The sequence below is a fragment of the Micromys minutus genome, assembly GCF_963924665.1.
Source record: "Micromys minutus genome assembly, chromosome: 11".
NCBI classification, from domain to species: domain Eukaryota; kingdom Metazoa; phylum Chordata; class Mammalia; order Rodentia; family Muridae; genus Micromys; species Micromys minutus.
In genome coordinates, this window is record NC_137980.1 from 26,494,704 (window position 1) to 26,566,792 (window position 72,089).

Sequence of the window (72,089 nt, forward strand, 5' to 3'; positions counted from 1 at the left end):
CCTAGAGACTATTTTGTGCTATTTTGGTGAAGAGTGTGGCTACTTTTTGTCCTTGTCTAAAATGTCTATCTGAGGCTAAGGTGAAGAGACTCAGATTAATTGAATTGACAAAGGAAGTCTCAGAGATGTTCATCATAGACTTTGTTCTCTGGTTAAGTCTTATGAAGAGCATTTTAAACAAGCATAGCAAGCTGAGAGAGGAAAAATAAAAATCTATGGTTTAAGTATTAAAGGGGCACCAGGAAGTGAAATGGAGCTGAATCCTGTGTTCAAGGATATTAAATTGAATTAAGGGAGTAGTGACCTTGGGGCAAGATCCCACCCAGCTAAGTTTAGGTCCAGTCATAGTAGCATAAACTGTTAACCCCAGGAGGCAAAGGCAAAGTAGATCTTTGAGTTTAAGGCCAGCCTAGGACAAAGAAAGTTCAAGATGAAGAAAAGCTTAAATCCAGGTATGGTGGTAGGTACCTTTAATCCCAGCATTACAGGAGACAGAGCCATATAGATCTCTGAGGTCAAAGTCAATCTACAGAGCAAGTTCCAGGAAAGCCAAGCTTAGTCAGAGAGGGAGTCAGAAAATAGAAAGCCAGTAATAGAATAAGGGGAGCCATGTTTCAGCTCCAGAAAACAGGAGAACATGGCAGCTTCAGCCATGTGGCTCTGGCTTGAGAGTGAAAAATACAAGGAATTACTGGGACAATTGCTGCTGGTTAGCTAGAGCTAAGAAATTGATGGTGTTGAAGAAGAGACCAGCACCACTAAGGTGAAATCTTCTGGAAAGTGTTTTCTGAGAGCACAAAGAATCCCCAAAATAATGCTTCAGCTGTACTTGGTTATGTGTAAGAGCTCCTACGTGGCATTGGATTTGAAGGCATGAAAGCACCATGAAAAGCAGCTGAGGCTTTGCACTGTGAGAGGCCATGGAAGGCCATTGGTGAAAAGTACAGCCTCAATTGCAATTGATGGCTCAGGAGTGAAGGGGTCATGCAAAAGAGTTAAGGCGTGGCACCATGAAGAGAGCCTATGAGAGGCTATTGGTGAATCCTAGTTGTAGTAGAAGACCCCAGCATATTGAAGATGTCAGTACCATGGTATGTCCACCAAGAACAGCAGCAGCAGTGGAGTGGATCAACCTGAGCTTAGAGTGTTACAGAGAAGTGTTGCCAGTCCTTTGGAAGAACCCAGAAGATCATGTGTAGATCCCAGACATGAAACAAGATGCTGTCACACTGAAGTTTCCTTGGAGACCCTAAGATGTTCAAAATTCCAGAGCCATGTGCTATTTGCTGAGGAAAGCTGCTAACAGGGAATGAAACAAGTCCAAGAAAAGAAGTTTGTTGCAGTCAACAAAGATGACAAAGGAGCTGAAGATCTGAAAACTGCTTTGACATCAGACAAGGAGACGCAGAGTTTGGAGTTTTCCTAGCTGGTTTCCTGTCTTGCTTTGGGGATTACAGTTAAGTGACTAGATGAATCTTGAACTTTGGACTTTTAACATTGTTGAGACTGCTATAGACTATGGAAACTTTGGAAGTTGGGCTAAATGTACTTTTTATTATGCTATGGCTAGATATGGACCCCATAGACTCATGTCTTTGAAAAGCCTATGAGGGCCAGGGAATGAAATGTGATGGTTTGTATATGCTTGTCCCAGGGAGTAGTACAATTAGGAGGTGTGGCCTTGTTGGAGTAGGTGTGTTACTGTGGGCATGGGCTTAAGACCCTAGCTGCCTGGAAGTGAGCCTCCAGATGAAGATATAGAACTCACAGCTCTTCCTGCACAATGCCTGCCTGGATGCTGCCGTATTCCTGCTGTGATAATACTGGATTGAACCTCTGAACCTGTAAGCAAACCCTAATTAAATATTGTCCTTATAAGACTTACCATGTTTGTGGTGTCTGTTCACAGCTGTTAAACTCTAAGACATATGCCCAGAAGCTTGTTTCCATGGCGATTCTAGATCCATCAAGTTAACAAACCAAGTAGCCATCACAGGTATGAAGTCTTGAATGTTAACTAAAAAGCTCTCTCTGGCCATCCTTACTGTCAGCAATCTCTGTGTGCCTTAGAGACTATCCAGCTGTTGTCCACAGAACTGTGCTTCCTCCCCGTGTTTCCTCTCGTATTTTATTATCGTCTCAGTTAGCTCGTTTTCACAAGTACTTTACCTCTGTTTTAAGGGTTCCTACTCAGGTATTAAATTCTTAAACAATTTAGCTCTAAATCCTCTACCATGTTTAAGCACATGGTATATGTTATTGATTGCAATTGCAGTATTTCTAGCACAGCAGGGAAATCTATAGATAGGCTGGATTTCAGTTGCCACTGGTTTTCTTATGGCTGTTTTAAGTGATTTTATAACAATGAGTATCCTTCATAAAAATGCAGTCTGTCTTCTTTCTTTGGGGGTTCTGTATTAGATTTCTGAGAGTAGCAGTCTAGAGACAGTATTAACTGGGCATATTGGCTCACCCTTGGGATCCCAGGACTTGGAAAGCTAATGAAAGAGTTTTGGCATTAGTTTGAAGCCAACTCAGAGTGCTCAGAGTGAGACTATTTTGTTTTTAAGTTGAATTGTCGTTGACCATTTTTGTACATAGGTTTGGGATACCACTTCCTGAATTATGGGGACAGAAGTAAAGGGAGCTTGTTTTTCTAACAGTCTCACTCTAAGTGGCCCTCTGGAAAACACTGTGTTTATATGGTTTTGAGTTCGCATATTTTAAGTTACTCCTTGGGAAGAAGTCCATATTACTAAAATGAAAACAAACTCATCTAAAATAACGGTTGGCCATAATTTATGCAAAGTCACATAAACATTTTCCCCTCTTGCAGGTTATTTTATGCTATTCTTTTTGCTATACATGCCTTGAAAACAATTTAATAAGAGGAGCCGGATGAATATTTTAATAATAACTCTAAAGTCAGCTCTGAAACAGAGACTATGTCATACAAGGTAAACTCATGGTCAGCCTCAGCCACACACCCCACAGAAAACTACACCAGTACATACACAGTCAAGAAGATATACAGAAATATGGTTATTTAATAAAATAAAGAAGTAAAGGTATAGAACATATTTGGTTCTCAGTGAATAAAGACAAGAGTTTTTATTTTCTCAGCTGCATATCATATGACTTTGTAAAACCTTTTATTTATGTGCACAGAGAATTGGGTAACAATTCAGGTGCTTTATTTGGCAAAATAAGGTGCTTCCTCTGTTTTAGAGGCGAAGGTTTTGAAACACAGAGTCCTGCTCTACCTACCAAGAAATCTTAAGCCCATGAAAACAATGACATGTGGCTTACTTTTATGAATTGAAGGATGGAGACTGAAGACCAGAAGCAAGATAGAATTATTTATGACATAAAAGAAACACTGGGAACAGAGTTCAGCTTAGATTTACTGACTGGGAACATCATAGGAGGTATTGTACTTCATGCATTGGTTGGCATTTGAAGATAATGAAGAAGAAATTGGAATTTGAAGATAACAAAGATGGTCTTGGCAACTCCCACCTAAGTTTCCAGTGTGTTGGAACAGGTAGTGCACGTGAGCAAGAGATTAAGGAAAGGGAGGACGTATTACCTGGATTATCTATTATTGGTATCACGTTAGGGATATTTGAAGAATTTTTTTTTTTTTTACAGATTACCCTGTTCATTTTCCATGGTGTGTAAACCTTCACTCCCCAAAGGGTTATTTAAGTCTTTAAAAAAAAAAGATGCTCTTTTATTACCCACATGGTCCTCTAAGGACACTGCATCAATTCTGAACTGTGAGTCACATTCAGCAAGTGTGAGGAGTCTCATGGTACTTCCCAGCTCAGGGATAAAAAGAATTTTCAAGATGGGTCAGAAGAAGCACGAGTTATCCAGAGGAGACAGAAAAGCTTAAAAGTGAAGCCAGTCTAGAGGTTTGGGAGGGTGGGTGCCCAGAAACGGAAGCCGAGGGCAGAAAGAGGGTGAGGTTACAGCTCTTACAACTCAACCTGCAGCTGGCCGATGTTGCTCGCCATCAGTCTTACGTCTTCTCTGCTTATCCTGCTCACGTCTCAGACCTGGTGCCTGTGTTTGATCGCAGACAAAGGGCAAAAAAATGATGGGTACAGCTATTCTCACAAGTTCCCCCAACGCGTACCTCGCAAGCTCTGCTAAGTAGAGCATATTGACCACTAAGAAGAAAAAAAAAATACTACTTAAATGCAAAAGGCACAAATACAGATTACATAAGTAACTATTGCATCCAGAGAAGTTACATTCCAAAACTGACTTAGAAAAAGAAAGGCAGAAGTCGAATGAAGGCTGAGAAACACTATCGTGGTAGATACGTGTCAGGATACGCATCTTAAATACGTGAGTGAGGGAGCAGCCAGCCTTCGACTGGCCCAAACCGAGATCTACCCCACAGGCAAGAACCAATCCCTGATGCTGTTAATGATTTCCTGTAACGCTTATAGAGCCTGCCATAAGTGTCCTCTGAGAGGTCTCACCCAGCAGCCAATGGAAAGAGATGCGGACACCCATAGCCAATTATTAGATAGAGCTTGGGAAGTCTCACGGAAGAGTTAACAAAATGGCTGAGGGACCTGAAGAAGACAGGGACTCCAAAGGAAGACCAAGAAAGTCAATTAACGTGGACCCCTGGGAGCTCCCGACCAAAGGGCAAGTATGGCCTGGACCTAGCCTCCCCCCATATATATGTGCAGCTTCATCTTCATGCGGGTCGCCCAACAACTGGAGCAGGGACTGTCCCAGACCCTGTCACCCACCTGTGAATCTTGTTCCCCTAACTGGGCCACTTTTCTAAACTCAGTGAGAGAAAATGCTCTTAGTCCTGCAGTGACTTGATGTGTCCTGTGTGTGTGCATGTATGTAGGGGTGATATCCGGAGGGGTCTTCTCCTCCGAGGAGAATGGGAGGGGAAAATGGTGTGAGGATCTACGAATGGCAGTACTGGGAGGAGAGCGGGGCTGATATTAGGGTATATATATATATATATATATATATATATATATATATATATATATATATATATATATAATTTAAAAAGAGAACAAATGTTTCATTTTAGTTACTAAGGGAAGTGTTGTCAACCATAAATACACACCTTCCATAATCTGTTTTCTAAGTTAAAGACTAGGAACTTAGCTAAATGTTTTAAATGGCATGAGGGCCCTTACATTTCCCTACGTGACCTCTGGGTGTTAGTGAGTGAGTAGGGGGTTACAGGCAGAAAAAGACATGAAATAGTCATCTAGGGCAGGCAGGCACTTCCCAGAGGTAGTTTGGAAATACTCCAGTTAAAAATAAATAATGCTTTCTGTAAATTTCTTTCACAACCCTGCTGTAAGTTATCCAATGTGATCCTGTGTCAGCAACTTCTATTTTCAGCATGACTGGAAAACCTTTCACCTCAGCCTCACTTCGGGGGGAGGGGGAAACCTTAGTTCTACTGTCAGACTTCTTCCTGTCTGAGTTTGTCTCCTTTTTATAAGAATTTTGGTAGAAATCCCAGCTCATTTCTCTAAGTGCCTATACGTCAGGGTCATTACAAATCTCCACTGGATTAGATCTCCATGTTCTAACCAAGGTCGAGATGGTATCAGTACAGCAGGAGACTTTTATGGACATTAAAGACAAACTGTTCTTGTAAATGGTTTCATGACACCTTGCTTTTCTCTGACTTCTAAGTGTTTGATATCAGTTACACCAAAGCTGCCTTTACTTTGGGAACTCTCAAGAATGTCATACAATCTTTTCAGAAAGCATGACCTAAGAAATTATTGATGTGGTAATGGATTAGGAACAGGGTAAGGTCACTGCAATACTCTGGGCACAGGCAAGAGGCAGATTTGATCAGCATTACAAAGACTGAACTGTAGCAGGGAGGGGGGAGGATGAAAAAGCACCCAGATTAAAACTTAAAACAGAAACCTACATTGCTTCTGAAAAAAAAGAGGCATTTGCACAGTTCTTCCACATTTCCCCCTTTGATCATTTTGATGCATAGTTAAGTTCTACTGGACCAAGGAGTTCGGTTCCTAGTGCTCATGTAGCAACATATAAATGAGTGAAGTAATTTCCAGCCAGGGAGAGTGAACATATTTTGAAGTTGTTTCTGGGAATTTGAATAACTCTGTCAGAGCAAGTGTGCACTTTAAATCACCACATAGTGCCCCAGCAGCCCATGCTAAGAATATGAATTAACCACAGGTTGTCTAATAACCGATGTTTTTTGTGAGCATCTGAATAAGATGTGGCAGCCACAGGAAGCAAAGGAAATGAGGTGAGGCAGAGAGGTAGGAGTTGGTACGGTTTTACCCACTGTTTCTGGGAAGGTTTGTATACTGTGGACTTTACAGTGTTTGCTGAAACCCACCCACAGAAGAAATACTCTGTTCTGTTTGAATTTGAGGGGGAACAGGTTGACATTTCCGGGACTTCCTGGTCTGCTTCTCTAGCCCGGAAGAGGCTCTATCCCTCCTCTGAGTCTTGCTTTGCCTCTGACCAACTGTGGACATGCCACTTTGCAAGCCCGAAAAGGCGATTCTTCTCAATATTTTCTTATCCTTTTGTAAAAACAAAACAAATAATAGAAAAGTATGTTTCTATTGCAAGGCTGGTCCTGTGCGCGCTTGTGAGCTGTTCAGGTTGGCTTCTGAAGCCTAAGGGCTCAAAACAGAGCCACCCGGGTTTATAGTTGTGAGTTGAAGTGTTTTAATGTAGAAAGAAATTGAAATACATACATTTATATGGCATAAGCTTTATGCTTGTGAAATATATATATTCCACATATATATTTATGTGAAATTTATGTATTCCACATATATATGGAGAGAGAGCATATATTAAAACTAATGGTTTTATTAATGTTAGCAAAAGTGCTCTTCCAGTGAACTATACACCAACACATCAACTTGAAGTTTTTTTTTTTTTTACAGATTTTAAGCATTTATGCATAAAAGTATGTGAATACATTTTGTCAGTACTTGATTTTTTTAAAGGTTTCATAGTGTACATTAAAATCTTACTAGTTACAATGAGCATAAAGTACATGTAAAACAAGATGTAACCTGGAAATAGTCAAAGTTTTCTTGGTGAGTAAAGATTACGCATAATGGTTTTTCATTTTCTTTCTTTCTTTCTTTCTTTTGTTTTTTTCTTGAACTTCATGTAGTCTGTGAGTTGTTTCTGGGGTGTTGAGAGCTTTCTGAGGTTAGTATCCAATTATCAGTGACTGCATATTATGTCTGTTCTTTTGTGACTGGGTTACTTCACTCAGGATGATATTCTCTAGATGCATCCATTTTCTTACAAATTTCATCATTGTTTCTAAAAGCTGAGTAGTACTCCATTGTGTAAATATACCACAATTTTTGTATCCATTCTTCTACTGAAGGACATCTGGGTTCTTTCCAGCTTCTGGCTATTATAAATAGGGCTGCTATGAACATTGTGGTACATGTGTCTTTGTTGTATTTTGAAGCTTCTTTGGGGTATATGCCCAGAAGTGGAATAACTGGGTCCTCAGGTAGTACTATGTCCAATTTTCTGAGGAATTGCCAGACTGATTTCTAGAGTAATTGTACCAGTTTACAACCCCGCCAACAGTAGAGAAATGTTCCTCTTTCTCTGCATCCTCGCCAGAATCTGCTGTCATCTGAGTTTTTGATCTTAGCCATTCTGACTGGTGTGAGGTAGACTCTCAGGGTTGTATTGATTTGCATTTCCCTGATGGCTAAGGATGTCGAGCACCTCCTTAGATGCTTCTCAGTCATTTGATATTCCTCAATTGAGAACTTTTTTTTAATTTGTCAAGCTGTGACTGTTTATTAACTGACCAGATCATAAAAATCCATGGGCAACACCTTAGTTCATACGTCTGATAAGCCTGTTTATCTGGTCTTCCCTGTTGCCAGCATCTCCACCTTCTACAAAGTGAGTTGTCTTTTTCTTCATTCCACCTTGTGGGGAGGATAATTTGAAGGGCCACAGGAAGTTATTTGCTTCCTAGAAGTGTTTCCCAACTGTATAGATCTCATGAATTAGATCCTCCATGCAGATGATGCCAAATTTACCAAGAGATCGTGCAATCAAGAAATTATCTGTCAAGACAATCCGCTTTTTATTGATTTTGCCATAGCCTCGCTTGTAGATGAGCTCATTTACTGACTTCAGGTTGGGATAGCCCCACGCAATGTATGGTTCCACAATCCTCAGCATGTTAACTGAGGCCTTGTTGAGCTTAACAAAGGTGCCGTTGAAGATCTGTTGAAGATGAAAAGGCTGCAACACCTTGCGCACCTTTGGGCTCACTCCGTTGATACCCCGGATTCTGATAACAAACGCCAATTTTGGTTCTGCAGGAACATAGAAGTTTCCAGCCTTCCTTGCCATTCTAGCCATCCGAATCTCAGTGCGGTACAACTGCCTGTACTCCTTGATAGTGCTTTGCCTTCTCATAGATGAGCTTCCTCCTTGCCTTCCGCAGTGTCTTCAGGACAAACTTCTTCCTCAGGCTCTTCACCTTCAACTCTGCGAAATTCCTTCGCTTTTTCTTAAGGGTTTCTGTCACAGCCAGAACCTTTTCTTGAGGGTTTTTGGCACAGAAGTACCCCTTTTCTTAAGGGTTTCTGGCACAACAGCAACCGTCTTTTTCTTCTCTGGAACAGCCTCCATGGTTGCAGCCGGAAAAGGAGAGGTGAGAACTTCTTGTTCTGTACCCCATTTTCTAATAGGGTTGTTAGATTCTCTGGTGTCTAGCTTCTTGAGTTCTTTGTATACCTTGGATATTAGGCCTCTATCAGATGTGGGATTGGTAAAAATCTTTTCCCAATCTGTTGGCTGCTGTTTTGTTTTCTTGACAGTGTCCTTAGCCTTACAGAAACTTTGCAATCTCATTAAGTTCCATTTGTTGATATTTGACCCTAGAGCACGAGCCATTGGTGTTCTGTTCAGGAAATTTTCTCCCGTACTTATGTGTTCTAAGATTTTCTCTTTCTTTCTTATAAGAGATCTTTGATCCACTTGCACTTAAGCTTTGTACAAGGAGATAACAAAGGGTCTATTTTCATTCTTCTGCATGCTGAGTACCAGTTGGATCAACACCATTTGTTGAAGAGTCTGTCCTTTTTCCACTGAATGTTTAAAGCTCCTTTGTCAAAAATCAAGTGACCATATATATGAGGGCTCATTTCTGGATCTTCTATTCTATTCCATTGATCCACGTGCCTATCTCTGTACCAGTACAATGCAGCTTTTAGCACAATTCGCCTTGTAATATAGCTTGAGGTCAGGGATGATGATTCCCACAGATGTTTTCTTGTTGTTCAGGATGGATTTCACTATTCTAGCTCTTTTGTTATTCAAGATGAAATTGCACATTGCTCTTTCCAACTCTATGAAGAATTGAGTTGGAATTTTGATGGGGATTGCATTGAATCTGTAGATTGCTTTTGGTAAGATGGCCATTTTTACAATGTTGATCCTTCCAATCCAAGAGCCAACTTGAAGTTCTTAATAGTTATTTTGAGCTGTTGATCTGCATAGAGCCATGATGGCTACCCTGGACCACATGATCCTGTAGGTGAACTCTGAAGAGCATGGGATGGAGTGGAAGATATATAGAGCTTGCCCCAGCCATCTGAACATGAAAACTTGTGTTGTTTGTACCGGTAGGCCCTCATTTTATAGGAGGTCCTGTTTCTATGTGGGTTTACACAGATTTTCATTCCATGAATAACAACGTGCCCATGTTAGTCAGAACTTGCCAGAAGAATACAAGCAGTAGAAAATATATCATTATGGGGAAGGGGCTTCTTATGGGAACTGGGTCACTTAATTTATGGAAGCTAAGAAATGCCCTGTTGTACTTGGTTGTAAACTTGATTCTTTCTGTATGCTGGTGATGTGATTCTTTCCGGTTCTGAGGGCCTGAGTCTGAAGGTCAGAGAACTCATCTCCCAGAACATGGCTGAATGTCTCAAAGAAAGTACCCCCTTCTTACACACTCCTGGGCAGACAGACCACACATATACATGCACTTGCATGCTCGTGTGTGTGTGTGTGTGTGTGTGTGTGTGTGTGTGTGTGTGTGTGTGTTGATGGAGGAGGGCCCAGGCCACTGTGGCTGGTGCCATCCTTTGGAGGTAGTTCAGGGTTGTAGAAGTAAAGCACCCAAGTAAGCCTGATGGAGCAAAGCATCACATCGTTCCTCTATGCTCTCTGCTTAGCCCTGCCTCCAGGTTTGTGCCTTGTGTTCCTTCCTTAAATTCCCTCAGTGATGAACTTTTGTTCCTGGTGTTTATCAAGCAGCAGAAAGTACCTAAGACAGACGAATTCACCAATAGTGTTTATAACCTATCTGGGCATCCCTTAAACCTGACAGGCTAAGATCTAATATTAACAATTGCTGCATATTTTGCATATTTTGAGAGTTTACACCCATGAAGAGGTCATGGTAGTTCGAGTGTGTGTGTGTCTGTGTGTCTGTGTGTGTGTATGTGTGTGTGTAAATATATAGCAGCAGCTACTCTGTAGGAGTTTGTTTATAAAGAACCATGAAATGCTTTTATCAGTAGTAGATACATTAAGGATTCTAAACTGATAAACTTCCTAAGAGAATAAGGAAATGATAGTTGAATGGAGTTGCCACTAGTTCTGAAGGCATTTCTAAAACACTTTCAGGAATGTAGCATTAAACTTCCTAGGACACAAATTCAACAAGATCTCACCTGTGTATGTGTGTAAGTGTTGGTAATAAGCAACGCTACAACATCCTTTCAAGTATCTCCAGAGGTCATTGGTAAAACACTTGGTTCCCAAGGTAGCACCACTGGGGAAGTGGTGGGCATTAAGACTTGGGGTCCAGTGGGATGTTCTAGGCCACCATGATGTACTCTCAAAGATATCAGAAAGCAATGAGCTTGCTTCAGCATGGACTGAAGTGTCAAAAGATGTAAGCTAACCTAACCTTTTCTTTCTGTAAGCTGATTGCCCCGGGCGTTTGCCTTTATTGGTAGCAAGCATACAATAATTAGAAGCAGCTGGGAACTGAGTCAAAGTGCCCCACAACTTTGCCACCATGATGCTCTGAAAGAGTGAGAGCAAATCACTCTCCTTTAGGAACGGTAAAGTCCCCATTCTCTGTCCTTTCATTTTCTCCAATAGGCACGCTGCATGATTCACTCTCTGCAAATGCAAGACCAACTTGATGACAGATTTTCTAACCCTTTCCATGGGCCAGAGACAGAAGGCTCCATTAATAGGGAGATCAGATAACCTTAGTCTAGAAGAGAGAGTTCTAATGGAGCCAGGCTCTTTGCCCTTACACCCAGACAAGAAAATCCATGTGACTTTCTGGCTGGCTGCAGGCTTCCTTAAGCATCTCCTTTGGGGGTGTTCTTTTAGTTTTTGAGTGAATAATAAAATACTTTTTATTCTACTTAAAATTTGTTTTAATAAATAGATACATATTTAGACCCAGTGTGACAGCACAGCACTTAGGTCACAAATTTAAGGCCTGCCAATACGGTAAAACTCTGTCAAAACAGACAAGCACCAATAGATACACCCACCCCCATCCTTTCATTTTAAATTGACACATAATAAACAATTGTACACATTGAAGAGAATCAAGCACGGTTGGTTCTTCAGTACATTTCGAAGAGTAACGATCAGTCATGTCACAGAGATTGCCATAAGCATGGCCTCCAGTATGTATCATTAGTTGATGTTAACAATATTTTTAAAAATTTCTGCTTGCCAGTTTGAAATTACGACACACCTGTCATCTGTAGCCTGTCCCACACTGTTCTCTGGAACCTTTGTTCTTAGACCCGGCTGCATCCACTGGCCATCCTCTCTCCTTAACTCCTTCCCAGGCCCTCGAGACCGCCATTTTACTGTTGTTGTCTCAAGATCAACTGTCTAGTTTCTACACATTATAAGTAAGATCATGGAGAACTTACATTTCTGTGCTTGAATTATTTAATGTAAATACTGTTTGGTTTCATCCATGTTTTGAGGGATGACACCATGCTGTTTTTATGGCTTTATCATATTTTCTGTTGGCTTATCTTCGGACACTTCAGTTCATTCATGTGCTGGTCATCGAGAGCAATGTGACTATGAGCATGTAAGTGCATACATGTCTTTAACATGCTGCTTTCAGCTCCTTCAGATACATACTTGGTCATGGGATTTCTCGGTCACACGACAAGCCTATTTCTAGTTGTTTGATGAAGTTGCTTTCCATAATGGCTACTCCAAGTGACTGCCCAGCCATGGTGTGAGAGCTCTCCTTTCTTTGTGCTCTTGCTCAAATCTATGTTCTCTCTCTCTCTCTCTCTCTCTCTCTCTCTCTCTCTCTCTCTCTCTCTCAGCTCTTATCTTATGCCAAAATTGTATGTTTTACCCATTATTTCTCCAAATACCTTTTTAGCTCTGCCCTTTTTCCCTCTGCCTCTGAAACCTAAACGACACAAATATTAGAGTTTTTGCTACACCTCAGAGGCCCCTGAGCATCTTCACCTGTGAGTGCCTGGGTTCTGATTGGTTTCCATGGGATTTGCAGGTTTTTCAGCATATTCCTCTGTTAAGACTTGATAATGTCCCCTGTTTAATTTTCCATTTTGACAATCCTTTCCTTGTCCCCTCCTTTCTTCTCTGAACTTTCAAACTTTTTTGGTAATATTTTTCCATTCCCACATCTCTGCATGGATCTTCTGCTTTTGGACTAACTCTGTCTATATTTCAACACTTTCTCCCTGGAAGCTTTTTATGACTTCCTTCTCGTGATACTTTGGGTGCTAAGATTCTTCATGTCAGCACTGATGTATATTGCTTTCTTCCCTCCTCATGGGATTATGACAGCTTTTTATTAGAGTCATGGATACATATTCCAGAACATATTCTGTGATGTGACTCTGTCTGTGAATGTTTTCTTGTGTGTGTGTGTACATATGAGCATGCCTGTAAGTACACACACAGGTCTTCAGTTCACTGCACATTATTTTTTGAGATAGATGTGGATCTAGAATTCACCGTTCATGTTATGGTCACTGCCTAATGAACTCTGAAGTTCCATTTGTCTCCATTTCCTCTGTTTTGGGAATATATATATATATATATATATATATATATATATATATATATATATGTATATATATACTGTCCTACATGTCTTTTTATTTGAATGCTGGGGATCTGATCCCAGGTTCTCAAAGTTGTACAGTGAGCTCTTTACTGATGGAAGCATCTTCCCAGGAGCCCTGCATTCAGTTGAACTTCTGTTTGGGGGTGGATTTCAGTGGAATCAATGATGGGTAGAGATGAGGTAGGGATAGAAGCCCAGCTCTCCACTAGCACTCTCTTGACATCCACGTGTGAGCATGTGTGTGACTGTGGAGCTAACTCATTACTCCAGACAGGGCTGGTGTTTCCGGCTCCCAGCACAGTCCCCAGTAGCACCATGAATAGATGGTATCATTATTTCTGAGCAGCGGTGGTCATAGCCCATTTTCTCTACCAGTCCTTCCAAAGCATCAGGGCCTTGCTGAGTAGGTGGAGTCTGGACTCCTCACATTTTCTCCACTAATGCCACACAGCCAGCTCTTTGTCTGGGATGAGAGTCTTGGCCATTTCCTTAGCAGTTTGGCACAACCTTGGTGCTGGTGGTGATGGCGTTGGAACACCTGTATGGTTTCTCAAGGGTGGAAAGTCTAGACTGCCCACAGCACTGGCCTACAGAGGTGGGGTCCCTTCCCTCTGTGGTGTCTGGCTGCAGAGCAAGGGTCATTGCCTAAAGTTTCCAGTCCTGTTATGCAGTCCCTTTCCTGCTGGCTTTTCAGTTTTATTTTATGTTTGTCTGTGCTTGCTGACACACTAGCAGATGACATAGCTTCACATCTGGGATACATAAGGGAAAGAAGAAAGCTCAGATATCCACCACCTGTCACTCTTTGGATCTCAAGGTCCTGGCCAATAATTCCATTCACTTTCAGGATGGTTCTTTTTTGTCTGGTTTGTTTGTTTTGTTTTAAATATATTTAGGTAATTTAATTGCAATTACTAAAAAGTCTAAGGACTAGGACTCTTCTTTTCCAGGAGTGAAAGTAGTCTATGGTTCCTTAAGTCTCTATTAGTCACATTTAATATTATGTTGGAGCTAATCTGACTTGGCGTTAAAGGCTTAAGGAGTGTTGAGAGCTCAGTATGTAGACCGGCACTCTCTCAGAACAATAACAGAGACCGACTTATAGTATCTACACTCAGAAGGTACTGATTGACGGATTAGCTTGAGCCAACTGATAAGCCAGCCTCAACATGGTTCATGGCACTGCCAGGTTAAACACAACTGGTCCAAACTGGGCTAGGTTACCATCATCTCTTCTTCCCGCAGGTCACTTCCTGTTCTCCGTATACCGCCAGCCAGCACATGTTGTAGTGTGGGGACTCTCAAACTGTTTCGGAGTTGTCACAGCCTGATGTCAAAGCTGCAAATAAAACCAGTTAATATTCGCTAAGTCAGGTTTGCCTTAATTCTCTCTTTTAAAAGAGATTGGTCGTTTGAAAATTAGAAATGAAATAGAATTAAGAGAAGCTGGTATTCATCCAAACTGAATTTAGGGCCTTGGCACAGGCATCAAAACATAGATCTATAGATGTCAGGAAAGCAGGGGCTGCAGAGCCTCAGAGCAAGGAATTCTATCACAAAGGGCCCGAATTTAGGGTCCAGGCTCACAGCACCCTCTTCTGGACAGCACAGGAAAAACTCACTCCTACTTAACAGACCTTCCTCTCCATATACACACAATTTAAAAATAAAACACATTAGAAAAAACTTAATACAATTCAGGATTATTAACAAGAGTGGCCAAAATAAGGGAACTAACCGTCACACTGTGTGGCGTCAAATAATATTTGAAACACTGTGTTTGCCCAACTGGAGATGACAAGTGTACTTGAAGGTCACATGAGAGGTGACAGAAACTTGTTTAAGTGAACGAGGAGAATGAAAAAAAAATGATGACACGAGTGGAAAGAGAATGAGTCACTCCACACAGCACCAGATGTGTGCAGTGCAACACATGCGCAGGACCACAGGTCCAGGCATCTCTGTAGGAATACGAATGTGGGCTGGAGAGATGGCTCAGTGGCTAAGGGCACTGGCTGCTATTGCAGAGGACCCAGAGTGCACACAGTGGCTCTCTATCACCTATAACTCTAGTTTCAGGGGATCCAGTGCTCTCTTCTGACATCCATGGCTTCTGCACACAGGAGGTACACTATATACACTCAAGCACACTTTATATATATGTGTGTGTATAAATAAATATTTTATACAATACATAATATATGTAAATAATTGTTTTAAATGGTATTATTTTAATTATTTTATTTGTCTAAATTATTTTAATTATTTTATTTATCTAAGGCATTTTAGAATAAGTATGCAAAGAGAAGAATTGGGAGCGGTTGAGGATTAAACAAGGTGCTTGTGGACCAGATGACTCTTGAGTTCCTTTAAAGAACCTACATATCTCCAAGGACTGTGGTGATGGGGTGTGGTGATGGGTGGGGGGATGAGGTGTGGGGGAGTGGCCAGCATGCCTAAAATGAGCATGGCTGTTTGGTTTTAATGAGATTCAGATATTAGTGAGAAAGAAGAGATATTTTCAACTAAAATAAATTCCATCATTTATATAAGGAAACAGAAACACGGAGTTTCCTAAAAAAAAAAAAAAAAAAAAAAAAAAAAAAAAAAAAAATGTACATGAAGGGGAGATGGATGAAATTCCAGAGCTTGTTGTTTATTCTAGCAGAAGAGCTCTTGTTTCTGATTGTGGAGTCCAAAGACAACAGAATCTGGGAATTATAAAGAGAAGAACCAGCTTTCATTTTTTTAATTTATTTTTTAAAGTCTATGTGTGGGCACTATATTTTATATCGTTCCTCTTCCTTTAGCCTCTTCTGCTTTCCCTCAAATTTATGGCCTCTTGTGTGTGTGTGTGTGTGTGTGTGTGTGTGTATTATATTTCTGACCACTTGATAAAGAACCTAGAAGTGAACCTCCTGTTGTACTTTCCCAAACCAATATGACCTTTAATTTCATTCTTAATAGTTACCCTAATGCCCATAGGTAAGTTTAGCCCTCACCTTCATCAAAACACTTTTTTTTTTGTTGCAGCAGACAGAAACCACCACAGAGGGCAAAGTCAACCTACAGAGAACAGCCGACAGACGGTGGAGAGCCCAGCCCCAGCTGACACATCTCCAACGCAACCCCATGCCTAATGCCCAGAGAACACGGTGGAAGAAGACCAGAAACTCTGCTGTGAGACTGTGACTTCTATACCTGACCAGGAAGCTATGGCCAGGAAACTGCAACAGTATGGCAGCCCGAACAAGCCATGACCAACAGCAGCACAACATGGAAGGAGGAAATCATACAATCCAACCCTTAGATGAAGAGTTACAGCAACCAAAGAATGGCTGAGAATGGGAAAGTCAGTATCTGGGGATGAGTGTGTTTAACGTTTTAAAAACAACTTTCCTATAGTGAGACAATTTCTAGACTTAATCGGAAATGAGAATAAAACTCTCAGCATATTTAGAAATACTTCTTGAGAAGCCAGTGTCTGCCACCGGACCAATCCCTGGTTGTCAGCTTTAGAGCAATCTGGAACTGTTCTTGGACCTGCTGCACACTGCCACCGCCTGGACACCTTCCTGAATTATAGATTCCTAGAGTAAGGTTTTTGTGGAAGCACAGAAGGTTTGGGGTGTTTGTTTTGTTTTGTTTTGAACTTCAGGTGATTTACCTGGACCAAGTCAGCCACCACCATTTGGGGCCTGAGTAAGAGTCAGGGAGTACCATGGGGGTAAATTTGTGCAACAAATGGTCCATTAGTGATGAAGGGCTCACATAGCAATAAGCCTCAGGCCTTAGGTTGAAAACAGCACCAGTCATGATGCATGTGAATCACTGAGTGTACACCATAGCTTGGCTTTTCTTCATATTCCTTACAATGCTCACACCAGCCTGTAGCTGGACAAAGCTATTAGCGTAAAGCATATTCTACAATAAAGTAAGATTAGAGGATGCTAAGAGGAGTAGAAAGTCTGCTGCTGATTTATTACAACACATATCAGCATTATGTAGACAAAGGACTAGAGAACAATGTGGTAATACAGACAGATTTTCCTTTGCATTTTTTTTCTGTACACACACACACACACACACACACACACACACACACACACACACACACACACATATGTAAAAGCAAGAGGTTTATTGATCTAATGTGGGGTCATCCTACACCCTGAGGAGAGGTGATCCCAAAAGGCTGTTACAAGCAATTTTTATACTTTTTAGAAGTACAGGTTACATCAGCAAGGTTACAGTTTAAACTTATTGGCTAAACGTATTGGCCTTTGAATCTATTGGCTAGCAAGCATGTGACAGGCATTCGAACTCTATCTGGGACCAGAGGGTCAGGTGACTATCAGTCAGTACCCTCTTCAGGTTTTCTGAGAATAATTTCCTCAAGGGCATTTCTTCGTTGAAGCAGGGTGGGCTGCTGGGTCATTGTCCCCTTTATCTCTATTTGTCAGGAACAGGCAGGGAGAAGAATGAGAATTTGTGGAATTTGGAGGGTGGGGACAGGGGTAGAGAATTTTCCTTTGTGACCTCTTCATCCTCCCTTTTTCTAGGTCACTATTTCAATCTTGAAAGCAAAGGTCTTCCTGCTCCACAGCCTCATACTGTTGTTTGGGCACCATTATTTGCACAGCACAGTGTTAAGTTTTTTTTTTGTTTTTTTTTTTGTTTTTTTTTTTTTTTTTTTTGATGAAAGCAACTAAGTGATTCAAAATGCAAGAACCAAAAGTTAGGAGCAAACATAGAAAGATCAAAAGTTCTATCAGAGTTGAAACTAAAATGGTCAGTCACGGAGAACAGTTAAATCAAGACTCAAACCTTCCCTGGGTGGCCTCTCTTTCTTTCTTACAGTCATTAACTCCCATGAGGAATGGAGCTTCCAATAGGTATCCCCCCATGGTCTGACAATTCCACCCACAGGGCATGGGGGTTGCTCACAGTTCCTGAGGCGTCCTCCATCAGCCACACGCAAACCAGTAGTCAGATCTTGACATTCGAGAGATCTTGAGTTTTAGGGGGTTGTTGGTCCTTTTGATTTTCCAACAGGAGATGTCACATGGCTCAGGTGCTGAAGTAGGTTTCACATGTGTAACAGCAGATTACACAAGGTGTGTATCCAGGCTGTGATCCCGTCCACCTGTTGGCACAGTCAGCAAAACCAGGAATGGTCCCTTCCAGCTTGGTTTGAGGGTCTGGGTCTGATGGTGTCTCATGTAGACCGAGTCTCCAACTTGGAAAGGGTGAGCAGTTGTCAGAGTAGCTGGAATATAGGCCATGGCTATTGGAGCCCAGACTTCTTTTTGAATTGTCGGTAGAGCCTTAAGTCTGTTTGAGCAACTCCTCCAACTGCTGGAGTCTGGCCCCGAGAGGGAGTGCTTCCCGGCCAATTCACCAGAAGAAAGACTCGGAGAGCCTTTGTATCTGGGGGACACCCCTCTCAAAGAGACACAGAGGCAGCAATCGATACAAAAGAAAGAGGTCTATTGATCCAGCACATCAGGGTCATCCTACACCCTGAGGAGAGGCGACCTATAATTCTGTTTTTTTATACATTTACTTTTTAAATTTCATTCTACTGTCTACCTATATTTACTTTTGTTTTATTCACTTTATTTTACTGCTTTTATACGTTTACTTTCAGAATTTTACTTTTGTGATCAGAGGTATTACTTTATAAGATGCATTCATACCAGCAGATGTATTTACTTTCTTAGTTTTTTTAGTAAGTCATAGCTCAGCAAGCAAGAGTGCGCTAAAATAACGAAGCCTCTCCGTTCCCTTGGGGCTCTGACTTGGCAGAGGAATCTCACATACTCAAGGAACACTGCTCAAAAACTGTACCGACTAAACTTTCTTTTCCCAGTAAGCAGCTGTCAGCACTCGGAGCTTTGAGCAACAGGAAGCAGGAAATGCCTCTGCCATCTGCACACATGAGTCTTGCTCCTTAGTCGCTTCCTGTCTTCTCCTCACACTCCCTTTTGTCTTTCACACGTGATGTTGGGCAGTTTGGGATATCCTGACTGACCGACCATTCAGCACATGACCAGCAGTGCTCCATTGCTTGTTTGCACAGAATTGTGAACTAAAGAAGACACACACACTTCCAACAATGGCTGTTGCCCAAGAGCCTTGACCCTTGATTCTTTTTTTTTTTTTTTTTTTTTTAAAATTATTTCTTGGTGTGAGATATCAATAAAGATCAGCTCTTTTCATCAGAGACAGAACTATCCCACACAGAGTCAGGTTAGTAAGAAATCTGGACCTATGGAAGACCCAGGGAAGTGAATTTGATAGTCACTGGGAAAGACACCAAGGTAGTAATTTTAAATGTGAAATAGTCATTCAAATATAGTCATAGTCACTTGAGGCACTTGTTACAATAAAACTAATAGATTCCTATCTACAACCTGATATCATATGTGTTGTTTCAAGATTAGTGACAGACCTCCCTTATCAGAAACAACACTGCCAAGTGACTGCTTGATTTAAACCCCAGCTTCCAGACTCGCTCTGCCTCATTGTTCTAAGCAAACAAGCCTAAATTAAAATAACTTAACTTTGTTGCTAATCCACTAGCAACCTAACCTACAAAAATTGAATATACCAACAGCCATGTTTCTAAGCATGGGACAAGCATAATAAACGACTCCATGCTTCTTCATGCTTTAAAGCACCGCCTGTCGAGTTGCAGGTCTTGGCCTCGCCTGTCCCGAACCCATGTATCATTGGGGAGTCTGACTCTGTCCTGCTCTCTTAATCCCCTGCTCATCACAGCTGCCTCCCAGTCCTCCAACTGATGTGATATGTGCAGCGGGTATAACCCTTGCGATCTAAGGTCATCATCTACAAAGTTCTTATTTACCTGTAGAAGTCTGTCTGCGTGTGTAACTCTTACAGGAACTCCTTTATCGATTTTTAGTATTGAACTAGCCTCCTCTTCCTCTCCCTTCCCTTCCCCTCCCCTTCCTCTCTCTCCCTGTATGTGTACATCTATGTGATGTATGTGCACGTACATAGTAGTGTACACGTGTATTAGCAAGGGTGTACATGCATGTGGTCGTGTGAGTAGGGCAGAGGTTAACTTCGGATGTCTTTCTCAATTGCTCTCCATTTTCTATTTTTGAGACAAAGTCTCCCACTGAGCTTGGTGATTCATCAGTAAATCTAGGCTGGCTGGGATGCACTTGTTTAGACTCCACCCACTCATTGCTAGGGTAACTCAGGTCCTCACGCATGCGCAGTAGGCACTTTACCTACTAAGTTATCCCAGTCTCCTGCCTTATCCTTTATCACTTTCTCTTCCGTTACATTATCCACTCAGTAAAGGTCACGAACATCTTTTCCCTCTTACTCTTCACAGAAATTTGTAAATTGTGGTAATTTTGTGGGTTTTATTCAAGCTTAGGAAGCTGAACAAGATCAGGCAGTCTTCCCTGCGTTTTCGGAGAAACACAGGCAAGTGGCTTGGAGGGAGTGCACTGTCCGCGGGAATGGGCAGTTTTCCTTTTTGGGCACAAGGTGGCAGACTATCGATATCTCTCATCATCCTCCCAAAGGCGACTAGGACGACTAGGAGAGGCTAAACTAGGAGTCCATTTCGGAGACCATGCACACTTACTTCTCAGTGAAGATGGTCCTGCTGAAACACGAGCAGAGGGAAGGCGTACCCTGTCTGACCGGGGAGGGTGCTGTGGGCTTCTGCGGGTCTTATCTGTACCAGCGTCTCCATGTGTGCAGCGGGTATAACCCTTGGAAGCCTGGAAGGGCTGTCACTGTCAGTTCGTGCTCAGACACGGGGAGAGGGAATGCTCTAACAAGGGAACTGTCCCCTAGAAAACAGAGAAGTCAGGAGGCTTTTAGAGTCCTCGCCCGGAAAGCACCTGCCTTCTCCGCGTATATTACAGCTTTCTCTTTGCCATCTCAAGTGGCAAAATTTCCAATGCTCAGACCATTCCTGTGTAAAAGATGCTGCGTTGGTTTCAATTTACTCAACTACACTTTAAATTTAGTTATTCCTTTACTTAGTTGCCTCCAGTGTGCTTGGTGGGAATCAAAATTATGTTTTTATTAAAACAGAAAGATACCGCACCGAACACGCTGGTCAGGGTGTCTGCTGTTTGAGAGTCTAAAGGGACAGGAAAAAAAAATACCCACAATTCTTCGTGTAGGTCCCATCTCACCTTCCCTTCCCTTGATGCTTCTCACTTAGGAGAGTTTTGAGAATGGAGGGGTGTATCCAGCAGGTGTCAATAACAACAACATATCAATGCCTGACACAGGGAGAGCTGGTTTTCTGGCAGACAAGGTGCTCGTAGCAGGAAGCTGACGGGGCCTGACTCAGTAGCACACATACTGTTTCTCCCTCATGGCCACACACCCAGACAGCAGGCTCATGCTGAACAGGAACAAAGCACAGCTGGGCACGCTCTTCTCGCCGTGGGACAAAAGCTTTCCTCAGCAGCAGCAGTCTCACCTCTGGACCATCGTGGGAGAAAGACATCAATGCTTAACAGACAAGAAACAGGGTAGGGGGTGCTTTGGGAGAGGTCAGTGGGCATTATGTTGAACCAGATCTTGACTGTTTCCCCATGCCCCACGGCACTTCCTACACCCCATTCTCCTCTCTAAATGAAGGAAGACCCAGCAAAAAGTGATCAGCAGTAGATATGCTTCAGAAATTAAACTTGCCTCCTAGGGCACAGTAAATGCAGATGGGGGAAAGATCACTGACGGCCGTGAAATCATGGCTAGAGCAGAGTTACCACTTTCGCGCTTTGTCCAGGGGTTTCGGTTCACACACCTTATCCCTCTGCCGGAGGCAGACTAACCTTGTTGCCTCATAACTCTTCCCACACCACCCACAGTCGCCTGTCGATCATTTAACTACACACCATCATGGAGACAATGCGTCTGACGAGCAAACAACTTGTCAAGGCACTTGTGGCATTCAGACTATTTTAATGGGTTGCCTGTTCAAATATTACCTGCCACACGTATTTTTCATGAAAGTTTTTATTTAGAAAGCATTAGAACTTTGAGTGGAAATTCTTATCACAACCATTAAAGCTGAACCACGTCCTGGAGGGAACCAAGTCTGTTAGCTTGCTCAGTTCCTGCCGTGTCCTCTCTTCCTCCGGGACCAGAGCAGGGGACTGGTTCGATCCTGGGACTAGTCACCACTGCTCTCGCTAGAGCTTCCACTGGATGAAGACTCACTACTGTCTCTTTGTCGGGTGTTGACACGCCTGTGGGAATGGGGCCTTCTCCAAGGCCAGGAGCTTCTCTGCTGTGACCTCCCTTTGTTCTGTGTAGGATTATTTTGTCCATGGAGCACAGAAGGGTTTGTTCTGCTGTGTGCTCTCACAATTCCCTCTCTGCTGAGAGCATTCGAGGGGTCCTCTTCACTTCTAACCTCGTTGCCAAGACTGTGAGAAGACTGGCCTTCGCCTTTCCCTGGAAATCTTTGGCTTTCAGTCAAGGTTACCTGGTTCCCTTTGGATTCTTCTGCGCCTTTGCTAGAACTACCTTTGCTGCTCTTGGGGATCTCATTGTAACCAGCTCTCCCCGCATGCTCCCTGCCGCCCCCTTTTATCTTCTCTTTGGAGGGCACTTGTGGATAGTGAAACTCTACTTTTCCTTGATGAGCATTTTGGCTGCCGGCACCAACTCTGTTTCCTTCTTTTCCAGGGAGTTCCCTAAAATTGGTACTGCCTGTGATTTCATTGCTGCCCTCCATAAGGCTCACACCCACAGAGCCTGCCTCCTGTGCAGTTTTGTCTCTGGTTGCATAGGCGCTACCCACAGGTCCTTCTCTCCCCAGGATCTCATTAGAACCAAGTCCATCTGTGTGTGGGTCAACAATCTCAGCTTTGCTGGAGCCTGAGACAGGGTGACCAGCTGCGCTGAAAGGAGGAACATCATTATCTCCCCTCACTAGAAGATCTGGGGAACCACTGCCTTCAAAGTCACTGGGAATCTTTCTGGTTTGAGGGAGATGCGTCAGGTAGTGAGTGTTTCGTTGGGGCTGAGGAGCGCGTTTGCTTCTTACTGGGTTGTTCTGACATAGCAGATACCTCTGTTGATTCTTTATGTCTTTTAAGTAGTCTTTAGCATCACTGAAATCTGCTGGACTTAAGCTTAGAACACTCTGAGGTTTCTTCTCTTTGTTTCTGTCGCTCTGTAGTTTGCTCCCAGTCAGCAGACTCTTCACAGGCTGTGTGATGTTTCTGAGGAGGGCAGCTCCATGCCTGTCCTGGTCAGGCAGGAGAGGGGGAGCACCTTGTCCATCTTCTGCTCCTTTAACCACCATGGGATCAGGATACACAGAAGCTGTGAAGTTCCTGTGGATGTTGTCTTGGTCGCCGCTGCTGCCATTTTCATCCAGCATCTGTGGATTTACAGAGAACGTTGGAGTTTTACTACTTTGGTTCTTTTCATTGTTTTCAAAAAAGACACAAGTCTTTCTTTCCCCACCCCACCCCTGGATAATGATTTCTTTCAGTGTTAACTCTTGATTTCTTCTCTTGTCAAAATGGCGAAGGGTAGTACTGTCCCTGCTTTATTTTCCTTTTTGATAAGGTAAATAATTTAACATACAGTGATTATTTTAAGTTTAAGAAAATCTGATGATTCATAAAAATCATTTAAAGTCTATAATACATTTAATGTAAAGTCTACAACTCAACAGGGATGGAGGGAGGAATGCGGGTTTCGTGGAGCAGTAAGACTGAGGTAGGTAGGGATTTCACGGGCAGGTAAGAGGTAAATACTCACAAGCAAAATGATGTGGCTATTTTAAGACTAAGTGGTAGGACCAATATATTTTTGACACACTTCAATATGCTGACTGCCCTTGAGCATGTTAACATCTTGGTTATGATAACTAAAGACATGAATAGATGAAAACTTCTATACGGAGAAAAGGAGGGACCATCTAGAAGCGTACACCCTCAGGAGGTGAGGAAGATTGCAAAGACGGGGAAGCAGTTCAGGCGAGCCGGGACCATGGTGAACGGCATCACTGAGACACCAGTCAAAGTGACCCAACGTTTCTATGCTTACTTTTCATGTGTGTGTCTTTGCCTGTAAGTGTGTCTGCATGCGATGCACACGTGAGCTGCCTTGCGATCAGAAAGCAAACCCTGATCCTCTGAGAGAGCGGTAAGTGTTCTTAGCTGCTGACCATCTCTCCAGGACCCAACTGGTTCCAAATCTATCACTCCAGTGCTCGCTGAAGTAACTGTGTTACAGGAGGGCTCAGAGATCCCATCAGCTGCCAGCCCCCTCTGGGCTGGAGGAGCTGGGAAGACACGTGACCTACGGAAGCATGTGACCCGGGGAAGCACGTGACTCAGGGAAGCACGTGACCTGGGGGGTTGCTGCTTTGCTTCTTTGAGCGTCAGATTTCTCGCTACAAAATAAAAAAAATACACACATTTCAGGGTTTTAAAAAGATGCATTCTTGTTAAGTGATAAAATATAGATAATGCATCTAGCGCAGTTGTCTCTTGCTGACCAAGTTCTATATAGATGATGGCAGCTGCCGTTCGTGCAAGGCTGGGTAGGGTCCTTGGTGCAATACTAGCTTACTTCCCTACACAGTAATAAGAGCGCTCATTTTCTTATAGCATGCACAGTTCCCTCCACAAGTCTCTAGAAGTCATTGAATTGTGCTGTGGTAGAGAATTGTGGACTCATTCTTGGCTGGGTTCTGCAACCTGTGGCCTCTGATCGAATGTGGTCTAAAATGGGGTTTTGATGGCCCCCAATCTCTAATTAAGAATACTCTGTGTGTGTTTGCATGCGTGCACGCCTGTGTTGAAGAGCAGAGAGAACCTGGGTGTGTCATACCCATGTATCAATGTTAGAGCAATAACTTGTGAGGGTTTGGTCTTCCCGGCCACCATGTCCGTTCTGGAGACAGAGCTTAGGTTGTCCGGGTTGGCAGCCATTTCTGAGCCATCTTATGGTGCGTCCTTTGTCTGCTCGCTTTAAAATACACCTTATAAAGTGTCGGGAGCCTTAAGACTTAAGCTCAGCAGACACTTGGGATAATTTGTGGAAGTCCCTTCTAGTCTGGGAGAATTTGTTAGTATGAAGTCTCCAAAATCTCCAAAAATTCTTCATTTGTTTTCATTGTAAGATAAAATTAGTAATGAATTTCACATGGGAATGATGATACCATTACTCACTAACTTTTATAGCTCCAAGCTTATTCTGAAAATAAATAGGATTGTGTTATGAGAAGAAAATAAAAAGTGACTGTACTAATCTACTTCTGACTAGCAAATATTCTAAATACTTGACTTATTTTAAGCCACCAAGCTTCAGAAAGCTTGCCTCAGGCATTTATGTCTATTTACTTCCGTTAAGCCATTTCAAGCTGAACAAGTAGTTTATAAAAATCAGTATATTAAATTTAATTTAAATGTAAGCTTTTACATTTTTTCTCCCTACTCTCAGAGGAATTTTTTGTTAAAAACAGTGGCGGCATACTACCAACTAGTGTGTATTTAGCCAGAAGAGTAAATGAAACTGCTTTGTATTTTTAAAAAGTATGAGGCTATATTTTAATTTTGCCACAAGACAGCTAATCATTTGTCTGGGAAAATATTTTAAAGTGCAAAAAGCTTCCCATCTTGCATGGGCTCAGGGAAGTGAATTCCAGTCTGTCCTTGGCTGTGTGACTGGCTGAGCCAGCTGGCTGTTCTGTCGTCTCTGTCCTGCCTTAGCTCAGGGCATCCTTTGCTCGGACAGCAGCCTGTCCCCGTCACTTCAGTGTTCCTGAATCTGAAGGCTCCTCACAGCCAAGCTCACTTTCCACTGTGCGCCCTGCTCTGAATGGAGTTCTTTCCACCCTCAGCCCCTAATGTGTGACTGGGGTTTGGGGGGACACTTTCCCACATCCCGTCTTGGGTTCTCTGCCACCATTTTCTGTCTTTAAATTCTGAGAGAGAAGCAATGGCACTTCTCGGTTGCTTCCGTTCGCACTGCGTCTTCCTCAGCGGGAGCACTGGAAACATAGGCCATGGCAAAACCAAAGTTAGCTAACTTTCATAGAACAATGCAGCCTTACAGGTGGCCATACAGGTTTGATTCTCAGCGGGGGAAAACAACATTTTATACAATTCTTACCTCCATGGGAAATGGAGCCAGAATTAGGGAAGTAAATAGCCCTTTAATTGGAGGAGCTTTGAGCCCCTTGCAGCATTTTGGGCAATGACTCTGCAAGAAGCCACTGAGTGAAAAGAATTATTGTCATTCAAGTGACAAGGGCCTCATTCTTTCTCTTCAGTGTGACTGGACATGGGTGAGGTCATCCATGGAATGAGTGTAAGGGACACGTGTCACCTCTTACAGCCTGTCATAGAAACCTCGTTCCCCTGGGAGTCTACACTGTTCTGTATGGTCTATAACATGCTCAGGAGTCCCCCTGTGATATACAGCTCTGCTGATGCACTGCAAAATGACTAGTTCCTGGCCGCCAGGTCCATCCTGGTCACGGTTGCAGAAGTAGGTTTCAAACAAGAACATGGTTTGGGCCAAAGCAATGGATGGAGAAAAGGGACATTCCGGAATACAGAGTTGCACAGCACAGTGACTTCAGAGCCTGAGGAGTGTGGAGAAGGGAAGGAAAAGCAACATCCACGCTGGAAACCACAGCACTGTCTCCTCCCATCTCCCATGGCTAGTTCACATGTGAGGAATCTTCTCATGGTCACTCACCTTCACGCCACATTCAGTGTAGACATGGTTTTTCATGGTGAACCTTATAAATGATGTGTGAACCATTCCCATTATATTAAGGGTGGTTTTATCTATTAAGGAAATTTCTTGGTTTCTTTCTAATACTATGGGATGATCTTTAACCTCTAACAATAGGTAGTACCACTTAAAACCACAAGAGGGCGCGTGTCATCCACCCTAGAAGGCAGCCACCTACAGGGCTCTAGTACTAATCTTGAAATGTATTTTTTTTTTCTGCATGCCACTGTCAAATGTTTGTCTTCCTCCGAGTGTCAGTCTTCCTACCACATCTCAGTGGAATTACAACATGAGGGGATATTTCCAGAGCAGAAGGAAGAGGGCATTAGAAGAAAGATAGGTTTTACTTTGCCCGTGGCTGAAGTCCAGCTGGCAAATGCCACCACATGAACCTTCTGGCTTTGAAGTTTGCCGTTTGGACCGTTGTCATTTTTAGCTAATATTCAGAACACAGAGCTGGTATCGCCAGGGAAAACCACAGTAGAAATAATCTGTGGTTTGGTAACATGCAAATCTGACAGTATACATGCAGAAAACGACTTCCACGTGAGCCCAACTCCCCATTAACACCGCTGGCCAGCCCCCTTCTCTCTTCCACTTTGTCATATGCTGCACACAGGTGAGGAACAGTGTTTGCTAATTACAGTGACCCAGAATCCTTACTTATTCCTCTGAAAGTCCAGTGGCAAGCCACTCTTTCATTTGAAAGACAAAATCACACTAGAAAAAAAAAGCAATTTTCATATCATCTGTTGTAGGGATTATAATGAACTAGAACATGTCACAATTCTGCTGGACACCAGCACTTCTGGCCTACCCACTCAAGAACATTCTAGAAGTTACATTTTTTCCTCTTGCTGTTTTGTTTTCCTTTACAGAGATAAAATGGTTATTTGAGAGGAATAACTCTGTTTCCGCTCTGTTCCTCCACACATCCTTGCTTAGTTTTCACCATCTGTGGTTGAAATGTCTCAAAGGAAACAAGGGACTCAATCTCACCAAACAGAAATTCCTTCACTCACCTCCTCAAACAGCAAATGGTTTATTTCTATGTCTTTCACGGAGGGATTGTATGAACATGGACAATGGTTCTGACTGAAGTCCTCCCCATCCTCCCCACTAGATGGCGATGCTATCTCTAGGAGAGAATCCATTTCTGGTGTGGAGAAGTGTCCCTGGAACGTGGTGGGGAGAGGAGAGGCTGACACAGTTTAGGATAGTAGCCACTGGAACCCATAGGAAAGACACACTCCTTGGCAAACCTGAGCTGTTAAAATGAAGTTGGTCAGAGCTTAGTCTGCTCTATAATAGTGTATGTAAGCCAGCAGCTGCGCCATGCTGTGACCTGATGGTGCTGAGGGTACACACGTGAGGGCCTGTGTGTAAAGACACACCTGTGTGTAAAGGCACACCTGTGGTGCCTCCTCTCTTGGCAAATCATTTTGGCCAGGGATCAGGCGATCTCTCTGATTAGTGTGCAAGTGTCAGTAGGTGACTCGTCTGCCGAGGCTTATTAAAGCACATGAAGGCCAGATACAGGAATAGCACAGGCAGCTACTGCAAGCCTTGTGAGATGTCACACAAAAAGTCACACAAAATAGAGGATGTGAGAACTGAGGGGAAAATTTTTCTGGGTACAAAATGGTGTGACAACTCTTCAAATCTCAGTGTTTCCGTTTTCTTATTCCCTTTGAAACGTTGTTGCTTATCTCTGATGTGGCAGAGGGGACTAAGGAGTGGGGTGTGCTGGGGTCTCATGTGTGCTCTAGTGGAAGTAGGTGCTGTGACAAATTAGTCACAGAAGAGGGAGAAATCTTACAAAAGAAAGAAAGAAAATGCAAGCAGTCTGAGGACTTGTCCACCTGTCCTACAGGCCTAGAGCAACGGTTCTCAAGACCCTTTGTGGTTGAGCGAACCTTTCAAAGGGGTCACCGAGGAATATTGGAAAACACAGATATTTACATTGTGATTCATAACAGTAGCAAAAGTGTAGTTGGAAAGTAGCAAGGAAAAATAATTTTATGGTTGTGAGGAACCTCATTAAAGGGTCACATTATGAGGGAGGTTGAGAACCGCAGGCCCAGAGAGTGCTTTTCCTAAACAACGCTCACCGCCGTGGGTTTCTGTTTCTGTGGCTCTACTCTAATGGACGGAAGCGTAAACTCAGTGGTTAGCGGAAGCATCCCATTGATCTCAGTGGTTAGCGGAAGCATCCCATTGATCTCAGTGGTTAGCGGAAGCATCCCATTGTTTGGGTCCCAAGGTTTGAAACAAACCGTTTGTCAGCAATGCCTTATTTTTCTAGGACTCAATGCATTTGCAAAGGGCTTTTGCATAATAATTTCATTTGTGCTCCATAATAACCACATTGAGATGACCAATAGGAAAGATGGTGGCCACTCACACACAGCCGGTGAAGGAGGAAGCGGAGAGTCATCCTAACCTGAATCTCCTGCTTTAAAATCCCAAGACTGACTCGATAAAAAACTGCAGTAGCTGTGTTTGAAAGAAAGTTTGCTAAAGTAGAGAGATGGTCCTGAAGTTTATATTGTCTTCAAGATACATTTCCTTATTCTTTACTGTACCTATTTATTATGTTATTTCTTCCAGGATTCTGTGAATATAAATTTAAGCTATTACCTCATTGTTAGCAATATCAAAATGAGCTGTAGGGAGAAGAATGTAGAAATAACATGGGTAGGTTTTAAAAGAATAATGTTGAGATAGCATAATGTTCTCTAACAGAGCACATTTAGGTTCATGTTAAATACGTGCTGACATAGATTAACCCAGTATAGTTCCTGATGCATTGCTATGTAGATCAAAGCCTCCCTCATTTGCATAAGATGGATATTAGTTTCATTATGCTGATCAATCTTCATCTTTTAGTTTCTAACACTTTAAAGCTGGATGAATTAATAACTATAAGACACATGCACATAATTTTCTATACACTCATACCAAAAATCTATAATTAAACACTTGAGGTCATTGTTAAAGTGGCATGTATCTGTGAGAAGAGATAACACCACAATTCTTAATACCCAATTTTGTCTCCATTCCCCTGCTCAGACTCCTTCATTTGAAATCTGCAGCCCTCTCTGCTCCTCTGATGCCACTTGGCAGTTGTCCTGGAGTTGCCTGTGGCCCTGTAATGGCTGTGACGCTGTCTGCCCCCAGGAGGAAAGCTGGCGGCCTCTTTTGACTGGTGGTCACTGGCCTCGCCCTTTACTGGAAGCTGGTTAGAAAGGACACTTTGGCTGTTCCCTGGCTGCTCAAAATAACCCTTCCTCAGCTGGTTGGACTGAAGTGGGTCAGCGAGACCACCAGCCTGCTTTAGTGCATGCTGTATGCTTCCAGCTGAACTTGTGTGGATGGGGTGGGACCAACTGGTTCACTCAGCATAACCCCTACCACTGTGTAAGGATGTGTGTGAATTGGGGGTAAGGTGGGGATGAGTGTGTGTGGGGTGTGTGTGTGAAGTGGGAGTGGGGGATGGGATGGAATAGGGGTGGGTATGACTCCCTCATTTCTGCTCCTTCTCTGGATGCCAGGGTTCACCCAGCTACTCACCCACTTGCTCAGGATCTATACTCAAGCACGGTCAGCACGGAGTGAGCATGTGTCTCCCTAGCTCCTCAACCCAGAAGGTTCCTCTGAGAGCAAGAATGCTGGTAAAATATTATCTAGTTTACCCCGTGTCTGGCCTGCAGGAAGCATCTGCAATGCTCAGCTTTGTCACAGTTCACATCCTGAGAGCTCATCTGCATGAATCAGAAGAAGGAAAGGCACAAGAGGCAATGGGAGCTTGACTTAGGCTAAGTTCATGAGTATCAGCTCCATTTCAGCCTCACCGCAGAAGGGAACATCTTTGAGGGGATCCCCTTGTGCCAAGAAGCTGCCAGGGAGACATTATAGTCCACTCTCAGAGCCATCTGTGTGTTTAGTCAGCTTTACACATTTGTGTTAAATTCTTCAAGGTAAAACATTACAAGGTTCTTTTGATTGACTAGGGCTTCTGCCTTTGTTCGTACTGCACTGATCTCTGCTGCCTTGGAAGGCTGCGACCAGCTACTGTTTTTCCTCAAAGGCTCTGGAAAAGACTCCGGGGCTGTCCTAGAGTCTGCACGCTGTAAGTGGCAGGCTTCTGAGGTTGGTGCTTCATCCTTCTTTACCTCTTAACACACCTGCTTGGGAACTAGAGAGAAAGATTGTGTGACATGTGAATGACTGTGCCAGTGCTTACCGGTGCCGCCCAGGCCATACTGAGGAGAAGCAGTCCCACAGACACAGCCTGCATCTTCACAAGGCTCTCTGAAAGATAGCAAGAACCTGTCTGAGCAATGCCAGTTACACGTTGCAGACATGAACACACATGTAAGCAGACCTCCTTCCCGCATAAGTTTATTTCCTTTTGATATATAGAATTACATCTCTCACACATACATACATTTCTATCAAATTGGCATTTACATAAATGTATGTACTTTGCACAATTAGTTCATAGTCATGGCTAATCTATTAATCTCCATTTCATGTCTGATTACTCTCACGCAAAAAAATAAATATCGATTATAATTAATCTAACAATCAATTCATAGAAATTCATTTTATAGACACATAATTATTTACTCTATTGGTAACCTGACATTTTCTCTTAGAAAAAAATATTATTAAATTTATAATTGTATAAATGTATAATTGAAAGTTGCAGTAAGGTCACACCTGAACTGCTAAGTGTGTTAGGATGGCAGATACAGAGGTAAGGAATGGAATTTCACTAATTCCAGGCTAGTACCCCAACACTTATCATTATACCCATTAGCAAAATGTCTGAGCTAGTAACTACATAGGGGGCAGAGAAAGAAACTGCTGAAGCAAGTTTTACTGTAAGTAAAAGCATTTACTAAGTATTACAATGAGCTAAGCACCATTTCAAGTTTGCATGGATTTATTTATCTGAGTCCTACAACAGCCTTATGAGCCAGGTGACTTTACCAGTTTCATAGACCAGGAAACAGACTCAGAAAGGTCACACGACATGTCACGGATATTAATAAGCAGAACTGGATTTGGTATCCTGGCAACGTAACTACAGAACTGGTGCTCCTAACCCAGACTCTTGTTCACCTCAAGTGCTCTCTGCTCTTCTATCTTATTAAGTAAAAAGTATGTGCAGCCAACTTAAAGAAGTCCCATTTATATGAAGTTCAATAGACGGGTCTTTGGAACATTAGCATTTAGTTATCTATTAAAGCAAGCATGTAGAGTGTGGAAAGTGTCTCACAGTGACCTTAGCTAACTCAAGGAGCCCTCACTGAAAAACTACCAGCACAGCTCTGTACAGCATCAGTTGGTCTTAATATCAGTACTTACTTTACTGACACCTAAATACATAAAAACAATATGAAAATAATAATGCAGTTTATTGAAAGAAAACCCATTTAACGAGGAAAGCAAGTGGTTTACAGCACTCAAACATTTCATAGCAAAACTTTTACTCAGCATATAATGTAATAAGGTATATTGTAAAGTTGTAAGTTATAATCTTCTAACATAGTATTATCTTTAGGATCCACATCTAAATTCAAGTGATAACTTTGGCTTCTAAGTATTGTAGGAGGAACAGTCTTTTGTCATTTATCAAGTAGCTCAGTGCTGGTGGATGCATCAGCAGAGAAAATATCTGTAAAGAAAACCACGACTTGCTTCTTTTGCATCTGGTTTGTAAAATGATGCAGTTCCAGTTACTGTGACCTTGGCAATATGGATAGTCAGCTCACAGGCCAGTTTCAAGCCATGGAGTTCAAATAATGACCTCTAGAGAACACTATGTCCCCACCCTATTGTACAGAATTCAATAATGGCCTCTAGAAAACGGTAGCTCCCCACCCACTGTACAGAACAGAGCATCGAATTTTGACAATTATGCGATTTTCACTTATTTTAGACATCCTTAGCAGGATGGTGAGGCTACTTAAAGCAAGAACTTCTGACATAAAGCAATCCTCCATGAGGGGCAGCGAGAGACAAATTACCTGGTGCCATCCACCTTCCGGAAAGCTTGGCTTCTTCGGCCTTAGCAGTCTCTTGGCATTTGCTGAAATTTAAAGTTTGTTAGAGGCCCTCAATGTCCAATCAGCATGGCTCACGCACCACCAACACGGAGATTGTCACAAATGCCCACAGATGACCACAGGGGGGAAGGTAATTTTAATCTAAAAATGTTTTTGTGGTGGAAAGCTGCTATCAAGTGTTCCAGAAAGTAGAATAAACAGAAAAATATAAATATCTCAGTTTGGACATTATGTTGCAAAGTAATTAGAGTTGATCTTAGAACTATTAACTAGGACTGGGTGGATGGCTTGCATTTGTATAAGTAGAAAATGTTGGTAAACCAACACATTTTTAAATGGGAAGTATTTTTATTGTTTTATTTAGAAACTGTACAACATTAATTATGTCTGAATCTTATTCAGACACCAGTGATGTTTTGAGCACCCACTGTAGGTCAGGCATTAGGGAGCCTTCAGCAGATTAAAGAGAAAATAATCCTGCCTTACGAGGCTCACCATCTAATGAAGAAAACAGACAAGGGACTACATCATATTAAAGACAGTGACACTGATGAACTTCAAACAGAAGCAGTCAGGGGAGATCTCAAACACTGTCTGAGGACACTGTTTTACAGAGAATCTGGCCTCACTGAGAAGGTGTCTTTTTAGTAAAGTTTTTGCTATGGCTTACGTGTGTGTATTGCTCCAAAATTCATATCTTGCTAATAAAACTCCCACATGACGGCACTAAGGCAGGGCTTGTACAATCTAAGTCACCATCGGGTGGGAATCTTCATTAGTGAGAGGAACCACTTTAGAAAGGCCAAAGGAAAAGACCTCGAGCCTTCTGTATTCCACCTGTCTGTCATGGGAGTACACAGCTTTCACCCACCACCCCCCAACTACCACACACCCTAAAGATGAAGGAACAAACAGCGAACCTTCCAGTTCCTTTATGTTAAGCTTACCAGTCTCCAAAGCCACAAGAACCCAAGACGGTGAGATGTCAACGTTGTTCTTTCTAGATTACCAACTCCGGGGGATTCTGTTACAGTAGCATAGACTAAGAATGTAGCCACTTGGCTTTACAAAGGACACTCCACAGAGAAGTTGTAGGAAGAGCCAGCTCCACTAACAGCGGCCTGCTGGCTTAGTCCAGCAAGTAGTCAGATAGCAGTTAGCCGGCCGGGGCCAGGGACCTGCAGGCCCTCCACTTTGCCCTGGGTGGTGACGCCGCGGCAGAGTTGGGTACGGAGCTGAGAGATGGAGAGCCCTTGCCAACTCTACTTAAGGCCTGGGATTCAGTCTCAGCAGTTCTGAATACAAATAAATAGATAAAAATCAACGAATTAATTAATTTAATTCAACCCTTGGTCGAGAAAGCTACTAGAGGTTTGAGCAGAGCTGATGTTGAAGGAATGAAGTCGGGACAGAGGAGCAAAGGCAGCCCGGAGAGGCAGCACAGCTGTGAAAGCATCATAGCCTGTTTTCACCTGACTATGCAGTAGGAGGGGCTGCACCAGAGCCAGGTCGCAGGGAGACTCGGTTCAGGATGGACTCAGGGTTTTGCCTTGTAATGGGAAACCTAAAGCTACTCTTTTACTGAGATAAGATAATACCCAAAAGATACTTTTGAGGATGAGTTTGTGGGTTTGAATTTGGATGAAGACTTTTATTAAGTGTCAGTGTAGGGCATCGGGTCTTTTGTTCCTCCAGCTCCATCAGTGCTGAGGATTTGAGTGACAAGGGACAAAACTAATAAGGAAATGAAAGTCAAAACCAGAGAGACAATGAGCAAAAGAAAATTAAATACAGACAGCAAAGAGAGAGAGGAAGGGAAAAAGAGAGGTAAAAATGCACATTTGGAACCTTAGATGTTCTATGAAACCAGTGATCAGTCCAAAGATTTTACAACTAGCAGGTCATTCGGTGTTGTGTGTTTCTACACTGTGTGTAGCTTTGGTGACTCCTGCCGAGTGCTCCACTTATGCCTCATGCACAACACAGAAATTGTAGTGATTCACGCTGTGCCTCACATATAACAGAGACACAAAATGCCATTTCTGTTGCTATAACCTTATAAAGAATTTCATACACTTGCAAATGTACCTTGCCTTTTTTCTTCCTTTCAAGAGAATGTTCCCATCTATTAAATTAATTAATATGTAGTATAAAATATTAATATACTAATGCATAGCATAAACTATTTTACATATGATGATATACATATAGCATTGTAATCTGAAAGAACATGAATCTAGGAAAAGAAAATTCATAGAATTTTAGGACGTGGGACTCAGCTTCTTGCCCTACCAAGGAGCAAACTGAACAGCGCTAAATATACACATTCTCAAAGCTGAAATGAATTCAAAGAAGTAACACTAACTCAAGTCTTAAATTTAGAACCTACAATTGACGAGAGCAAAAATAGTGAGACCCCATTCTAGCTAGAAGTCAGGAGAGAGGCATTCTGGGAAGAGGCGTCTGGGTGATTAATTTTGGTGTTCAGAGATGAACACTTGGTTTCTCTTTTCTTGGACCCTGCCATCTTTGCTGAATCTAAAACAAACAAACAAACAAACAAAGTTGGCCTGAACATTTTCTGTATAAAATAGTTATAAAATAATCCTGGAAACCTTGTTCTGTTTCAGAAGAATAAGATGTTTTTATTTTAAATATACTCACTCCTAAGTATCAATAGTCATCTTAAGCTACAAAATGCCACTGGCTACCAACTTCTCTCATTCCGCCAACTTATTTTTATCTCTAGAAAGAATGCTATTTCTCCCTGTGTTTGGCATGTCACTCTAATACAATACTATGGAATTCCACAGAACAGCATGAAGGTAGTTTTGTCAATTTCTCTAGGCCACACACCTGCTCAGCCATTATAAGCAAAGAGAGTCTATGTCAGTGGAATTTGCCTTTATTTTTATAGTAGAAAGAAGTTTTCTTATAACTCGAGATGAGGACGCTGAGGGTATAGTTATAATGTAATTACAATGATAAAGCCTTCCTTCAGAACATGGTGACATTGCTGGAGGTGGCTACAAAGCTTTGCTGGGTGACCTCAAGGGGACAATACTGCTCATTCTCGCAACAGTGTTAACTTCAGGAGCTGCTGTTCTGCAGCTGCAAGACCGCAGGGCAGCTTGTGGCTTTTACCCACTGCTCTCTGGATGATGGACACATTTTAATACTTGTTGGCTATATTAGGGCATGTGTAGTTTCTCTTCATCTTTTAGGCATGCGTCTCTCTGCATTGTGTGGTTTCAGCTTTTCTTCAGCATCTTTCCTAATTCTCACAGATTCAGCATCATCCCGTCCATTTCTGCTCTAGGTAACTTTTGCTATTTAACGTGCTAACTCAAAACTTAGTTTCGAACAGTACACTGATTTCTTTCACGATTATAAGCACTAGTGTGGTTTGGCCTGTGTTCTCACTTGCTATCTCTCGCAGGGAAGCTCAGGAGTAGGTGTGGACACTGCGTGCAAACATACGCAGGAGGAACACCCACGATGGTGCCTTGTGCTGCTGCACATGTATGACCTTGCTTTCTGGCAGAAAAGCTGGACTTCCTACAGGGCGGCTCAGAGCGGTAGAACTACGACGTCTGGGATTGCAGTAGAGAGACCACAGCCCCAACTGAAGTGTCTGGACAAGGCAGCTTTACTCTTGAGCGAGTGGGTGTGCCTGGAAGAGGGCAGGATGGGCCTTGGGTTTTACCCTAACTCAGGTGGTACCTGTGTCTTTTCTCCAGCTTGGGTCCGGACCTCACAGTCTTAACATACTTGGCTAGTGTATCCAAAATCTCCCCTAATTGATTAAATAAAGATGAGAAGCCAATCGCTGGTCGAGTAGGTAGGACTTTGGGGTCCTGGGGAAAAGGAACACAGGAGAGAAGAACTTGCTTTTGGACTGGGGAGCAAGCAGACACAACGTTAAGAGGTGTCTTCGTCAGGGTTTCTGTTCCTGCACAAAACATCATGACCAAGAAGCAAGTTGGGAAGGAAAGGGTTTACTCAGCTTACACGTCCACATCACTGTTCATCACCAAAGGAAGTCAGGACTGGAACCCAAGCAGGTCAGGAAGCAGGAGCTGATGCAGAGGCCATGGAGGGATGTCACTTACTTCCCCTGGCTTGCTCAGCCTGCTTTCTTATAGAACCCAGGTCTACCAGCCCAGGGATGGCACCACCCACAATGGGCTGGGACCTCCCCTGTTGATTACTAGTTGAGAAAATGCCTTACACTTGGATCTCATGGAGGCATTTCCTCAACCGAGGCTCCTTTCTCTGTGATAACTCCAGCTGTGTCAAGTTGACACCATACCAGCCAGTACAAGAGGCCAATGGCAGTTCGAGTGGCAGATCCAGGATCCACTACCAGAAAATTTCTAACATAGAATAGTTTATAAATTTAGAATGTTAGGCTCTGCTCCCAGTAATGTATTGTCTGTTGATTTTAAACAAAGACTCTCTGTTGTCTTCCTTCTCACTGCTATTCAACTGAGCTCCATGGCTCCAAGGGCAGGTAACCAGGGCAGAACATGGGTTTTCAAGAGTGTGCCCCAGCTAGCTGCATTTGAGAGTGCTGAGCAGGCGTGGAAGCAACCAGTCCCAAGAAGGAGAAGGTGATTTCGGAGCTCTGGAGAGGCAGAACCAGCCTACATGGGACAGGCTTTGGCAAAAGGGGAAAAATTCAGTCTCGATCTATGTGCCGGGCTGGAAACAGACCGAGACCGCTGGCCGGTGCCTAGCCGGCGTCAGCATGGTTTTGGTTTTTGTTTGTTTGTTTGTTTTAATATTTCACACCACAAACTAGTTTGACAATAACTGGTAGATGGAAAATGAAGGAAGGGGAAGGACGCCATTGCTCCAAAGAGAAAAGAGTCACAGCTTCAGGCCGTCAAATTCCAGAATACAGCAATACCCTTGTGAGTAAAGAAAGGTTAGTATGCTGGATGGGAGGGGGTACAAGCATTTACACAAAATCGAGGAGGTGGAAGAGATGAAAGGATTTTAATTTCTTCTTCTAAACACAAGCTTTATGGGTTTAGACAGGAAAAAAATTCATATTTGATATTTCTTACAAGGTCACAAAATACCCTGCACTGAAAACCCTTTAGCTAGACGTGTGCTCCAAGAAGGTTCCATTGCCACTTGCTGCTGTGTGTTCCATGAAGGTTACGTTGCTATTTTGTCCTTCTCCGGAGAGTCTCTTCTTGTTTGAGAGCCCCGGTCTCCAGAGCAGAAAGCAGAGAGTGCAGGCTGGTTTTGTGAACAGAGACGTTCGGGAGTCACACTTGGTCAGGGTGGCCAGGATGAGTGGGGGTGCGTTCTAGGCCCCACACGGTGACTGTGGGGTGTCGGCATCACACTGTGGAAGAGCTTATGTCCTCCTAAGCAGATATCTGAGGTGTATCAGGGCAGACGCAGAGAGAACTCTCAACTGGGACACGGTGTTGCCAAAACTAAGAACGTCTTCAATAGAGCCGTCAAGATAGAGGTGTCCACAGGAAAGGGACAGAGTCCTCTTTCAGAAGCAGACCAATGAACATTTTCAGGTTACAAACTCACAAGCAGCCTGCCTGCCTTTCCCCCAGTTTCAGCTGAGCAATAGTCTTTCAACACCTTCTTGATACCCAACTACAGCCTTCTGAGCAGGTCCACCTGCTAAGCTATGATCAGTTCCTCAGTAGCAGAAATTCCGACCCTCTGTCACCTACCACCTCTGGTTTACAATCATCTTGAGATGTTAGAAGCACCGGGAACTGACACTTTTCTGCTCCTGTGTGTTGCCTGTCTCCCTGCTTGTGGAATCACCATAAATAGAGAGTGTCAGTTGAACAGCATGAACTGCTGCTTAGAAACCACCTGACACCCAGCAAGGTCTGAGTGTCATCCTGGAAGTCTACATTTTGGTCAGAATGGAGAGTGATGAAACTCACTTAATTCTATAATTTACCCAAACTACCAGGGTTATTTCGGAAAGCATGATGAGTAAGCTGATTTGACTTCCTGGTAGCTTACAAATATAAAATAACAAGCAAACAAAAATACCTAGAAACTAAGGTCTGGGGTCAGTGAGAGGACTGAGAGATAAGTGGGAGGACTGAAGGATCGGTGAGATTGAGGAATCAGTGGGAGGACTAAGGGGTAGGTGGGAGGACTGAGAGGTCAGCAGGAAAACTTCGGGGTCAGTGGGAGAACTGAGGGTTCAGTGGGAGGAGTGAGGGGTCAGCAGGAGGACTGGGGGATCAGTGGGAGGACTAGAAGATCAGTAAGATTGAGGAATCATGGGAGGACTGAGGGGTCAGCGGGAGGACTTAGGGGTTAGTGGCACAACTGAGGGATCAGTGGGAGGACTGGGGGTTCAGTGGGAGGACTTAAGGGTCAGTGGGAGGACTGAGGGGTCAGTGGGAAGACTGAAGGGTCAGCGGGAGAATTGAGGGATCAGTGGGAGGACTGAGGGGTCAGTGGGAGGACTGTGGGGTCAATGGGAGATTTATGGACTAGTTTTCCAACTTCTCTGTTGAGGTCAATGAGCAGGTGATGATGTAACTGACCACATCCAAACTGACATCACTGACAAGGCTCTAGATTTTCCTGTGCTAGGTGTCTAAACATTGACTATGTGGGCTCATATTAAATTTTATACAGAACAGCTTAAAGAATGTGTGACTCCTTGTTATCAAGCATCTTTCAACTATCTACACGCTAATTTGAATTTTGATTTTAGGTTTATATTAAGGAGTCAGTTGTTGTCAAAACTTTGTGGAATAAGTATGTGTTAGTATTTCTGTGTATGTGTGTGGTTTGTGTGTTCTCATGTGTATATAGTTTGTATATGTGTACTTGTTGTGTGTGTTTGTGTGTGTATGTAGTGTTTGTGTATGTGTGTATATTTAAATTTGTGTGTGTTTGCATGTATATATGTGTGTGGGTAGTTTGTATATGTGTAGTTTGTATGTGTTTGTATGTGTGTAGTTTGTCTGTGTGTTTGCATTTGTATGTGTTGGTGTGTGTGGTTTGCCTGTTACATATGTGTGTGGTTTGTGTCTACTTATGTCTGCATGTGTATGTATGTGTAGTTTGTGTGTTTTCATGTGTGTGTGTGTGTGTGTAAGAGTTTACTCCAGTGTAGGCCTTACCCCATTTAAAATCAAATTTTGTAGGGATAAGTTAACCAGAAGAACACAGGACACCCAGTCACAACTGGATATTAGATACAGAATAAGTCATTTATTTAGCATAAGTTTGTTCCAAATGTTTCACAGAGACCAACTATCCATTGGGGAGGGGCCTTAAAAACCGGTCATTGTTTATCTGGAATTTAAACTGAGGTGGGCATCTTACAACAAGTTAAGTCTGGAAACTCTAAGAGTCATTTACTCCTTCATACAGCTGACTCTGCCCTCCTTAGTCAGACCTTAGCCATTCAGATGAACAAAGAATGTTTCCGGATCCTCTGAGTTTTAAGCCCTGATGGAGATAAGGTTTGCATTTTAGCTGAATTGTTCTCTGCTCCTTAAACCCAACGCTTATCTTAATGTTCTCACTTTCTTCTTAATTACAGCACATTTGAAAAATTGCATACTTATTTGTGATAAAAATACATATGCACAGGTCACATAAAATACATGAGGATGAAAATTATACCTAATACAGTATTAAATGGGGTGTGATAAAGGAACTCCACACATTGTAAACCTCTTGTCAGGAGCCTTCTTGTACAGAGTATGTCTGGGCAGCTAGCGATAGTTTGCACAGCACAAACACTATAGAGCTACAACTGCGAAGCGTTCCATCTAGTCCCAGCTCACAGACCTGTGTGCTGCCTGATCAATAGCCCTGATTTACAATGACCCTTTAATGACACACCTGGGGAAATAAAAACAGAAGCCAGCTACAAACAGAAGCATTTCTGGAAACCATTCTGGGACTGTAGCACCATTCCACACTATAAAACGCACATCTGCTATAATGTACCTTCCTGAGTTGAACTTTGAAAATGGTAGCCAGATGCAAAGACAGAATGGGGGATTCGAATGGGAATCCCCCCCCAGGAGAGGCCCCTCACTGATTGTAGTAATAATTCTGACCCTCATAGCCTTCATAACCATGCCCCTTGTAGTAGCTGTATTCGTCCTCATAGGCTCGGTAAGTGTCCCCGCGAGGCTCCCCGTTCTCGTTGTCATAGACTTCGTAGTCAGTGTTGTCTTCGGTGCCCGTCTGCTCGTATTCTCCCCCGTACTCAACAGTGGTGCCCTTTCTGATTGGTGGGGAGGTGATCCCATAGGCTTCGGGTGGTGGGGTCGTCTGCTGAAATCCGTTCAGGACAGTTGTCCTGGTGCCATCACTGCCCCCTGTGGTTCCTTGTGCACCTGCTTCAGTGATGCTTGCCACCTCTGCTTCTTCTCCTCCATTGTCTCCTCCACTGCTGCCGGTCCCGCCGTCCACCTCCGTGGAGTTGGTGCTGGTGCCGTTGATGACCTGCTCGCTTTCATCCACTTCTGCTTCTTCGTTTTCGTTTTCTTCCTCTTCCTCTTCCTCTTCTTCCTCATCGCTTTCCTTTGTTTTTGGAGCCTTGCTTTCTGCATCTCCAGCCTGGAAAGGAAGGTTTGAAATCATCCAAATCTAATTGTAAAAAACTCAGAACTTCTGTGCTCACGGCCTTGTGCTGTTTTGAGTTGAACATACCTTAATTTGTGATGACTTAAAAAAAAAAAATCTTAATAGGTACCTTTGGGATGGGTTTCAGCGTGTTGGGGGTGTACCTGATCATCCTGCCCTGTGGGCCGTGACTCTTTAGCTCTATCTGCGTTCTCTGCCTTGGAAGGGGCGCGTTTGGAATGTTACTCCTCTGGCCCTTTTGGGCATTGTGCAGCTGTCCGTATTAGCCTGCTGTGGTCCTCTGTTATGACTTAAATTGTCAAGTAACAGCTTGGGAAGGGAATTTTCAGAATTTCACCCCTCACTTGTAATCAGGGGAAGTGTATTTGGTCTTGCTTCTTTAAGGAGGTTCTTTTATATATATATATAAATAAATAAATATATATATATATATATATATATATATATATATATATATATATATATATACTTTACTATACATAAAGACAGCATCAAATACTATGTGAATAATGTCAAGGAAACTTGGACATCAGCAGAAAGCTGAAAACAGAATCCATGTTTGGGACTCATTACCTTCTTGGGCAGTTGGAGTGCAGCTAACTCAAAAGTCCCCGCTTCAGCTGTGGTCTCTGCTCCATAACTGGCAGTTACACCGGAGAGTGTGGTGTTCTCTGCCTCTGCCTCCTGATCTTCATTCCCCTCAGACTCTTCACCATTTTCCTCTTCGTTTGAAGTCTCCTAGTGAAAATATCCAGAGTTCAAATTTTACTACAGCTGCAATAAAGTTCAAGATTTGCTGGGGCTTTCCTAATTGGAATTGCTCTCAGCTGCCTCAGCTGCTCCCTGTGTGCCGTGTTCCTTCTTATTTCTAAGAACCAAACACTATTTAATCCATTATCAGCTGGTGGGATGCTTCAGCTTTACAAATCAAATCAACAGTATTTTTGCTTTAGATAGTTGGTTAACAATTATTTCAAGTCTTTACAGCTATTACATGATGATGGTTAAAAATTAAACCAAACAAATGTTCATTTTAATATTTAACGTTTTATTCTTTTATTTAGCTGGGAGATGTTAGTTTGCAAGTTGAGCTAGTTTATCAGTATAATTAATATCTGCTAGTAAACATCTGGATTTTGTTTGCTTAAATTCATAGATTTAAATGGGCATGGGACAGTTGAATTTACTTGAGATGTATTTTTGGGAGATTGTGGTATTAGGATACTGCTAAGATCTCAGAAAAACAAACTAATGCTTGTTCTGGTTTATGAAAACACATTGTCTAAGCAGGATTTTTCTTATTTGGTGAATGATCTAGATTTAGTGATGGATCTGGTACAACACAAGTCCACCTCTCATGAATGTTCTACTGTCCAGCTTTGAAAAGATGATTCATTAAAACAGATTAAACTTTTTAGAGGTGTAAGGAGACATTACTCATATCATTGGGAAGATTTTGAGACTGAGAGACCATCCTGGTTGGTTCTTGTACCCTTGTTCCATTGATGAAAAATTGAACTGACACCTTAACTCATACAAAGTCACAAGGGGTGACAGTTCATGGTACCACATTGGTGGCAGGGTCAAGACTAAAGAGTGGCCAAACTCCCAATGCCTGCAGTTCCCCCTTTGGGATCTTTTATTGGCCTAGAAATGTCACTGAAGAATGTTCTTGTGCAAACAAACTAGAAGGGGCAGGGAGTTGGATGGGTACTTCATCTTACGCTTGAGATGCCTTGTAGGAGAGTTATACACACATTTGAGGTTTATCAATCAGTTCTCTGATGGAAGAAATAAGCAAGAGCTGATGAGAACTGTGGTATGCCGAGGGCGGGACATCGCCTGACTTCAGAAAGCCGATTGGTTGCATGTACTAGAGCTGAACATATGCTCATCTTTGGCTCAGAAACTACACGATTAAGAAAAATGGCTTCTAAGTGTAGAGTCACTTAAAGAAGACCTAGAAGGTTCCCAGCAGTACGTTTGTAGCACAATCATCAAAATGCCCATTTTCAGATGATCAGACATTCCATCACACTGATACTGTGCAATGCTGACAGGAGCCCGAGTTCTCAGTAAGGACTGTACAATAATATGGATGAAGGGCAGAGCAACAGAAGCTACATATAAAGGAATGTATACTGTGCCATCCTATATAGAGATTATGCACATGTGTAGTATATATTAAGTATTGTATTAAAAAAAAGGAGAAGCCTTGTATAAATCAAACTGACAGTAGGAGTTGACTAATGCAGTATTAGGCAGCTGCCATTTTTTCTATTAGTGATGATTTTACCTGTGTTTGGTTTCTGAAATTTCAGTGAGTTGATGATGTTAGCACATATGTTGCTATGCAAAATTAAGCAAGTCTTTTATACTTTAAGGTGTTTGTGTGGGGGGGGCATGTTAACATCAAATAGAAAATCTGCCCAAGTGTAAATACAATTTCAGGGGCTGTAGACCAAATTGAAACTAAAAATGAAGTGTTAAAGAGGACATGAAGGTGCAAGCACCTCATGAATCGTGTGGATGGCAGACTCCTGGATCCACCACTTTTCAGTGAATACAGAGAGTGGATGCTCTTTGGAGCATCTATTCCTTTGACATTTCAAAACCAAATCATCGAATATTTACTGGGGGCAGGCACCATATGTACGTTAGAATCAGACACTATGAGCAGTTGCAGAAGGGGACACAGAACAATCCTTTTCTTAAACAGAGTTTAACATGGCGGTCTCGGGTCTTAGGGGATGGGAACAGAAGAAATGGAAGGAGCTACATATGCAAAGATGGCTGGCTACATCGAGTGTATGGTGTGCATAACTGTGTCAGAGGCCTGATCCTTCTGGACGCACCGCCACCTCCACCACAGCAAACCAAGAGAGGCTGCCAGACACGCTTGGTGAAAGCGGCATATGCAAAGGTCACGTCCCAACCGCCGCACAGAAAACATCTACAGGGAAATCAATGAGTCTACCTTGGTTTGGGTATGATTGAACTGTGGCCCCACTGTGAAGGATGTAATGATGTACATGTGTTTTCTGGGCCAGGCTCAGCATCATTGAAGGCCTCCTGTCAAGCTGGCTGTAGCACGGGATGGGAAACTTTCCTTTGTCACCTTTCAAGTTACCACATCCTTTGCTTTCAGGATAGCTGACACAGATGCTCTGTTTTTGGCTGCCATTTTCTATTTATAAATACCACCTAGGAATACCTGGATTTAGAAAGTTCCCAAGCTAGAGTAGCTATAACGGACTACCCAGAAAAATATATCCTAATTGGTATGTTTCCTTAGGCAAGGATGTTCGTTATAACTATGATAGCATTATTTACAAGCCGTGTAAGGATCCTAGCCATGATTACAGTAAATTTAACTGTTTAGGAAGATGAACAAAACCCTATTAAGTTACTACTAAAGAGGCCAACTGTATTCTGCAGATCAAATGGTGCACCACTCTACAGGTTCCACTTGGCTTCACATACCGTCCGCTGAGGGAGAAAGGTAAGTCCCACCAACCTTAGATTACTTAGTTCTTGCTGCTATCATGGGCACCAAATACAAATAAACTTCATGTTGCTTTTCAATGGGCTTTGCACTTCCTTTAAATTTTAGACACCTTTGTTTTTCTGAACCATGTCTAGGTAACTTTAACCCCAAATTACTAGGGTGTTTGAAGCAGGTTATTTTGGTTGTTTCTAATTTAAATAATATTCCACCTGTCCACAATAGCAGGTTCTGAGTGGCTGGCACGGTGGTAATGGCCACCTGCTGAGTCTGGAATTTGTAGAATAGCTTCCTATTAGGTCCCTGTGCTGTGTGCCCCTGGCTTGTTACGGAAGAAATACAAAATGTCTTACCTCTTCCTCCCCTTCATCAGAACTGTCATCTCCATCTCCATTTTCTTCCGAAGAGTCGCTGCCTCCCTAAAATTGACAGCGTTTGCATGTGTATATACACATACAGTGTGTGAGTGTGTATAATCACATACAGTGTGTGCATGTGTACATACTTATACAGCATGTGCATGTATATAATCACATACAGTGTGTGCATGTGTATATACACATACAGTGTGTGCATATGTACATACTTATACAGTGTGTGCATATGTCTATACACATACAATGCATAAATATATACTCCACAACAATTAGCATTTCCTGATAAAGTGTAACACGAAGTTACTTACATACACTTGGTATTATCAGCTCAATAACTTACTAATTATGGAAGGGCATTGAGCAAAAGTGAGAAGAGATACATTTGCACATCTATGAAATGAGGGAAACAGAAACAGCTGCTTCATGAAAAACAATATATAGTTGGAGATACTCACTTTCAACTTTCCAAGCACAAGTAACATGTTGAAATATTATTCTCTGTGTAAAAGCCAGAATTTTAAAAAATCACAAAATTGCTTAATCTTGAAGGAATGCAGGAACTTCTGAGTGAATTGCTCCATGAAGGAACAGCTTAAAAAGTGTGACTTCCTCACCATTTCTGAATAGGCGCTATAATCTTATTTCCTTAAAAATATAGGTGATTAATGATTTAGATTATCATAAAGAGGAAACTATTTGATAATTCTTTTAAATGCTGAAATCTAAATTATACCTTAAAATATATTTGTGCTTCTAGCTTCTCAATTTGATTAAAATGATGTTAAAAATAATTGATATATATATACAGTTAGAGTAGATGAAAGATTTTTTTAAAGCTCTTACAATTTGGTGGTAAAGATAAATTAAACCAAGGATTCTACATATAAAGCATGGGTCAATGAGCTTTACTGGGGTCTTTATTGTTTGTGCATTTATATTTTTTGTTATATTCTTGCAGTGCTGTGGCTCAAACTCGGGGTAACCGATCTACACATTAGACTTAACCTAATTCTGAGATTGTTTAAATTAAATGTTAGTCTAAACTTTCATCAAAACCTCTAAGATATGAGAGGAAATACTTGACCTTTCTACCAGAGATAACCCAAGTTACATCTTCTTATTCTGCACCTAGCCCCAATGACCTTAGGAGTTAAATCCATACCTAGATCAGATATGGATTTCCTGCCCATCAATCTTAACTTAGATTCTGATGATCTGATAAAGATGCTGTCCTTGGAGAACATTATTTAGAAGGACCTAGATCTTCTGGGTTAGGAATAGGCTGTAGAAAAGACTAATGCTGCTCCCTGGTCTCTGTTGGCTTCACTCTTCAGGTGGCCACATCATCCAGCTAAGGAAAGGGAGTGTGTGTTGTCTTAGGCCAATAATAACTTTGGGTGGAAAAAGAATCATTAGATCCTTTCTGCACTGCCATGACCTGGTAGTTGTGCTGTTCCACACCCAGAGGGGTATAAAACAAGTCATTATAATTAAACTATTTTCATTTATTAAATCAAATATAGAGGACCAAATATTTATATAATCATATATTTATACTTTCTCTCAACTGTTCGTGTGTTGGATATTTTTCACAGCTCCTTTCCTCTAATTTCCCCCCTAACTCAAACAGCATCTACTATTTCTGTGTGTGCACTGGGAACTGACTAAAAGTTATATGGAATGCCTTAAAGTTTGTATATTATTTTGTTATGGTTTTGAATCACTTTCCTTGCTTTTATTTAACAACAATTTATTAGTCTTATTGATTCCTACAGAGTCTTCAGTGAATTTATATAGATACATGGAAGATGATAGACACATGAGAGATAGATACTTGATATATAGATATATAGATTATAGATAGAAGACAGATAGAAAGATTATAGATAGATGATAGATAGAATAGATAGATAGGATAGATAGATAGATAGATAGATAGATAGATAGATAGATGACAAATGGACAGACACCTTAATGAAAAACAATTTTGAAAAGCCACCTTGGTATGCTTGCTGAAAATGGTAAACGATTATTGTCCTATACAAGTTGGCACAGTAATAAAATATCATCTTAATCATAAAATATAACTTTTCATTAAATAGCTTAGGATACTAAATTAAGATGGCTTATGCTTTTGCTTCTATAGGTCAGCATAGAAACAATCCATAGTAGACTTGCTGATGGCTGTGCCATCTACCTGATGCATTATATGCAAGTTGATATTTATAGATGATTGCCCATAAAAAACTGTAATCACTAAAACATGAATTTCAAAGTCAGTAAAATGTCATGCATGGGTTCAGGATGACAGCTTTGGACAATAAATAGACACTGACAAAGTTGGGAGAAGTCAGACTTTGTAAAGCAGGTATCTCAGTATCTCTGTCACAGTATCTCAGGAGTTGTATTAGAAGATGCTCTTTTTTGTATTATTTTAAAACAACGATCTCACAAGTTCTGCCTAACTCAATCAAGCCCCTATGTATATAACTTGCAACAAGCATGTAGTTGACTTGTATGGACATTGAGTCTATCTGTGATAAACATGTCACTTCGCCAGGGTCAGTTCACGATGGATGCATATCTATAAAAAACTTCAGAGGATGTTGTATCTAAATCTTAGATATTCTAGAAAAGTTGGCCAGCCACATCAGAACTAGAATGTACATCATTTCTGTTTTAGAAAGGGAGCAAGGTTACAAATGGACCCTGCTTATTTCTAGGCCTGAGGTGAACCAAAGAATGGTAAAGAATTCTGAAAACCCACAACTCTTGTATCATTCATGCTCATATTTCTGCGGCCACACAAGTTCCCTATCATTATAACGGGGTTAGAAATACTTGAGAATTATGATTCCCTATCATTGCATGAGCTAGAGAGGGGCTAGGCTGACACATGGTGAGATTCGGAGCCAAGCACTGCACAGAGGCAGAGTTCTCAGCAGTCTCCTGCTTTTGATGCCTTGAAAGTCCTGGGTCAAATGTTATATAATTGGTGCTCCGGACCCAAACTGTACAGTGACAAAAATAGTGTCACTCTAGCTTGCCATGAATTTAGAGTCAATACCGCACCCTCCAGTATTCAAAGGCCTCTTTCACAAATAGCCTGGTAAAAATGGGATGTCTGGTTTTTAACTTTAGTTGTTTTTCCTTCTAGTTTACAAATTTTGGGGATTTTTTTTCCCTGTAGGCTTCAGACCAGTCTCTCCTTTGCCTCTGAAGTGCTTGGGCCAGGGCCCATTATAATTGTGCTCCTTGTGACACTACAGCTCTGCCACCTACAGGGCAAGGGTCCCGGAGATCACTGAGGGAGTAAGGCCACTGCTGTCTGAAGGCCTGGGTACCTGTGAATGTAGCTTGTCCCATGTTCAGAAGATGATGAATGTCAGATGGGAACAGCCATCTGACAGCACCACAAGTAGTATAGACTAGAGTTTATTCAGGGCATGGGGAGGGGAGTTGAGGGGGTAGTAGAGGCAGAGAAAGGCAGAGAGAGAGAAAAGGGGGGAGGGAGGGAAAAGGAGGAGGGAAAGGAGGAAGAAGAGAAAGAAGAGAAAGAAGGAGGAGGAGAAGAAGGAGGAGGAGAAGGAGGAGGAGGAGGAGGAGGAGGAGGAGGAGGAGAATAGAGGAGTAGAGGCTGGCCATGAGCACATGGGGATGTGGGAAGGGGGAAGAGCAGGAGCAGGAGCAATACTTGTTTTTATTGCCCCAGTGCTTCAACTTTGTGTTCTGTCTCTCTTGTGTTGAAAAACACTTAGGTTTTGTTTTTGGTTTTGTTTTTAGTAGTAAATATGGGCTTTCATAGCAAGAAGTCTCTCTGGGTGAATTGTGTTGAGGGTGAATCCAGATGTTTGAGTGTTCAGTTTGATCCCTGTCATACAAGCTTAACTAGTGGAAAGGAGAGTTGAGTTTTGCACTTACCTGGACTGGAAACCGTTTTAGAGGAGGATAAAAGTAGGCATGCTTATAAAGAAAGTAGCGTGGCCGGTACTTAAAGACCTGCATAGATAAAAACAGTATCATCGTGTTTAGTGTAGTTATATTGGAATGAGCATAGGCCAGAGAAATTGTCTAAAATCGGTTACCCCGTTTTCTTCAGAATCTTCTGCCTTGATTCTTCGATGGAAATTTTTCATCTGTTTGAAACAACATTTTATGGTTACATATCCTGTTTGCATAAAAATGTATAGCTACTAAAATTACAGGTTTTTTTTTTCCCACAGTGAACTTACCGAGAAGGCACAAGCCATTCCCAAAATGCTGAGCAAAATTAAAGCAGTCTTCATTTTGCAATTTCTTCTGTAATCATAGAAGAGGTCAAATTAGCAGATACTAAAACATAGTGCATGGCTTGTTTGTTCAAAAATGATTCAGTTAATCTTAATTTGTCTAGCTCTCATTTGAGGGGTGTGGGTACATGCCTGCCACATGTGGAGACCGGTGTTTGACCCTCCAGCCCTGAAAAACTCTGTTTGTTTTCAAAGTCCTTCCAGTTATTCTGTAGATGTGTCTGAAAGCCCCATACTTGACTTGTCTTTTTGTGGTTTGTCAAGCAAGGACATTGGATCCCAGTTTCTGAATCTAAACACTCAGGGTGCTTCACACGAGGGAGAGGCATGAACCCCAAATAGCATTAACAGGGGGCATCAGCCATACCAGCTGGCTTGTTAGTGCAGCTGTGTGCCCTGTTTGGTTGCTAATAGTTAGAAATTAAGCAAAGCTCAAGTTTTGAAACAGTTCATTTACACAGTGGACTACAAGAAGTTTCCAACTTCTGTGCATGGATTTCGGAACTGAAAGTTCATTCTTAGAATATGCTATAGGAACCATTTTCCTAGGAATAACTTTGAATACTACTTCATAGTTGGCTTGGTGCTGCAAGAGAGAGAAAAGACAGGGAAAGGGGGGAGGGAAAGAAGGAAGGAGAAAGGGAGAGATAGGGGAGGAAGAGTGAGAGAGAAAGGGGGAGGGAGAAAGAAAGGAGGGGAAAGAGGAGGAAGGGAAGAAGAAAGAAGGAAAGGGGAAGAGAGGAGAAGGAGAGATGGAAACACCTCATAATATATGAAATACCACTCTCATAACCCAAGAAAGAGCTCTGCAGAGTCTCATCTGGAAGTATCAGATAGATCTCAAATTGGTTTTCCCCAGCCTCATTTAAGTTTTTCTTTTGTTAGTGTATAGCACTGTGATTGGGATAGACACTCTAGGAACAGCTCCCAGTGGGTGCATAGTCCTGAACAATCCTGGGCTACAACAACAATTCCCCACTTCCATTCAGCTCCATCATGAATAGAAGCAGACAGTGACTGTTACCCTAAAATTCTATGGTAAAACTTGATCCTCTACAAGTTGAACAAACCTAGCTGGAACCTGACACCTCTCACACAACTGTTGGAGGTGGCTTCATCCATGGGGACAATTCACTGATTTAATGGGAACAGCAATTTCTCTGTATTCTATGTCAGGCATTGTACTCTGTAGGTTATTTTTTTTAATTCATCACTAGCATTGACTACATCTACTTTGAGTATCAAATACTAAAGTAATCACCATGCAGAGTAAGGCATAAGGCACACTTGATGTGGAAATTTTGATTTGATATATACACACTTCTACAGAGTCCTCTCTGACTTGTGTGTTGGAATAAGATCATTCTTATTTGTGTGCGAACAAAAAAAGAGAAGGAAGGGGAAAGAGACGAAGACAGACATAGAAAAGGAGAGACAGAATATACTTTAACAAATTTAGAGGAGCAGAGGGGTTTAGTCCATGAAGATAAACCACCTGCTTAAGAAGACTGATGTAGCCAGTCCTGGAGGTATGGTGTACTTAGGAGGTGGATGCAGGAGAATCTAGAGTTCAAGGACATCCTTGGCTACATACTAAGGAAGCAAACATAAGCTCTGTGATATTCTGTATCAAAAAAAAAATAAAACTAAAACAATAGCAATGAGGAAGGAGGAGGAAGAGAATGAGCAACAGGAGGAAGAAGACGAGGAAGAGAAAGAGGAGGAGGAAAAAGGAACATGAAGGATGTTGCTTTATAGCTTCACAAAAATGTGTGATATTGAAAGAACTAGAAACGTAAATATATAGACCTGTAGCCAGAGCTGCAATGATGAAAACTCCTCACAAGGAATCCTGACCAGCATGAAAGCGTGACCTGGGTGGTGACATTTTACACATAAAGATAGCAAGTGAGCCATGAGGACCTCAGGTGGCCGCCATGTTAACCCCGCCTTGTGTTGACTCCTGACACATCAGAGACTTCTGCAGTGGCCATTGCTGACTCAAGCAACTCAAACACGCTTCGTGACCCCAATAAGCACTTAAATATATATAAACTAGCAAAGGACCATCAACTTCTGTAATGATACACATTTCCATACCGATTTTAGAGCTATAGGATATGAGCACTTTGAAATTTAACACAGAACACATTGAAAAGGTACCGTGTTATTATTGAAGCACCGGTTAGGTATAATTTGTGGCAAATGCATATATTCAGACAATTTACAGATATAAATACTGCTGCAGTTACGTTACCTTGAGTATACCAGCAACAAAAACAAAAACAGGTAGCCATACTATGCGGAGATAAAGTAGGATGCACCATTTTCTAGTTCATGTCCCCAATGTGAGCAGTCTAGCTGCACGCTTTTGTTAACCAGCCTGGCCTTCAGGAAGAACCTAACCTCAGAGGTCCTATTTCATAGCAAGCAAAAGTTTAACCAGAGCCACTGTGCACTGTGCAGCAAGATCCATGCTTCGGCTACAAAGTCCACGCCAAAGCCACACAGGAAGCCCGAGGAGGCTGGCTGTGAGGTGCTTGCCGCATTACCTTACTCTCCGCAGTCCTGGCTGGAGTGACTGAGTGGTACGGATTGTTCTCCTGGCTGTCACTCACTCATTCACTTGCTCTTGCAGACTATAAACCCTTCTCCGCCTCTCAACAGCCAATCCTAGTCGCGGCCAGCGCAACGTCAGGCTGTGGGTTCTCCCCAGAAAATCCCAAACTTCAACACGTTTTCAAGATTCAGCCTCAGTTGAATAAACATGAAAGGCGGGTCTCCTGCCAAGAGGCTTGCATTGTGGGATCTAATTGAAGGGTGAGGAAAAGAAGGTAGAGTTCTGAATATATATAATAATATACTACTTTTCAAATAAAGTAAATAGCAAAAGACTTAAGCATTTAAACTTCCACAATGATACAGGTTTTTGCTCTGTCGAAAGAGAGGAAAGCTGGCTGCTGTCACACACAGTACCACATGAGTCCAAAAGCACTGAATTAGGAGGTGAGTTGATGCCAAGAGATATTTCAATCTTGATTCCTTTATATTTCTTCCTGAAATGTATTTCAGAGGCTCGTAAGTCAGAATTAATTATTATTAAACCAGCTGGACTGACTGCCTAGGTTGCTGGCTGTGAGCATTACAATGTTTGAGGTTCAGACTGAGAAGCTGATTTAACCTTTCATGAAACAAAGTACTTGGCCTCAACCTGACACCCGGCCTTTTGGTGTGTAAATGAGGCCAGCACACAGCGTTCGATCTTGGGCTTATTTCTAGTTGCCTTCATATATATTTTTTCCCTCTGAATAAAGAATAATTGCTAGCACCACCGGAAAGCAGTTCCATGGTTATTGAAAGGACTGCTGGAAAATAAACTTACTGCATGCTCTGGCAAGCTGAATGCTTCCTAAGCTTGCAAAGGAAGCTCTGCCTTCATACTTTATACATATATCTGTACATGGTCACCATATTCTTCTCAGTTGGCCTCTACGGAAATCAATAAAAGCCATTGTTGCCCAGGTCCCAGTGATTCTGCTAGATTCTTCAGATGAATCTTTCTTTAGTTAAAGAAAAGTATTTCAGCATTTAGAAAAAGAGAGAGAGAGAGAGAGAGAGAGAGAGAGAGAGAGAGAGAGAGAGAGAGAGAGCCAGAAAAGAGAAGTTGAATGAGCTCCTTTATGTTCAATTCAACCCCATAAGCTCAGTTGAGCAAAGTTTGAATTATTCAGTTTTCTACCAAACCAAAGTGTTTTATAGGACATCGGGAGCTGAACAAGAAAACCTAGCACTTGCTTCAATGCTCACAGTTGTGTATGGAGAGAAGAGGGCACAGAAACTCAAACACTCACAAGGTCTAAAGGTGCCATGAGAGGAAGTATGCTAAATTCTGAAGTAAGAATCATTCATGGTGCTAAGACCCCAGACTAGGCAGGTTGTGAGCTCCAGGGGAAACCCACTACTATTATTCTGCTGAATGAAATGACATCCGATGACATGACTTCTGATGACTTCTAATGACTAGCCTAGAGACCCAGTGACACCTCACTAGGCTCACACCTCATCAGAAAAGCCTAGTCTTGCAGTAGATGGGAAACAATGCAGAGACCCACAGCCAGACCATGGATGGAGAATGAGAGAGTTCAGAGTGCTCACTCCAAAAGGGGATGGTTTTATCAACCTTATCCTCTATCCTCAAAGCTCAGGGATCTGTATGGAAGAGGGCATAGAAAGAGTGTAAGAGCAGGAGGTAGTGGATGATTTTAAAGAAACCATTTTCCAGACACAATGAGGCAGAGGCCCATGTGAGCTCATAGACTGTCTTGTACAAAGTCAGGCCAGACAAGGTCCAAGAACTAAGGAGTGCACAAAGTCCCACTCCCAGCCAAGAAACTGCAAATATTAGCCGGCAGGAGATGGGAAAGTCAGGTTTTGTTATTGGTTATATCAGCCTCACTGCAGACAATCGCCCATGCTCAGGTGTGGCTACTCAGTGCAAATCAGACCCTGTTTTCAGTGGCTCCTCCCACCATAGTTCTTTTAAGAGAGAGAAAGAACGTGAGATTGAGTGGAGACAGGAAGAACTAGGAGTTGAGGAATGGTGAAGAATATGATGAAGCGCACTGTACAAATTTTGTAACAAATAGACACAAAACCCCGACAATGCAGCAGTGCAGTGAACAGAAACTGGGTCATCGTGAGGGAAAGGCACTTAAGAAGGAAACTGGAAAGGGAACACGTGGGTCAGCAGGTAAGAGGATTAGCCCTTCAGGCATGTGGGCCTGTGTCTTAATCCGCAGCACACACACAAAACACTACACATGGCCCCGTGCCCCCTTAACCCCTCTATCAAAGGGTAAAATCATAGAGAGACTGGGTGCTCCCTGGCTCTTTACCCAGCCAATGTGCTGCTGCTTGAACAAAATGGGTAGACTGCGAGTCAAGACTGGGGTGCTATTTGGATTCTCCCGCAATATTGATTTTATTGTGTAAGCACTTGGGGGTTGAAAGGGTGTTTAAAGTACATCTATTATATTCCTTCAACACCCGTAGAGGATCCAGTCACTTAAGTCTGGTCAGACTCTGTACCTGCCAGGGCAGAAGAAATGGAAACAGACAAAGTCACGGAATCACACCATTGAGATGCACTCGGCAAACATGCAGAATATAGAAATATTATTGAACATCCTACCTGCTATCTCCAGTAAGATAGCAAAAATAGAATGAGCTAAAATAGAAGAAAGGGAACACCAATTACTTTGGGGGTCTGGGAAAAGAGCACTGACTGCTCTTGCAGAAAACTGGGGCTGGGTTTCCAGCACCTACTGGGTGTTTACAACTGCTGTTAACACCATTTCCAGTTCTAGGGAATCTGATGCTCTCATCTAACACACACACACACACACACACACACACACACACACATGTGTATATATATATATATATATATATATATAGAGAGAGAGAGAGAGAGAGAGAGAGAGAGAAAGAGAGAGAGAAGATGGAGGGGGAGGGGGAGGGGGAGGGAGCAAAATAAAATAATTAATTAAAAAAGACTTCCATAGGGATATAGCCCCATGAGTGTGAGTAGGGCACTTGCTGTCCAAGCATCAGGACCCGAGTTCAAATTCTCAGCACCTGTGTCTATAATCAAAACACTCCTATAATGAATTGGGAGGTAGCAACGAGAGAATCCTGAAAGCTTGAAAGAGGCTACATGGTGAACACAACCTGCCTCAAAGAAGGAGGAAGACAGAGAACACCCCTCCCCCCCAGGCTGGTCATTCATCACCACACATGGGCTGTGACACATACACACACTCAGAGAGAGAGGGACAGACAGAAAGAGACAGGGAGTGGCAGGGAAAGATGAAGAGATGCAAACACACAAATCTTTCTTTTATTAAAAGCAGATATTTTATACAGTATATTCTGATTTCAGTTTCCTCTCCCTCAACCTTCTGAGCTTCTTCCCACCTCCTCTCCCATCCAGATCCACACCCTTTCTGTCTCTCCTTAGAAAACAGACATTTAGGAAAAGGGGGAGGAGGGTCTAAGAGGGTAACCAGGAAGTGGGGCAGCCATCAGGGTGTAAACAAATTAAAAAATAAATGGAGAATAAAAGAAAACAGAAACCCGGAGACTAGAATAAAGTCAGATGCAATGAAAATGAATAAACTGGAATAGGTTGAAAGGAACAAACAGCAGAAAAAGAGCCAAAGAAAAAGCATAGGAAGCAGATTCAGAGACACACACATTTGTAGACAACAGGAATCCCATAAAAACACAGAACTAGAAGCAGGGCCTGTAAAGTGAAATAAAAATAAATAAATAAATGGATGAAAATAAATTCCCTGGCAAAACATTTAGAGACAAAAAAAAAGTCTGAGTTCATGCTGTGTTGTCCATTTCCTGCTGGGCCTGGGGAGACCCTTAAGAGTGGTTCATGTCACCAGCGAGACAGTTGGAGAGAATTAATTTTTCATTTGTGAGGGGTTGTTCGTTGAAAATAGTTTCCGGGTTAGGCATGGGGGCTGTGCCTCCTTCTTTAGCACCTCGACTTCTTCTGGCACAAAACAGGTACAAATCTCATAATCCAGAAACAAGTGTCTCCAAGCTTATACACAAAGAAATCTCTTACTTGAGATTGTCACATTCTCATGATACTTTGTCCCCGTGCTTGGTGGTGGCAGACCTATGCCTCTTTGCCATCTTTTTCTCATTGCTGTATTCTGGAGGACAAGGGTGTGGAGACAGGGAAAGCACATGCGTGACTGTTTCCACCAGACTGGGAGCTCTCGTGGGATTTGACATCAGTTGAACATGAGTGAGACACATCAGTTGATTCCATTCTTATAAAACAATGGGGGAACCCTTGTTGGCTAACATTCGATGTTATTTGTGGGTGATACACCCAAGGACAGAGAACTGGTGGATTGTTCTTCTTCTGATGCAGTTTCTGCCTCAGAAAGTAAACTCCTGAACTCCTCCGTGTCCTTCTAAATTTTCATTATCCCAAGTTATAAAGAAATGAACAGAGTTGACCTCTGTTTGATTTATTTACAGATTTCCTAGGTTTCTGGATCCCCTACGGTGCCATAAATTCTCAATTCTTTCCTATTGGCTCTTTTACATTTCCATTTAAAATTTAAGGCTTTTAATAAAAGGAAGAAAAAGGTTCTTCTCCCTAGGATTAGGGGAAGGGGGTGGCATTTGAAATGTAAATGCGGAGAATATCCAATAAAGAAAAAGAATTTTTCCTATGGGTTTGGTCATCTGAACACTTGGCTCCTAGTTGGTGCTGCTGTTTGGGAAAGGCGTGACCTTCCTGGAGGAAGAATGTCACTAGAGGCAGGGTTTAATACTATGGCATGTTGCTTTATTTCTCGTTTGCTCTCTGGGCTTCTTACTTGCTCTTGAGGATGGGGGGTCTCAGCTTCCCACTCTGGCGGTGCTTCTCCCTGCCTCCATTAGATGGCCTCTTACCCACCCCCACCCCCCATCCCCGGAAGCTGATAGCAAAATAAACTCTTTCATAACTTGCTTTTGGGCATGCTGCTATATTACAACAACAGAAAAAAAAAGTGACTAATGCAGCTGCTGAGTCAATTTCTTTGCTGTCTGCTTACCTTTCAACCTGCCCCGAGGCAGCCTTTGCCTCTGCAGCTCCGGGAACCTGGCTTCACAGAGGTCACTAACTTTTTAACCACGGTGTTTTGCATGGCCAGTGGAATGAATGCTTTTCCGTCTCATTCTTATGTGGTTTCTACGCTAACGGAGGGCACCATTTCTCTTTCCAACCCTGTGGCGCTTAGCTCAGCTTCTCTATCTCTTCTGCCCACCATTGCTAAGGCTCCCTTCTCAGTCACACTGGCTCTCCCTGCCATTTATATCTGTGCGCTGTGGGGTGGGGGTGGGGTTCTGTGTCCATTTTCCTCTTCTCATTCTGCACCCTCAGACTCTATGACTCTGGCACCATCCTTCAAACCAACTGTAGGTAGAGCTACCTGGAAGATTCGACTGCCTTTTTCTATGTACTCCTTGGCCCTGTGTTCAAGATAGGAATCCAGACTGATTCCTTATCTTTACTCACCTGGATCGATTCCTCCAGCATCCGTGTAGGGATGGTCCCTCCGTCAAGTCGATACCCTACAGACCTTGTTGCCGTCCACTATTCCCGATCTCTTACTTGAGACGTTACTGCCTCTCTTAGGTTGATATGGTACCTCTTCACCGTTTTCCTTACCAACTGCTTTTCACACCATAGTCTAATAAAACAAAGACATGTTTGGAGACATATCTGTGGAAGTATCCCACTACTCCAGTGTTCTCAAGATAACATTTTGACCTTCCAGAGTTGCGTAGAAGGCTGGTGATGACTGGCTCTGGTTCCCAATTCACCCCGCTCTCTCCATATCCAGTTCTCCCCTTGAAGCTACTCGGGCAGACTCAGATATTTCCATGCATTCCCTGGCCTGGGAGTTCTTTTCTTAAGACTCTGCACATGCTGCTTAGTTCTGAGGTCCCACCCTGCAGGAAGCCTGTCCTGCTGCATTAGGATAACTTTGGTATCTCCATGCACCCCATGATAATATAGATCCTTCTCCGATGTAGCTGTTTGCTTATTTTGTCCCCTCTAAGTAGGCTATGAGTTGCTGAGAATGGAGATGAAATGTTCTCATTGTGTCTTCAGCCTGACACCGGGCATCCGTTTGGTAAACCTTGAAACAATCCCCAACAGTGAATAAATGAAAGCTTGCCACAGTGTTCCCAGCTGATTTTTCAGTATCATTTTGCTACAGACCAAAACTTAACATAACATTCTCCAGAAAAGAGAAGTTGAACACTAAGGAGCCAGAGTGTTCAGGGAAGTGTTGAAGGCCTCAGCATGTGTAATATCAGAGATGTTTTTGCATCTCTAAGACCAACACTCTCTGATGGACCGAGAAATATTGCTGCCCCTGAGGCCACGGAGTCTGTTGGTACTGCTTTTTGAGGTCAGAGGTTGAACAAGGAGTTCTGGGACTATCTGCTGCAATAGTCATGTCATTATCCACAGCTGCTGCGCAGAGTTTCAGTTACAGTCAGAGTGTGACTAGACTAAATGAAAATTCTAGAAAGACACACTCCATAAGCTGTCGGTGGCATGCCATGATGAAATCTGTCCATGTCATGATAAAATCCCATGCTGGCTCCTTTCTTTGAGATACAGATAATCTATTTACAACATTATTCACAGAATGCTTTTTGGTTACTTAGAATTATCTCTGGTGAAAGATTCACCTTTCTACTACTTCAAGGCTTGCATTCAATAAGCTAAAACACAGTAGCCTAATACTATGCCATGATGCCTATGACATGGAATACCATCATTTCCTACAAAGTTAAGAAGTTGTGTTTTGCAGTCAGATGACCTCAGGCCTTAGGTGATGATGTAATAGAACAAGGGGGCATGTTCTAGTCCCAGCAAGCAGCAGAACTTAACAGCTTTGGCCATGTGGAATGAAGAAAAGGAGAATACTAGAGCAATTGATGCTGGATATATGGAGAGACCAGCATCATGGAGGTGAAATTTTTCTGAGAATTGTTTTCGGAGAGTACAAAGAAGCTGTGTTCCAGAGATAGCCAAGGCTGTACCTTGTGTCTCAGCTGTTTTTGGTAATACATAAGAATCACCTGGTTTTGAAGGCATGAAAGGCTCACAGAGAGCAGTTGAGGCTTGGCACTATGAGAAGCCTGGGAAGGCTATTGGTGAAGGTGCAGCTTCAGTTGCACTTGATGGCCCAGTACTGAAGCAGCCATGCAAAAAAGCTGAGGCTTGGTACTATGAAAGGAGCCTATAAGAGGCTATTGGTGAAGCCCAGTTGTAGTGGAAGACTCCATTGAATTAGAGATGCCAGTACAATGGTATGACAACCAAGAAGAGCAGCAGCAGTGGAGTGGAGTCAACCAGAGCCTACAGTGCTACAAAGGGCAGAGCTGAAGAAGTGACTCCAGCCCTTTGAAGGAGGCCAGAAGATTGTGTGTGGATCTCAGACATTGAAGCAACCTGTAACATTGACATTTCCTTGAAGACTCCAATATGTTTGAGATGCCAGAACCATGGGCTATCTGCTGAGGAAAGCTGCTAACAGGGAGTGGAACCAGCCCAAGAGAATGAAATGCCAGATATGCCAACCGCAGTCAACAAGGGTAAAAAGAGTTGGAGAGCCGAAGAACACTTTGACATTGTTCATGTAGACACAGAGTTTCGAGCTTGACCAGTTGGGTTTTGGCCTTGCTTTGGTCCAGTATTTCCTTTTTTGACATGCTGGAATGGTAATGTATATTCGGAGATGTTGGCAGTATGGGATCTAATTTTTGATCTTATGGAGGATTTCAGTTAAATGACTGGATGAATCTCAGAAGAGACTTTGAACTTTGGACTTGTAACATTGTTGAGACTATGATACACTATGGGAACTTTTAAATTTGGGTTAACTGTATTTTGCGCTATGCTATGGCTAGGTGTGACCCCTATAAACTCATGTGTTTGAACAAGCCTAATGGGGCCATGAAGTGGAATGTGGTGGTTTGAATATGCTTGGCCTAGGGAGTGGCACTATTAGGAGACTTAGCCTTGTTGGAAAAAATGTATCACTGTGGGGATGGACCTTGAGACCCTACTCCTAGCTTTCTGGAAGTCAGTTTCTTCTACTGGCTGTCTTTGGACCAAAGTGTAGAACTTTCAGCTCCTCAAGAACCACATCTATACTTAAGGTTTCCATGGCCACTATGCCCCAAGATCTAGATCAAAATCCTGTGTTTTCCAGCCTCAGGATCTGGATCACAGGTGTACCCTCCATTTCTGGATCGTAGTTCATTCCAAATATAGTCAAGTTGGCAACTGGGTAAGCCATTCTCATTTGCTTATTAGTTCAATGTGTATTTATTTTTTTCCAATGTACCATTACAGTATTTGTTTTAAACTCTGGGAATAATAGTGACAGAAGTCTCCTCTATATGCTTTACATAGGGAGTTGATGATAAAGGCAATATATGAGCAAATATGTGGCATTCGTGCATGAAGAATAATAAGAAGAAAAGGGTCATGACATAAGGAGAGGTGGGGGAGTCATCTACAGGCCCTTTAAAGAGTCTGAGTTACAGTGATGCTCATCTGTGCTTTCTTGAATTACTGTTTGACGGTGATCCCTCAGAATAGGTTATGTAATTAAAAGCATTATTAATCGTAAGCATTGAAAAACAAAACTGAAAAATGTACATACTAGTTCGCTTCAACTGTTAGCTTGTTGTAACCTAAGCCTCATCTGAGAAATTTTCCAGACCAGATAGGCCTGTGTAATATCTGTAAGGATTGTCTTAATTCTTGATTGACATAGGACATCCCAGCCCCCAGCATTCAGTTCCCTAGGCAGGTGGTCCTAGGCTGTATACAAAAACCAGATAAGCATGTACCGGAGTGAGTCAGCAAGCTGCAGTCCCCCATTGCTTCTACTTCAACTTCCTGGTTGAGTTCCTGCCCTCGGTTCCATCAACGGCCTCTGTCCATCTAACAGACCATAACCTGTTAGATGAAGAAAGCTCCTCTTCCTTTAAGTTGTTGTTGACCTGAGTTCCATAACAGAAACAGAAAGAAGAATAGGAGAATATAATCTTGAAATTGTATTGTTTTGTGGCTGAGTAGACTTCTATTGTGTGTGTGTACATTTTCCCTACATGCTCATCAGTTGAAGACATTTGGGTTTATCATTTCTCCTGGGTCTTATAAATAGAGCCGTGAGCAATGGGAGTATGTAGGCATCTCTCTTCTAAGGTACAGTTATTTACAGTTATTTAGGCATGGTGTAGTTGGATCTTGTGAAAGTTCTATTTCTGCCTGTTGAGAAACCTCCATACTGGTTGGCACCATGCCTATGCTAGGCGCCAAGAGTAACAGAGTGGTCCCTTTACCCAGAATCTCACTAACACCCATGTCATTGGATGTTTTAATCATTGCCATTCATGTTGTGCTAAGAATGAATCTCAAAGCAGTTTTTATTTACATTTTTCTAATGGTTAATAATATTGAACACTTTTAAGAGTTTACTAACGATTAATATATCTTTTAAAATGATTCTCTATTTGCTACCAAGACAAAATTTTTATGTATTAAAGTTGCCAAAAAATGTGTCAAGAATTTTTCTTTAGACAACACACTGTCCTTTACTGAGGCCAAGTAACACATGATGCATTAGTGGCATACTCAGACATTCCAAAAATTACTAATTATTTCCTCATCATGTAACTGTTCAGTTAAGGAAAAATTTTAAAGTACCTTTTCTGAAGTATAATATTGGTCTACTCCTTATGGGATAATTTTCTTAGACTTTGTTTCAATAAGAAACTTTTAACTAAGAAAAGGTTTCATGTGGTTATTTGATGATTCAATCAGTTTGTGATGGGCCTGGAAGGTTTCAAGAGTGTTCATTTTGTTTTGTTAAAAGACCCAATGTCCTTTTCTTGGGTCAGCACATTCTTTGGCAAACAAGAAATCTGTTCTCAGAAATTCTCTCAGGGATTCCACAGCCAACAAATATAGGCTTCAGTTACTAGCGCGGTTATATTTTTGGTGTTTCCTGGGCTTCCCACCGCCTGGACCTTCTTCAACAGTCCACAATAATAATAGTCTGTGACTCTATAACAAGTAAGTCATGGCCAGCCTTCACTTATGGTGCTGCTGTGATTCTGTACGATAGGGCTCATTCCGTTGCATCAACAATAATGGTTACAATGTTGACAGAACATCTGAAGCCAGCTGACCACGTAGTCGACATTTATTGGGGACTACATGGGCACTTCCTATGTAAAATTGCACAGTACAGTTGTCAGGGATACCCCTGAGCTTTATCATTCCACTAAAACCCTATGAGCAAACACACCCTCCCCATGTGGTGCATGTTCCTGTCATGATTCTTTTGAGATTTGGGTGTTTGTACACATCTTTTGTGGAACATTTTCTTGCTTTATGAGTTTTATTTTTTTATTTTTTGGAATTTTCCAATTGTGTGATTGTTCTGCACACACACACACACACACACACACACACCACTTAAACAGTCAATGGCTGACCAAACGACTGATTCCTTAGAGTAGTATTTCTCCCTACTACTTACTATGCATGGACTCTTCTAATTAGGTCAGGATGTGGGCTATTGAGACCTGTCTGCCCATGCCCCACACCAAAGATGAAAATATCACCTATTTAGATTGAAACTTAAATACTTAAAAATTATGGTTCTTGGAGAATTTCTAAAGTCAAAATTGTTAGGTATACTTTGGTAATCTAGGCACAGCTACATTTGAGAACAATGGTCAGAATGGCATGTCTCTGCTCAGTGGTTAATAGTTCATTGTAAATAGTTTGTAATTATGGGATAAAGTAATGATGACTTAAATCATAGGTCAGCATCAGAAATGGATCAGGTTGAGTTGGAAACTCGGTGGCTCCAGAAATCCGGGACTTTAGTCACTCCAATGCCATCACTATCAAATGTGCTACAAGTATTTATTTTTGACCTGCTGTCTGACCAGTTTTCTGTCTTGGGAGAATAAGAATTTCTACACTTGAAATACAGATATTAAAGAATAATTTTAAAATATCTAAAAATGTGGCTATAGTAATTCTTTGATAGAAGACTTTAAATTTTATGATAGTCAAAATGGACCAAATTCTGTATTCTGTAGTATAAGGATGATAATCCAGTGATGAAGTGTACACTAAACAACATATTAAAATGACAAGACACGGCCTAATTCTACAAAGTCATAAAACATTTATAATATATGGGTGTCCTCATTTTTCTTTCAGCCTGATGGGTTGGCACTGGGAGATGTCATTCCTTGGTCTTGTGGCTTTTCATAAAGGGTGGGGGGTCAAGGGATCTGCCTACAATTTCAAGCTGATTCAAAACCAGGGCCAAGTGCTCCTTGTAATTATGTGTTCCTGTAATAGCTCAGAGTCTGCTCCGTGTTCATGTTCCTGCTTTGCTAAGGTAAACGAGAAGTACCCTGGCTTCTGTCGGCCCTGCCGTATCAAACAGTGAGAAGCCACAGGCCACGAGAAGCCAGAATTGGTCTTTGTGGCAGAAGGAATGTTTACCACCATGAGAGAGAAGTTTCCTATGGATTTGGTTGCCTGAAAACTGGAAGCAAATTCTATGCAACCTCCAACTGAAGCCTTATAAAGGAATAGGTCATCCGAGAAAAAATAAACCTGAAGGACCCCAAAGAAGCTGGAAAAGTGCATGAAATGAGACACTAGGTCACCTGTGGATCATATTCCAGCTCAGGATCCCTGAGGAAGGGTAGTACATGCATAATGCCAGGCAAAGCTGAGGTTGGTGGGAAGTATAGGTGTGCCAAAGCAAGGTGACTGCATTGGGGAAGCCAAGCCATCACGGTACCTAACCATGTAGAAAGACACAGCAGATTCAAAGCTTGACAAAGTACTAGTGAAGGGTGGAAATGCTGTGTTCACTAAGAGAGAGCTCTGGTTTTGAGAAGAGGGTGGGTATCACACTGTGGCTCATTTGCTTCACAATCCAGAGAAATATCAGTTTTCTGAAACACCCTTTAACCAAAGTACTCCGAGTTGTACTTTCAATTTCTTCAAGTTCTCTTTACTTGCATCTGATGTAACTGTTTGGTTAGTATAGAACCTGGTTCCCTATTGGCTAGTTTTACAATTAACATTCACTTTATAAAAGGTTAAAAATGGACATTTTAAGTACTGAAGCAGTAATCGATATAGGTCAGGGGCATTATCTTCTCCTTAGTGAACGTCGTGCTACGGATAATATCCTTTAATAGCTGCATCATGACATAAAGACTCACCATTATGCTGTAAATATTTCTTCTGATGCTTGTACTCAGCATTGAATCACCTCTAGCAGGTAATCCATCATTACTGACATGATTGTTACTCTTAGTAGAATCATGAAGCCTATTGAAAGACCTGTAAATTGTTTTTCTAGATGACAGGAAAACATGGATTTTAGTGATACCTTAAGAACACTGAGAGATGCTGTTTCCAGAAGCTTAGTGGGCAATGGTGTTGTGATTAAAGCTGGTTGAACAGCTACTTACATTTTCTAGTTAATACTCATTTACCTCATTTCCCTCTTTTGGGTTGATGTCTATATGTACACGAAGGCAGGCACAAGATAAGGCAAGGCTTATGATTGGGCAGCAAAAAAGAAATGCAGGTGCAGAGTTTTTGAGAGACCAGAGAAATAGGAGAAGAGAAGAAGAAACCAAGATGGAGGAAGAGAAGGACTACCCGGACGCATGTGGCTTTAAATAGCCACGGGTAACTAGGAATATCGAGTCAGGGATAGATAGTTACAGGACAATTTGTCTTATCTGGGTGGGCAGTTTATATCGATATCAGTTGGTTCTGAGTTTACTGTGTGGACGTTTTGTGGAGTGAGAATTTACCGATATTAATCTGATTGACAAATTACAAGCCTCTAGAGTTTTGATTTAACCAGGTTGCTGGGAATGTGAACAGAGTCCAAAGCAGAGAGCCACGAGTTATACGCAGTCTCTGTATGGGACTAGAAGTGACCTGCCATGGGAACTAGATGGGTGGCTGCTGATGGGGCTAGCCATGGAGGCAGAGAGACCGCCAGGGACGGAGAGTAGCAGGAAGTAGTGTGGCATGGTGCCTGAAACCATTTACCATTGTTTAATATTTATTTACCACTCCACTCTCTTAAGTTCTAAAACTGGTCTAATGTTGCTATCAATATAAGCACTGTGGTGAAAATGAGTATCAGATGAAAATTCCTGAACTTAGATGTTTGGAGAGTAATGCTGAATAATATTGTTATATTCATCTCTATTGTCCCTCGATAGCTGCAGTTAGTAAGCGTGTCTTTTTAGGAATGTAACAAGGAAGTAGTGTGAGTTTGTGTTTAAATATATACATTTCTCAGCTTGCACAAAGTTCTTACATTGGCTTGAAACACAGCATTTTTCCGTAAAACAAAAACAATGGTGTTTGCTCCTCTAACTACTGAACTGATCTTCAGGGCACTTGGGGATGAGGACAAATGAAGAAAAGTAAATCTTACATAAGGCAGTTTTAGTTGATCACTGTCAATTTTTTTTCTGGTAATCCATAAGTCTATTATGTAGAACTGACTAAAGAAAGCTAAAAGGAAAATGGCAGGAGAAAGTTGCCTTTTTGTGTTGGAATATGATTGTCTTTCCACTTGGAAATATCTAGGCCTCCTATGGGCATTGTTCAGAATGTTTGTGCACCCAACAAAGCATCAGTGTCTTCCCTAATCCATGTAATGGTAGAAGGCTAGACATTTGCTTCTATCCTTAAGGGTTGGACAGACCATCAGGAGAAGGAAGCTGAAGAAGATGTGAATTTCAGTATTTTAAAATTTGGTCCAGTTGATATTCCTACAAGTCAGTAATAACTTAAATTGCTCTTTATACCTCCATGATGTCATAGATAATAGATGTTCACACATCTTCTTCCTGTGTGTAGTATTCTAGGCTGGTAGCTGTGGTCTTCTAGAACTTAAGAGTGCATAGCTTTAGGCTCCTCTGGCTTTAAGCTTCCATGGGAAAATCCAGTGTTAATTTGATAAGTTTTCTATTCTATGTGACACTTTTTTTTTTTTTGCAGTTTTTGACATTTTTAAGTTTTGTGTATTTAGTGTTTTCACAATAACGTGCCGTGGGGGAGTTTCTTTTCTTGTTTATTTAGTCTTCTGTGTGCTTCTTGTATGTATAGAGGTGCATCTTTCCTCTGTTTGGGAAAGTTCCTTTTATGGTTTATTAAGAATCTGGTCTATGCCATTGTCTTTGGATTACTTGTTCCCTTTGGTCCCTATAATTGGGCAATCTGGGCTTTTGATGGTGCCCCATATTTCACATATTTTTCCTGTACTTAATTTTTTAAAATATTATTTGTTTATTTCACATAGAATCTCTACTTTATTTCCAAGTCCGGATATTCTATCTTGCTCTTGATTTATTCTCCTCATGAGATGTCCCCTGAGTTTTCTGATTGAAACACTGAGTCTTTCACTTCTATCTTCATGTTGACATCTTCAATGTTTCTATCCTTTTATTAAATTCTGTTTTCAATTCCTGAATTTTCTTTATTATTTCATTCAGGTGTGTATTTTCATTTCCTGGGTTCTTGTGCGTGTGTTTGCCATTCCCCTCTAATGTTTGTTTATGTCTTCTTATTTAAATCCTTCAGTAATTTTTATGAGTGTTCTTTTAAGTTTTGTGTCCAGTGATTAATCTGGGTAATTTTCACTAGAGAACACTATTACAGAAGTGGTTTTGTTGGAGGGACATGCTGTTTGTTTTGTGATTGGACCTGGGTATGAGGACTTTTTACTTTGGCTGTGTGTCTGATATAATCTCATCTTCCTTAGACTGGGCCAAGGTGGAAGAGGTGTGACCTGAGCCAGGCCAGGTTAAGCTGATGGATGAATTATGGAAAGATGACCCTTAGAATCACAAGTATAGAACCAGGTCGGGCAGTGGGCAGTCACAGATGGACAGATTTATAGATTTGTAGCCACAGGTCTGGAACTAAAATTGAGGATTTGCAGATGGCAGAGAGGTGGTGCAAAGGTTTAGAAAAGGAAAACCCACTAACTTAGAAAAGAAGGCACATTCACCAAGAACACAAGTCTTCCCAGTCCCTGTTTATTTATCCTTTGCATTTATTTAATGTGTTTAGGTTCTGAATGGAGAAAATTTATCTCAAAGGTTAAATTTAAATGGTCCTCTGGGAGTTCTGGTCTGCATCTGACAGAACTCATTATGATTCTGACCAGCTGGAAAATTAAGTTTTCTTTGGGGATTTTCTTTTATGCTAAAAGGTTGTTATTTGGTTAACATTTACACACAATATCTTTTAAAACACTACTCAACTCTTTCACAATTTTAGGCCTTAAAAAGAAATTCATCCAAACAAGTGTAAGGTTTCTTGACAGAGATATTTTGATCTAACCTGTGGGGACCTAGTGGCTGAGTGCTCTGAGAAGACAGACCCTCCTGGCAAGACTCATCAAAGCTTTGGATATTTCTGGAGAACTGTCATTTTCTGAGTTGAACTTGCTATTTAACAACTATAACAAACAAATTGTCTATGTTTAGGTAAATCCAGTACATAAAGTCATAATTAAAGCTCTATGAAACCGAATCCATTAACATTAAGGGAGAACGCTTGAAAGTAGTATAATTATTCACATACAGGTTGTTCCACACTGACCCATATTTCAAGCTGTATTATCAGGAATCCATGGTTTTGATAGAATTTTTATACAGCTGAAACAATACCATGCCACTCACAAATCTGGTTTTATTCTCTAGTATTTTTTTTTCTCTTTGTGTGACTGATAAATATTTGAGGCAGTTTAGAAAAAAACTATAGATTTTTCTGTTGTCACTATATTCCCTCAAGAGGAGTGTCTCAGTTTGTATAGTAACAATAAAATCCTGTGATAAAACACCATGACCCAACAAACCAGGGAAGAAAAGTGGTTTCTTTCCTCTTACCTTTAGGGTTCCACTCTATCACTGAAGGAAGTCAGGACATTAACTTAAGGCAGCATCCTGCAGGCAAGAACTGAAGCAGAGACAGTGGAGAAGTGCTGCTTACTGGCTCACTCTCAGCCAACTCACAAGCGCCTGCTCAGAGGTGGCACCATCCACAATGGGCTGGGCCCATCCATATTAATCGTTAATCAAGAAAATACCCAACAGATTTGCCAGTAGGTCAATCTTATGAATTCAAGGACCATCTTCCCAGATGACTCTAGCTTATGCCAGATTGACCTACACAGGACAAGGAGGATGTGAATAGAACAGCAAAATTGACCAAATGAAGAAACTTTTAGGTGGGCAGAGACGTTTTAATACATTTCTTCCTTAGGCTTGATGTGCATTTTTTGAGAAGCCCTTTCAAAGTGACTGTCTTCAAAATTGAAGTGATATAATTTCCCATCTGTCTTTTCTTTCAGTGCACATATCAACACCATTCTACAAACAGGTCTACTAGAGAGAAATGATCAGGGATGCATAAGGCTGTGCAAAGTAAAGACCTACATCCTCCCTCCAGGCCTTAGGCTTGCTCACCCCACTATAAGGAGTGCAACTGAAGGATAAGCCCTGCTGGAAGGTTGTACTCATGGAATTGCTCAACTGCAAATCATACTACCAGGGACTACTCGAATGCATAGACCTATAAACAAAGAATGGCGCACAAAGACTTAGATTCCTTGCCTAATGGAGCGTGTAAGCTTCAGGGTCGCAGCTGTTTTAGAGTTTCCAGTGCATCTTCTGCAAACTAAGGCGTGGCTCATCTTTTCTGCCTTCATTCTTCTGTTTACAGGTACAACTCTAGAAAGCACTTCCCATGTTATCACCCAAAGAATAATCATACAGATGACAAGAAATGGACAAAACTGTCTTACATGTGTGTAATTGAGCTCTTGGAGAGAAAGTAAGGCAGAAGTGATATTCAACAACAAAATAGTAGTGGTTCCAAAAAAGGCTAAGCACTAAACCTCAAGAAATTTATAGGAAATTAAATTAGAATGTCAGCATTTGATATGTAAACAATACAATATGTAAAGAAATGTAAACATAACATTATATATTATTTTATTAAATTTGAGTCATTCTTCCTCAAGCCAACACAGTATTCATCCATTGAAAAAAATTGAAATGCTATCATTTGTAGAATGTACTGGGCTGGAAGACATTGTGTTAAGTGAAATAAGGCATGATTTCACTCAGAGTTAGACTCTCAAAAGTTTGACCTCTGGAGTTAAAAACGGAGTCCTGGATAGAGAGAGACTAGCGGCAGCATTGCAGTTATCCTGGAGGAGGAACGTGTGGTACTCTACCACCTGGTAGAATCACTATAGATCCCAGCATCCTAATTTGTAGATCATGATAAAAAAAATTTAGAGAGCACTAAAGGGCTTTGGACACAAATGAGAAAAAAATTAGAAACAAACACGAAATGAATCTGAGGTCTTTTTGGCAGTCCTTACCCATGTTTCCTCAAGAGAATTCACTGAAGCCTTGATTCCAAACGTATAACATGCCTACTGTGCATTGTGCATGCCTTCACACCACAAAGGGCCAAAAGATGCTGCCCAAAGCTCCGCTGATGAGCGCAGAGTTGAGACGTGTGTGCTATGAACCGCAGTGCCATGGTGAGTACAGAGTCTGCCTTTATAGAGGCATCGTGGGAGTTGTGCAAATTTGTTGGCCTGTAAATATCAGATTGTTACATCTTTTGGTTGGATTATCAAGATATTTTTGTTTTTAAAAATTGCTGTTTGGCACTGATAAGCTGATCTAGCTTTTAATGTGCTTGTGTTTATGTCTATATGGAAATGTGTATATGCATATGTGTGTAGATGTTTACGTGTGTTGCTGTATATATGTGTGTGTGTGTATTTGTGTGTACGTAGATGTTTATGTGTGTTCTTCATATCTATATGTGTGTGTGTTTATGTATGTTCTGCATATATGTGTGTGTAGATATCTATGTGTGTTGCTGCACATATATACACATATAGTTATGTAATATAGGTGTGTGTGTGTGTGTGTGTGTGTGTGTGTGTGTGTGTGTGTGATGAAACCAGAAAGACCACAAGATGGGGAAAAGAGGTTTTAGGAAAGGAGGATTGGAAGCAGTAAGTACATGTGAGGTCCAAACTGAAAGTGAGCTACTGGAATACAAGGTGCACTGGAGGGAGGACGAGCACGGGGAGGGGATGGTCAACAAAAATAAACTATGTCTGGCAATGCTGTAATGAAACCTAATGCTCTGAATACCAACTTAAAACATAACCATTAAAAATTATTATATAAACTACTGTTAAAGTTGCTGGCTCAAGTTTAGTAGAAACTTGTTAAATTGGTTTGGGTTCGGGAGTTGGACAGAATTTCCAATGCTTTCTGGTATGACCATACATATACTTCAGCCATTTTGTACTGTATTTATGCAAAGCTACCTCATTCTTGACAATTATAAAATTAAGGTATCAGTCGTCTTGGGAAAATGTTTCTTTGTGAACTTTTCCTAGGGAGATGCGAGCAATGTTTACTCACCTCAGGCAAGGCTCCAGTTCACCAAGGCAATGGTTCCTCAGGTCTACTTGGTGAGCCAAAGAGTTCCCTGAGCTCACTTACAGGAGCACAAGCAAGAGGTTGTTTAATGGCGTATAGGAGATTCCAGAACAGCTGAATCAATAAAAAATCTCACCCCAGTGAGGATGGCAGTTTCCCCCACAATTCATAGGTAAAGTCTCTCTTTCCACTTTCCATTACAGCAACACACTGTAGCTGGTGCAATTACATTCACTAAAATGAAGTAGCATTTTGAGTGAACCGAAAGAAAATAACTAGAAACTTCAAGCTCTATTTGGAATGAAAATATCTTGTCAAAGTTAAAATTAAATAAAGATACTTCAGGTGATAAACTAATTTTTTCAGCCTCAGACCTACACTAACAAGCAAGAGTTCTTCAGCATGGACAATGAGCCTGGGTATAAACTCAAAAATGCAGCAGAAAATAAAATAAAACAAAATAAAATAAAACAGAAAAGATAAAGCATGTAAGCAAAAACCCTTAATATTAATGACAATATAAACAACACCAGTGATTATATAATATAGTTCATAGATATTAGATAAAAATATGTGAAAATAAATACAAAGATAAGGAGTAAATTGGTCTCTATTGTTCTACAAACCTAATGTTATCTGAGAAGATATGAAATATCAATTTTTATTTTGTTGGAGACCTGAATGTTAAGTTTGTAACTACCTAAAAATATCAGATATAAAGCCCGGAGTGGATCTCAGTAGTAGAGTGTTTATATGGCATGATACACAAACATAAATCTGTACACTTATTATATATTGTTATATGATATATATATATATATATAATATATGTATGCATGGCTGCTAATTTTCATTATATCATCATTTTTAAGCTGTGCTATGAGAGCAAAGCAAACTTACAACCTGTTAGCATAACAACTCTTACACTTTTTCTGTAATTAAAACTCACTTTAGCTTCTCCAGGCCTTAGTTTATCCACATGTAAAATAATGATAATAATATTTACTTCAAAGTCCTAATGAGGAATAGGATAGTATTGATACATACATACATACATACATAGGTAGACAGACAGACAGGCAGACATCGATAATAGATAGGTAGTTACATGCACACATAGCTCTG

General features: G+C 41.8%; 2 protein-coding genes and 1 pseudogene across 3 annotated transcripts; all 3 read right to left on the reverse strand.

The window, feature by feature from the left end:
• Nucleotides 1–7,872: 7,872 nt before the first annotated feature.
• On the reverse strand, nucleotides 7,873–8,682 carry LOC308427262 (large ribosomal subunit protein uL30-like; annotated as a pseudogene). The gene has a single exon. The product of its transcript is annotated as a large ribosomal subunit protein uL30-like (transcript).
• Nucleotides 8,683–22,337: 13,655 nt separating this feature from the next.
• On the reverse strand, nucleotides 22,338–31,243 carry MEPE (matrix extracellular phosphoglycoprotein; the record flags this gene model as incomplete). Its single annotated transcript, XM_080925523.1, has 2 exons — nucleotides 31,179–31,243; nucleotides 22,338–23,555 (listed from the first exon to the last, which is right to left on the reverse strand). Exons 1-2 carry the CDS (start codon nucleotides 31,230–31,232, stop codon nucleotides 22,338–22,340), a joined length of 1,272 nt encoding a protein of 423 aa, XP_080781649.1. The 5' UTR covers nucleotides 31,233–31,243.
• Nucleotides 31,244–41,067: 9,824 nt separating this feature from the next.
• On the reverse strand, nucleotides 41,068–49,793 carry IBSP (integrin binding sialoprotein; the record flags this gene model as incomplete). Its single annotated transcript, XM_080925206.1, has 6 exons — nucleotides 41,068–41,598; nucleotides 42,199–42,363; nucleotides 45,484–45,549; nucleotides 49,429–49,506; nucleotides 49,593–49,643; nucleotides 49,740–49,793. The coding sequence occupies 6 exons, from the start codon at nucleotides 49,791–49,793 to the stop codon at nucleotides 41,068–41,070; spliced, it is 945 nt and encodes a 314-aa protein (XP_080781332.1).
• Nucleotides 49,794–72,089: the final 22,296 nt, after the last annotated feature.